Below are 67,207 nucleotides of genomic sequence, written 5' to 3'. Positions count from 1 at the left end.
ACCTGGCCCGGTACCCTTATGGGGGCTGCCGAGGCTGGGATGACAGGTGCGGTCAGGGTGGCGTCTGGGTAGCCGGGCTCACAGGGGAAGGTGGGGACAGGTGGAGGGGCTGGGCTCTGACAGCCCACCCCTGTCGCCCTGCAGCGTGCACTCAGAGCCGCGGTGCCGGAGCTGTGACCGCTTCCTGACCTGCCACGAGTGTCTGCAGAGCCATGAGTGTGGCTGGTGCGGCAATGAGGACAACCCCACGCTGGGACGGTGAGGCTGGACGGCAGGGCGGGCGGGGTAGCTCCCCGTGGCCCTAACTCTAACGGCTCTCCCGTGTCTCTGCCGCTCCCCCTTTTCCTTGCCGTCGTCTCTGTGTTGTCCCCTTCCCCCTTTCCCTTAGTTTCTCTCTTGTCTCCTATCTCCTCTTTCCCTGTTCCTGTGACTTGTTTTCTTTCATCCTTCCTTCTGTTTCTTTATTCTTGACTTTCTGTTTCTGTGTCTCCTTCTCTCTCCCTTTCACTGTGTCCCTGTTTCTGTCTCTCTTCTGTCTTTCAAAATCGTTTTTGTCTAACTTCTCTTGGTTTCTCTCAATCCCTTCCATTTCTCCTCCTGTTTCTCTCTCCATATTCATATTTCTGTCTCTCTCTCTGATTGGCCTTCTCTCTCCCTGTCACTGTTTCTGTCTCTTGTTTCTTTATCATCTCGCCCCCGTCCACTACCTTCTTCAATCTCCCCCCTGCCAGGTGCCTCCAGGGGGACTTCTCAGGGCCCCTGGGTGGGGGCAACTGCTCTCTGTGGGTAGGGGAGGGCCTGGGGCTGTCCGTGGCCCTCCCTGCCCGCTGGGCGTATGCCCGCTGTCCAGATGTGGATGAGTGTCGCCTGGGCCTGGCACGGTGCCACCTGCGGGCCACCTGCTTGAACACACCCCTCAGCTACGAATGTCACTGCCAGCGGGGCTACCAGGGAGATGGCATCACATACTGCAACCGCACGTGAGTGGGACGTGGGTTTCCATGGAGATGTTGCCCCAGGGCTGGGAGGTGTGGAGATGGAGGGAGGAAGTGATCATGCTGCTGGAATCCCTCCTGGGGTGGAACCAGCATCCCCCGTGAGCCTCAGGATTTTACCTTGCAGATTAGGTCCTCCTTACACTGACAGGGTCCCCAGCGCAACACTAGTTACTGTGGAGACGGGTCAGCCGTGGACTGTGGCCATAGTCTTCAGAGTTGCCATGGAGATGGAGGAGGACCAAGTTGAAAGGAGTTTTCATAGAGAACAGATCACTAGTGGTGATGTGTGGTTACTATAGAGACAGGAGTTACCACGTGTGACGGGGTTACCTTGGAGACAGGGCCACCCATGTAGTCTAGGACTGGTAGGCAGTAGCTTGTGATGGTGTTGTCATGGAAATGATGGAGTAGAGTGGGGTGACAGGGATGCCTTGGGGAGTCCGGGCCTGCCCAGCCCTTCCCCCACCCCTGCCGCGGCCCCTCAGGTGCCTGGAGGACTGCGGCCACGGTGTGTGCAGCGGCCCCCCAGACTTCACCTGCGTCTGTGACCTGGGCTGGACGTCCGACCTACCCCCGCCCACACCTGCTCCAGGACCCCCTGCTCCCCGCTGCTCCCGAGACTGTGGCTGCAACTTCCACAGCCACTGCCGCAAACGGGGACCTGGCTTCTGCGATGAGTGCCAGGGTGAGCAGTCCTCTTCCCAGACGCCCCTGGGCTGGTCTCAAGGGCGCCGCCTCAGGGTTTCAGTTTCCTTTTCTCTGCATGGGCTTCAGTGCCCCCTCGCCCAGCTCTGGGTCCCCCTGCCCTATTGCCTGTTTCTGACCCCACACAGGCTTCAGTGGCACCTATCTCATTGGTGGGGCCTCAGTCCCCCATCTTGGGCCTTGCTAGTCTCCCAAGTCGGCCCTGGTTACCCTCCTTTGAAGCAGCCAGGTGAGGTTGGGGATCAGCTGAGCCAGGGGACAGGTCCCTTCCCGCGCCCGTCCCTGACTCTGCATCCTCCCGCCTGCTGGGCCTTCCACAGACTGGACCTGGGGGGAGCACTGTGAACGGTGCCGGCCCGGCAGCTTTGGCAACGCCACGGGCTCGGGCGGCTGCCGACCCTGCCAGTGCAATGAGCATGGGGACCCACGCCGCGGCCACTGTGACAACCTCAGCGGGCTCTGCTTCTGCCAGGACCACACTGAGGGTGCCCACTGCCAGCTCTGCTCCCCTGGCTACTATGGGGACCCCCGGTGAGCCAGGGGCCAGACAGGTGGGATAGGGGGTTGGGGACCATATGGGATGGAGTAGGACTGGTCTAACCCTGACTTTTCTCTGTCTCCCAGGGCTGGTGGCTCCTGCTTCCGGGAGTGTGGGGGTCGCGCCCTCCTCACCAATGTGTCCTCAGTGGCACTGGGCTCACGCCGGGTTGGGGGACTGCTGCCTCCCGGTGGTGGGGCAGCGAGAGCCGGGCCAGGCCTGTCATATTGTGTGTGGGTTGTTTCGGCCACCGAGGTGCTGCAGCCCTGTGCTCCTGGGACGCAGTGTCCCCCACTCACCCTTACCTTCTCCCCCGACAGCAGCACACCCTGCACGGTGAGCTCCGAGGGCACTAGGGTCCAGACCCAGGTCTCCTCACCCAATTTTAGTCCTTAGACCATGACCCCAACGTTCCCATTTATTTTTTTTTAATCCTCCAAACCCCGAACTCTATTCCTTCGCCCCCCCAGCCCTTCATTTCTAAGACTACAGACCTTCCCACTTCCCAGGTCACCTGGCCTACTATTTCCTGGACTCCAAGTCTCTAGTCCCCAGATCCTCAAACTCCCTTTCCTCAGTCCAGGCATGGTAGATATTTATACCGTGTGCGCCAACTCTGACCAACTGGTAGTGGCTTCCAGGAGCTGTGTATTGAGAAAGAGGCTCCTGGTGAGAGTACCTGATTGATTAGCCATGTCTGCTATCAACACAGGAGGGGGAATGGTGGCCTCTAGGCCACCGTTTAACAGTCTGCCCAGGATGTTCCGTCAGCCCATTTCCCTCTGGAGCTCCTCCTCTCAGCCCCCAGGCGCCCCTTTTTGTTGTCCTCATCATCCCCTGATCCTCAGCTCTTCACTCCTCCAGCTGAGCTATGTGCTGGCCTTCGATGGCTTCCCTCGCTTCCTGGACACCGGTGTTGTGCAGTCGGACCGCAGCCTCATTGCCGCCTTCTGCGGCCAGCGGCGGGACAGGCCCCTCACGGTGCAGGCCTTGTCTGGTATGGGAACTGGGGGTGTGGGACCTCTGTCCTGGGCTTTGTGTCCCTTGCTCCCCTGTGTCTTGCTGAACCACCATGGGCTTAAGACCCAGCCCAACTCTGCCACCGACTTGCTGGGTGAGGCGACCCCTTGCCACCTCTGGGTCTCGGTTTCTTCAGCTGGGTATTATAGAGTATTACTGGGCTGCCTCCGAAGAGAAGGGCTAAGTGGGGCATGTCTTTGGGGTCCACAGAAGTGCTGGTGTGAGGGCCCCTGAGGGTCTCCTCAGCCCAGGATTCTCTGCCATGCCTGATTCTGTCCTCAGGGTGTCTGGCCGACTCTCATGATCGGGGATGCTGCTGGCATCTTGGGGGTGCAGGCCGGAGGTGCCGCTCTACATCCTGCAGTGCAAGGCACAGCCCCATGACCAGGACTCACAGCAGGGCTGAGGGGAAACTCAGCTTGTGTTGACGGAGTTGCACTAGAAATACTTTGTTCCCCAGGCAGTTAAAGGGCCCAACTTTGGAAATTCTTCTTTTTGTACTGTAAATCAGTGGCTCCACGGCTGGGGGAGAAAGGCGGAGTTGTAGTTTGTAACCTCAGACCCCTTGCAGTGAGCATAGAACTGAAGGGCCTTCATTCCCTTTCACTCGCCAAGGGCTTACTGAGCACCTGCAGGGAGCCAGGCCTGCGCTAGATGCCAGGGGTTCAGCACAGGCACCGCCTTCGTGGCCTCAGCGTGTGTGTGTGTGTGTGTGTGTGTCTCGTAGAACAAAGTGTACTCAGAATAGTGAGGGATAAAAGGAAATGGAAGAGAGTGCTTGGCCTGTCTGCGTAGTCCCCAAGGGCTTCTGTGGAGGTGAAGTTTCACTGGAAGCCTGAAGGGGGCAGTGCAGGCAAGGGGGGACCTCCTCCAGGCGGAGGGTACGCAGGTGTCCATGCCCTGTGAAGCATGAAGCGGGCCTGGCACTGGAGCCAGAGAGCCTGAGAGGGGGAGGTGATGAGGTCAGAAAGCTTGCAAGGCCTTTTCTTTGTTTTTCACGTAATTCTACTGAGACATTTTTTTACATATCATTAATTCCTGTCTTCCTCTACCCTCCTGTCCCGGAACTCTTTCTGAGGAGACTTGATTTAACAGGAGAACAGCAACAAGTTGTGGAAGGTTTGGAGCTTGTGAATGACAGGATCAGATTCATGTTTTTGAAGGATCACATGGGATGCTGTGAAGGGCAGAGTGTATGGGAGGCAGGAAGACCAGCGGGGGAGGGCCAGGCTAGACTACTGAGGAGGTAGCAAGCCGTGGGTGAACAGGAGAGAAATTGAGGCTTTGATTTCTGTACTGAAATTGAGTGCTCAATTTAATTGAGCACTGAGGAAAAAGAAAGACCTATCGGGACCTGATGGGCTGGACGCGGGAGAGGGCGTGCAGTGATTATAGATGATTGGGCGCCTTGCTTCCCTGCCCAGCTATGCTGGTTTTTCTCAGAACCTGGGGATGGAGCAGTGCCTGGACCTTGACTTTGCTACATGCTTCTGTTCTGTCTGCCAACAGGGCTGCTCGTGCTGCACTGGGAGGCCAACGGCTCCTCGTCCTGGGGCTTCAATGCTTCAGTGGGCTCTGCCCGCTGTGGGTCAGGGGGCCCTGGGAGCTGCCCTGTTCCCCAGGAGTGTGTGCCCCAGGACGGGGCCGCAGGTGGTGGACTCTGCCGCTGTCCCCAGGGCTGGGCTGGCCCACACTGCCGCATGGCTCTGTGTCCTGAAAACTGCAATGCCCACAGCGGGGCAGGGACCTGTAACCAGGTACAGGTGGGACGGGGTGAGCTAGGGGGGATGGGGGCGGGTGCTCAGGGCTCCTACTGAGCACCCTTCTGCTGTCCCCCAGAGCCTGGGTGTGTGCATCTGTGCTGAGGGCTTTGGGGGCTCCAACTGTGCGACGAAGCTGGACGGTGGGCAGCTGGTCTGGGAGACCCTCATGGACAGCCGCCTTTCAGCTGTGAGTTGTGGTGGCCTAGTGTCTGAGGAGGTGCCCCACAATCTGGATCATTTTCCCTCCTCCACTCCTGGGACCATCCCCCAGACCCCATACTCAGCCTGACACTTTGTCATGACCCTAGCCTGACCCCTCATGTCCCCACCCCCACTGCCACCCTTAGGGCACAGCTAGCCGCTTCCTGCACCGCCTGGGGCATACCATGGTGGAGGGACCTGATGCCACCTTGTGGATGTTTGGGGGCCTGGGCCTTCCCCAGGGGCTTCTGGGAAACCTGTACAGGTGAGGACTACCCTGGGGGAGGTGGGATACTCGAATGAGAGAAGTTCACCTTGGGATGCTGAGACGTTTGTCACACAAGAGTTCCCTCAGAGGTGCAAGAAAAGGACACTTCCAAAGGACTCTGTGACACTTGTCACAGGAGGCTCACCTCAGGGGTGGACACTTACTTCAATGGGTGGTGCCACCCTGGGGGATGGTAAGGTGACTGTGTTAGGAGGGATGCCCTAGAGGATGCTGGGACCCCTGCTGGCGGGATCCGGGTCACTCAGGGGATGCTGGGGCACCGGGATGACTGGACAGTGAGGCTGCTTTTTTGCATCTTGGTCCCAGGTACTCAGTGAGTGAGTGGCGGTGGACCCAGATGCTGGCAGGAGCTGAGGACGGGGGCCCAGGCCCCTCACCCCGCTCCTTCCATGCAGCCGCCTACGTGCCTGCTGGCCGTGGTGCCATGTACCTTCTGGGGGGGCTCACGGCTGGGGGCGTTGCCCGAGACTTCTGGGTCCTCAACCTCACCACCCTGCAGTGGCGGCAGGAGAAGGTGAGCATCTCTCCCTACCCCCAGTCCCTCAGGGTTCTGGCAAAGATGACCGGGGGCCCCGGCGCTTTGTCCCCAGAGGACATGGCTTACTCCCTGGACTCCAGCACACGTCGCAGAATTGAATCTCATTGGCCACCCTGGGTCACATTGTATTCTAGCCGAGGAGATAGGGTGCCCTGGTTGGCCAGGCTGGGATACAGCCGGGGGAGTAGGTAGCCAGCGCTCTGCAGCCAGAGCAAGAGCAGAGAGCCAAGGGCTTCCCAAAGGAACACAGGCTGCTCCTAGCTGAAGAAGTGACAGTGAGAGGCAGAAGTGGCAAGAGGTCTACTTCACGCCTGCTGGTACCAGGGCCGATCAGAGGGCCTGGGGTCTGACTAGCCCCAGGCAGCGCACTGCCCCCTTAGCGGTTCAAGCAGAGTGTGGGAAGTTCTGAGTCTTGCTTCTACCCTCAAGATGACCCCTGACTTCTGGCCTCCTATGATCTATGCCCTCTGTCCCCAGAGCCCTCAGACTGTGGAACTGCCAGCTGTTGCTGGCCACACCCTCACTGCCCGCCGAGGCCTGTCTCTGCTCCTGGTGGGCGGCTACTCCCCTGAGAATGGCTTCAACCAGCAGCTTTTCGAGTACCAGCTGGTGACTGGCACCTGGGTATCCGGCGCTCAGAGCGGGACACCACCCACAGGTGGGGCTAGGGACAGGAGAGCACGGCACCTTTGACCTCCTGGCCATCCAGGGCTTTGTGTAGGCTGTCTATCCATTGTCGTAGTCTGTGGTCACTGCCCCCCCTCAGCTGCGTACCTTGTTATCTCCCTGACTTTCTCTTGACTCCTACCAAGATTCTCAGGGTACCGTGTCGAGAACGAGAAGTTCAGCTTCTCTATGTAACACCCCTCCCCTTGGCTCCACGATAAGCCGCCCTCTTCCTGCCCAGGGCCTCCCTCCCCCAGGACATAGATCGCTGTCCCTCAGATATTCTCCTGCCTTGTTTCTCCTGCATTTTTGGGTCACTGTCCCCAGGACATTCTGGCCACCCCAGTCCACCTCTCCTCCTTCCCAGACTCTCTGATGGTTATCCTTTAACTCAAGGGAGGGGACGGGCAGAGAGGGTCTCCTAAGTCTGTGGCCTCAGGGCCTGGGAAGGTGTTGCGGTCATGAGAAGGGGAACTCAGGAAGCAGGGGGTTGTCTTCCTGATCACCAGGCCTCTCCCAGCCTCTGTCCTCTTCCCTCTACCCCTGTCAGGTCTCTATGGTCATTCTGCTGTGTACCACGAGGCCACCGACTCCCTCTACGTATTTGGGGGATTCCGCTTCCACGTGGAGCTGGCGGCTCCGTCCTCTGAGCTCTACTCCCTGCATTGTCCTGACCGCACCTGGAGCCTCCTGGCCCCTTCTCAGGGGGCGAAGGTCAGGAAAGGAGGTCTAGAGAGATGCATGTAAAGGGTGGGAGGAAGGAGCTTCCCTATTCCAGTGACCCAGGGACTGGCTCAACCCTGGAATCTTGGATGGCTACTCCCCCTCCTTCCCAGTCCCCTGAACTGAGCTGTGTCCCCTCCTGCCATCCCTGGCTCGGAGGAAAGACTCCTAGGCCAGGAGTTGAGAGGCCAGGATGCTGCCGCAGTTCTGTCCCACTCTTGGTGCAGCCCTGGCAGGCCCCTCCCCTTCCTGGCCTCCCCATCTGGAACCAGGGACGGAGGCTCCTTACACCCCCTGCCTTCAGGGCCAGAGGAGACCAGTGGGTGTGTGGGGGAACGTGTAACCCTGGATGTGCTGTGTAGGGACAATTGCGTTTTCTGCCCAACAACGTATTTCTAAGTCCTTCTTGGGACTGGACTGTGAGGGAGGAGGAAGTAAGAGACCCAAGCCTCACCCCAGACATCCCCAGCCCAGCTGCCAAGGTCGCACAAAATTGTGGGGTTCATCTCAAGCAGCCTGGACTCGGGTTCTGGGTTGCTAGTACAGGGTGTGGGAGTTTGGGAAAAGAAGACGGCCCTGGGGGCTGCGGGGGAAGGAGGGAGTTCTCCTGGAGGGAGGGAGGGAGATCTGAGGAAGGCTCGGATGGGACAGGGCTGTGGGGGCTCGGGTGATTCAGGGTGAATAGGGAGATTCAGGGTGGCCGTGGCTGAGAGAGTGAGCAGAGGACCGTGGCCTCTGACGGGCCATCCTGCCACCTGTCTCCCCAACAGCCCCGCCCCCGACTTTTCCATGCCTCAGCTCTGCTAGGGGACACCATGGTGGTCCTGGGGGGGCGCTCGGACCCTGATGAGTTCAGCAGCGATGTGCTGCTCTACCAGGTCAACTGCAACACTTGGCTTCTGCCCGACCTCACCCGTAAGTCCTTTGCTGTCCCCGGGAGCCCGTCTTGGCACTCCCAAGTAGGAGTTACTTGGGTCCCTTCAGACTCTCCAGCAAAGCTCCTGTCCCCTACACACCCAGAGGGATGCCCTCCTTCCTTTTTTTTTTCTTTTTTTTTTTTCCTCCTTCAAAAGTTTTTATTTTGCTGCTTTTATTGGGATCCATGGCGGGGCGGTAGGGTTTCTGTTGGCTCACTCATTACTGATGAATTTAAAACACAGGAGCAGGAATTTAAAGGATAGGAAGAGAAAACAAGCAAGTAACCCAAACGGTCAGATACTGGAATCAACCAAGTTCTCTAAGACAAAGGAGCCCCAGCAGGGGAGGCAACCCGGCTCTTCCTCTGGGCTCCTCCTCATTGCAGGTGCTCCCCCTCCTTGGAGCAGCTTCCTCTTTGAAAAGGATGCCTGGCAATTGATGCTTCAGTCGGGCACTTGCATTACAAGGAGAATAAAAACAACTGTTAGGGCTGTACTGCGATATTTATTTCCAGTCTTCATTTCACTCTCCTTTCCTTTTTCCCTCTCTGTGTCTCTCGCCCTCTCTTTTGTTCTGCTCTTTGTCTGACTGCCCTGCCTGGTTTTATCTGTCCCTGTCCTCCTGTGCCTGTCTCTCTTCTCCTTAGACTATCTACTACTAGCTCGGTGTCCCCGTCTGACTGGTATCTTTGTGTGGGGCTCTTCCCTGAGTCTCCTGCCAGTTTTCTTTCTGATCGCTGCTCTTTCCCTAGGCCAGGCCTCTGTGGGGCCCCCAATGGAGGAGTCTGTGGCCCATGCTGTGGCGGCAGTGGGAGGCCGCCTGTATATTTCAGGGGGCTTCGGGGGAGTGGCCCTAGGCCGCCTGCTGTCCTTGACCCTGCCCCCTGACCCCTGTCGCCTGCTGCCCTCGCCTGAAGCTTGTAACCAGTCTGGGGCCTGCACCTGGTGCCATGGGGCCTGCTTGTCTGGGGACCAGGCCCACAGGTAACCGTGGTGACCGTGGTGACCGACGGCTCAGGGGAGGGTGGTACTGGTGCTCTCTGAAGGGGCTTCTGTGCAAGGCCAGGGTGGGACACCAGCTCGTATGGGAGAATGGGCAGCTCATCACAGGCAGGGGTGGGCTGGGGGGCCCGAGGGTGAAGCCCTGCGTGTGGGCTGCAGAGCCCTCCAGGAACGCCTCCTGGAGGAGCCGGGCCTGCACTGGGCTCTAAGTGACCAGGAGACCTGACACCAGCAAAGGTTCAGAAGTGGGGCTGTGCCTGGTGTGTTTGAAAGACTGCCTGAGTTTGGGGAAAAGGAGGCTGGAAGGTTGGGTCGGGTGAGCTCAGAAAGGACTTCCAGTGTTTGGCCAAGGCGCTGGGCTCCGTCCAGGTCCACAGACCCCTCACCTGTAGTTCAGGAAGCTGAACATCTCGGGAAGCTGACAGTGTTCTCTTAGTTTTAGCACGGACTCATTTGGCTTTATTTGTCCCATTAAGTGTGCCACCGTCTTTACTACAGAACTATTAAAAGATTGGATATACAGGGTGCTCCCCCAGACTCCACTAGAGGTGTTATGTAACAGTAGGAATACCCACTGCTTTTCAAAAATCTAGAAAGTTCTGAAGCACACATGCACTTTCAAGGACTTTGGGTAAAGGATTGTGGGCATCTACTGTGACTGATGGAGCCACAAGGGTTTGTGCAGGAGGTGGCAGGGGCAGCCCTGGCAGAAAGAGCCCCTGAGGCTGTTTTGAGGGAGGGGGTGGCAAGGGAAGGCTGCAGGTGGAGACTAGACAGGAGGCCAGGACGAGGGGACAAGGCCGGAACTGAACAAAAGGCTGCAGAGGTGGGCAGGGTGGGACGGTCAGAGATTCAGGAGGCAGAAAGCCTTGGTGGCTGGCAGGGCAGGAGGACACGAGGCATGGTCCAGTGTCTGGCCTGGGCGACAGGTGGACATGGGACCATAGCAAGTGGGATGGAGAAGGAGCAGATTTGTGAGTCCTACGCTGAGCGCAGTGTGGGGCACACACAGGGTAACTGCAGGGTGATGTTCGGGAGGCACCAGGAAGAGGCGAGGATGGGAAGAGGAAGGATGGGGCCTGGCTGGGTGTGCTGAGCCAAGGCCTCGTGCTTCCCCAGGCTGGGCTGTGGGGCACCACCCTGCTCCCCAATGCCTCGCTCTCCTGAGGAATGTCGACGTCTCCGGACCTGCAGTGAGTGCCTGGCTCGCCATCCCCGGACCCTGCAGCCAGGAGATGGAGAGGCGAGTGGTGTGAGGGCGGGAGGGGGCTTGGGGACCACCCTGCTCTTCAGCTGTGATTGGGTGAGAGGAGCTGAGTCAGGGGGGATGCTGGGGACCCTCAGAAACCCATACAGCCTGTCTTCCCCCACCAGGCATCTGCCCCCCGCTGTAAGTGGTGTACCAACTGCCCCGAGGGTGCCTGCATTGGGCGCAATGGGTCCTGCACCTCAGAGAATGACTGTCGGATCAATCAGCGAGAGGTCTTCTGGGCAGGAAACTGCTCAGAGGCTGCATGTGGGGCTGCCGACTGTGAGCAGTGCACCAGGGAGGGCAAGTGCATGTGGACACGTCAGTTCAAGAGGACAGGTAAGCGCCGAGGCTTGGTCCCTGCAAGGGGAGTTTGGGGGCCTGGACTCCTGGGCCTGAGGGAGGTGGGGGCTGGGGGCCCAGACCTGGTTTTAATTGCTCTGCCCCCAACCCTAGGGGAGACCCGCCGCATCCTCTCAGTGCAGCCCACCTATGACTGGACATGTTTCAGCCACTCTCTGCTGAACGTGTCCCCGATGCCGGTGGAATCATCGCCTCCACTGCCCTGCCCCACGCCCTGTCACCTCCTGCCCAACTGCACCTCCTGTCTGGACTCCAAGGGTGCCGACGGGGGCTGGCAGCACTGCGTCTGGAGCAGCAGTCTCCAGCAGGTACTGCAGTCTGCCAGGGGTCCGGGGCTCTCTCCTCTCCACCCAACACCGACTCTCCGCTGCTGCTGCTGCTGCCGCCGCCGCCGCCTCTGTCCTACTTCCTCCCCCCCCCCCCCCCCCACCCCGTCCCGTCTCCCTTGCTCTGATCTCACCGCCACACTTTCCCTTTATTCCACTCTCTTTTCTCTCCTCCCAGCATCTCTTTCTTACCTCCTTGCCTCCTCAGTCTCCCTGGTGTGTCTTCTTGCCACTCTCTCCAGTTCTCGCTCACACTCTCCCTGCCCCATCCTTCCATGACTCTTACGCCGTCCCCTCTCCCTCCCAAGCCCTTCCACCTGCCTCCTCCACCTCTCTCTCTGCATTTGGGACTTTTACTTTTAAGAAACAGAAACCCACTTGAGCTGGTTTTATTAGAAGGAACTGGGGGTAATTGATGGACTTTAAGGACATGAACTACTGCTGCTCTGTGGTTCCTGGGCCACATGGCCTCTGATCTCAGCTGTTCCCTGCACATCTCCATCCTCCGGTTTCCCTCAGTTTGATCATCAGCGCACGTGGCCTCAAATGGCAGCCCTGACCCTCAGTCTAGGTGACTTTCTAAGTCCAGAGACCTCAGTCATCTCTATTCATTGATTTGCTGACATTCTCAAAGGGACTTCAGCCCAACTCGGGAGTTCAGTGTCCAGCCTTGGTCCAGGGAAACAGCCAGGGGCACGTGGTTCTAACGTGGCAGTTCAGACCCACCTCTCCTCTGTGGCTGTGGGCTGGAGATGATTCTGGAAGGTCTGGGGAAGCACTGTATATGCCTTTGACAGTCTGCCCCTCGGCTGCCCGGCACATGCTCTCTCGGAAAGCCCGTTCCTAAGGTGCCTCTGCTCAGCACGATTTAGCCGTCCCAGTGACAGGAGACAAGGCAATTATCCCTCAGCCCCACCCCAGGGGGAGGCAGGAAGGATTCACCTTGTCATACCTGGAAGCAGCGTCACTGGGCCAGCATTCTGCGTCCCTGATTCCTACTGATGTCCACTCCCCATTCGTATCTTTATTGTGCAAGACCCAGCTGAGGTGTGACTACTCACCATGTCAACCCATGAGCCTACATGAGCCTTTGTTAAAATAGAAGCGATATCAACAGACCCCATGCCTGAGGTGTTTCCAACTCCAGTAACCAAGTCACTGAGTCTCCAGACACAACCTGGGTGTCCAGCAATTCACTTAACTTCTGGCACGCTCTCCCTGGCGTTAGCGTCCGACCCCACCAGTTAAAGGGCTCCACTGGAAAGACTGCCCTGCTCCAGTCACAAATCCGGCTCCTCCCCTGCTTCTGAGGGGCCAGCGATAAATCCAGTTCCCACCACCCCTTCTGCAGGGTTGAGAATATGCTAGAATGGGTCACAGACCTCAGAGAAACATTTATTTACTAATACCAGTTTATTATAAAGAACACAACTTCGGAAGAGCCCAGTGGAAGAGAGGAATGGGGCCAGATAAGGGGGCATGTGGAGTTTCTACTCCCTCTCTGGGCACCGGCCTCTTAAAAGTTTTTATAGAGCTCAATTGTCAACCTGCCTCCAGGTTAGTGGGTGGGGCTAAAAGTTAACCCCTCTAATCACTTGGCCTTTCACTTTGGTGCCCCCTGCCTAAGTCACCTCAGTAGCATAAACTCAGGGGAGAAAGGGGCTCCTTGTGAATAACGAAAGATATCCCTGTCACTCAGGAAATTTAAAGCATTTTAGTAGCTTTGTGGCAGGGATCAGGGACAAAAAAACAAATATTTTTTTTGTGTTGCACCACACCGTCCAGTAGGCAGGTTGTACAGATTAGGTGGGAGGATGTACTGAGAACCTGGAGCAGAGCCTGCCATTAAGTAAAAACTCGGCAACGCCCCAGGTCCCACCCACTCCCTGGGACACACCTAGAGGATGGCTGCACAGGGCCGGAGCGTCTCCGCGTGGCCCTCCCTGCCGTGTCGGGCTTTAACAAGCAGCGGCCTCCTCCCCAAGCCTGGGGGTCTACCTGGGGATAGCAGGCACCCCCAAATACTATTGAAATTCCCATTCTTTGTCTTTGTGGGTGCTCTAGGGACCAGAAAGCAACACTGGGACACCAGAAAGCACCTGCCGCTCCCCGAGCCGCTCTGTGCCTGCCAGGCTCTCCGGGCGGCTCCGGGTGGGAGGCAGGAGGATGTGGTGGAGGGCACAAAGTCGAGTCTGTGTGTGAATGTGAGAGGACTTTTCCTCCAGGTCTTCTGGTTTCTGTGAAATCTCCTAGTTAAAGTGTTGGCACAGGTTTTTAAAAGCCACCACTGCACAGATCAAACATAACAGGTGTACAGGCCAGACCTTTTATGATTTGGCTCGAGGGCAGCTGTATTCCAACCATCTGGCCTTGTTCATTGGAATGGCTTTGGCCTCAGGGCCTGGCGCAGGCAAGAGGGTGCTCCCCCTTTCCTGGCTGGCTGGCTCCTTTCCTCCTCTTTCTCCCTTCACCACATTCTATATTGAGCGCCTTCCTGGTGGCCAGGCACTTCACTAGGCTGTGGGCACATGCCAACAGATGGGGAGCGGATCCTGCTTTCAGAACTTATGTGCATATGTCTCTGCCAGGAACACGGGAAATGCAGCTACGGTGTTGGACAGCATCGCATTTGGCCATTAGGGAGGTCGCAGCAGACAGCGCCGTGCAGACTGGGGCCTCAGGCTGCTCTTCGCCTCTTCTCAGATTGTTCTGCTATCTGCCCATGGGTGCACTAAACTTAGAGCTAGAGGCCTAGCCTGGCAGGGAATTTGGCAGTTGAGCAAGGTCCAGCGCTTTGCCAGCCATAACCCTCAACAGGCTCAAAGCTCCAGCCATAGCAGTCAGGCTTTCTATTTCAGGACTGCATGGTGGCTTTGTTTCTTCCTAAGTGCCGCTGGCCAGCCCAGGCCAATCTCTTCCCCCTTACACTTTACTTAAGGCCGGGGCCATAAGTAAAATGCTCTTATGCACCAAGGTAAGTTCCCAAGTGCCTGATCCTTACTGCACCCCCTGACTGGGTCCCAGGACATGACAAGTGGTGGCACGTAAGCTGCTGCTTAGCCCCTGACCATGGACTCCTCAACTCCTCAGACTGGGGTGGGAGCAGCTGTTGCCCAAGCAGCCAGGCCCCCATTTTTCCTCAGTGACTGTGGCTTGCAATCCCTCTCCTGATACTAGTTTTTATCTCCATCTGGGATCATTGCCTGCCTTTGATTATACGAAGCAGCTGTGCCCCGAGCCAGGTGGGTAAAGGGGGCTCATCACACCAATTCAGTGGCACTTCTTGGAAGCCAGGGTGGAGAGCGCAGCCAGGTGCCCCCAGGGACTGCAGGTGGAGCTGGAAAGTCGCCTCTCATCTCCTTTTCCTACTGTCTCCACCTTCTTCCTGCTTCCTCTCTTCTTCATTCATGTCATTTGCTCACCAAACGGCCCTGCCAGCCCTGGTCTTCTGGTTTCAAGGATGTCCCTAGTCTCACTTAGTTATAGATGCTTGAGAGGGAGAATGTGATGACCCCAGCTGGTGTCCACTTTGGTCCACCCAGCTGTGACCAGGGTGGGTAAGGTCTCTGAGGAGAGGGTGTGGTTGGGAGGATACCCAGGATGTGTTTGTCTGGCCCACTGAATCTGCATTTCCCGTCCCCTGGACAGTGTCTGAGCCCTTCGTACCTGCCCCTGCGATGTATGGCTGGAGGCTGCGGGCGGCTGCTCCGGGGGCCCGAGAGCTGCTCCCTGGGCTGTGCTCAGGCAAACCAGTGTGCCCTGTGCCTGCGGCGCCCCCACTGTGGCTGGTGTGCCTGGGGGGGCCAGGATGGAGGCGGCCGCTGCCTGGAGGGTGGACTCAGTGGCCCCCGCGATGGTGAGAAGGGCTTGGAGGTGGGGTGAGAGGGGCTGGCACAGAGAATGGAGGGGTGCTGGGGGCTATCTCAGAGGTGGGGCTTGGGAAGTGGGAGCAGGGGCCTGGGTGGCTGGGGTGCAGAGATCCCCAGTGAAGCCCTGTATCTCGTGCCAGGGCTGATGTGTGGGCGTCCCGGCGCCTCCTGGGCCTTCCTGTCCTGCCCTCCTGAGGATGAGTGTGCAAACGGGCACCATGACTGCAACGAGACACAGAACTGCCACGACCAGCCCCATGGTTATGAGTGCAGCTGCAAGACAGGCTACACCATGGACAAGTGAGGCTGCAGCCAGACCGGGGCCTGGGGTGGGTCAAGGGGAGAGGGGCCGACAGACATGGGGTGGGAGCGTCTGTGGGGAGCAGTAAAGGGGTGAGGCATGGGCCAAAGTGGGAAGAAGAAAACAGCCCAAGGCATGATGGTGGGACTGATCCAGGGGGCGTGTGGGTGGGATTGATCTGGGGGCTAGGTCCTGGAGGGGCAGGGTTGTGAGTTTGATGGGGCACTCTAGGAAGAGGGCGCCATGGGCTGGCTCCTAGAGTGGAGAGAGGGATGGAGCAGAGCAAGAACGAGGATGGAGTGTGGTGGGCTTGTCCACTGCCCTGCCCTGACCCCCTTCCCACCTCTGCAGCGTGACGGGGCTCTGCCGCCCGGTGTGCGCCCAGGGCTGCGTGAACGGCTCGTGCGTGGAGCCCGACCACTGCCGCTGCCACTTTGGCTTTGTCGGACGTAACTGCTCCACGGAATGTCGCTGCAACCGCCACAGCGAGTGTGCTGGTGTGGGGGCCCGTGACCACTGCCTGCTCTGCCGCAACCACACCAAGGTGGCCACCCAGGCCCCAGACCCTGACCCTGGGACCCGGCCCTTCCTTGCCTTTAGCCCATGTTCAGGCATCTTGAGCCATGTTCAAGTTCCAATGGCCCACGCACAGGGCGGGTGGAGACGGCATGACCCTGTTCGAGAGAGGTGTGAGAGGCCTTGGGGACACTGTCTGGGTTTGATTCACAGAGGGGCTGCCTCGGGTTAGTGGACAGAGTCGGTGCTGGGCCAGGGAGGGTGGTCACGTAGAGGAGGACTTGGGATAGTTTAGGGAAGGGCTTTCTGAGCTAATAACTTGGGCTGTAACGGAGTGATGCCCCGTCACTGAAGGTGTGCAAGTGAAGGCAGAGGGGTAAATCACAGATAGGCTGGGATTGCCCAAGCCAAGTGCTGAGCCTATACCCTTTTGTGGGGCTCTCAGAACCTGTGACCTCCCCACTCTTGTGCCCCCACCATGATTCTCCAACCCCTCTGACCGCCTTGTCCTCGGTTTCCAGGGCAGCCACTGTGAGCAGTGCCTTCCACTGTTCGTGGGTTCCGCCGTGGGTGGCGGGACCTGCCGGCCCTGCCACGCCTTCTGTCGAGGCAACAGCCATGTCTGTGTCTCCCGGAAGGAGCTTGAAATGGCCAGGAGGGAGCCAGAGAAGCACTCGCTGGATCCAGAGGAGGTAAAAGGGGCTGGGGCCTTGAGCTCCTGGATCTGAGGGAGCAGGGGGCTGGTCTGTGCCTTTTTGTGATCACCCTGTTCTTCCCTGGCCAGATTGAAAACTGGGTGACAGAGGGTCCTAGTGAAGATGAGGCTGTGTGTGTAAACTGCCAGAATAACAGCTATGGGGACAAATGTGAGAGCTGCCTCCATGGCTACTTCCTCCTGGATGGGAAGTGCACCAAGTAAGTGGAAGGAGCCCAGGCCCTTTGCCTTGTTCACCGGTCATAGCTCTTGAGAGCCAGACCCCCCGCCTCCCTGGCCCTCTGCTCTGGGCCAGAAGAAGATTCAATCCCCATGGAGCCCCTAGGCCAGGGCCGATGCAGGGGAAAGGCTGGATTCAGAGGGGAGACCTCAACCTCAGGGGCGGTGCTGAAATGCAGGCCACAGAGCCTCCCTGATGGAGACCAGAGGTCAAAGAGGGCCGCTGAGGGAAAGGCCTTGAGAAACCCTCTCCGTTCTACCCTTTCCTTCTGAATGGTCAGCCCAAGCTAGGTTCTGGTCCTGGCTCTGCCACTTGCTGGCTCTGTGGCCTTGGGTAAAGGGCTGGACCTCTGTGGGCCTGTTTTCTCTTCTGGCCTGGATTGGAGCTCACCTGTGCAGCATCCAGCCAGGGCTCCTAAAGGTCACGAGAGCACTATAATCCCTGTCTTCCTCCCCTCCTCAGATGTCAGTGTAATGGCCATGCAGATACGTGTAATGAGCAGGATGGGACAGGCTGCCCATGTCAGAACAACACAGAGACAGGCACCTGCCAGGGGAGCACCCCCAGTGACCGCCGAGACTGCTACAAGTACCAGGTATGGCTGGAGAAGCAAGTTATGGGCCAAGGGCCCCATAGCCCCCAAGGGGTCAGAGCTGGGATGAGGCAGCCCGGCCCAGGCAGGACTAACATTGTGGTTCTGAACTCCGTAGTCATGGAATCAAGATCAGCTTGATAGACTGTTTTGAGCCCTGTCAGTTTCAGGCCCTGGGCAGTGATGCCGAGGACCCAGAAATGAGCCTCTTGGGGGGCTCTCTCAGGCTGGGGAGGAGACAGACTTCATTATAGATAGTCACAACTTAAAGGCTGCAAGTGTCAGAAAACCCATCTTGTAGTAGCTTCAGCCAAAAAGAAAATGTATTGGCTCTCAAAACTGAGGTCTGGACTCTACCTTCAGGAATGGCTAGATCCAGGCGCTCACACAAAGCCACCAGGAGTATCTCATTCCCTGCATCCTGCCTCTGCTTTCTTCTGTGTCGGCTTCATCCTCATGCCTGTTTTCCCCCAAGTGGCACTTCCCGCCTGATGACCTTGGGCTAATAGGGGATCTCATATCATTTCTAATACCTGTATTCAAATTCTCATGAATCCAATTCTCTCTTCTTTGACGGGGGGCGGGGGGACGCTCCTGGTCGGCTGCCATGTTGTAAGCTCGCCCCGCACAGAAGGGCTATCCCATGCTCCTTCCTTGAAGTATAGCTCCCATCACTCCACCCACTGACCTTTTCTCTCCAGTTCAGAGGGGAGAGAGAAATCCCTTGCTTGCCTTAGTCTCCCCTACCCGTTTACAGAAACATCATAACTGCAAAGATGCAACTCCAACCAAAATGGCAACAGAGCTTCACAAGCCTTACTGATTACTGACATTTCCATCCTTGATCAAAATTTTGTCTTTCTTGATACATAATCAAAGGTCTGTTGGCCTTTACAAAAAAAAAAGAAAAGAAAAGAAAAGTCCCACAGAGTAATTCAGCCCTTCTCATCCAGCAGTTCTGTGGCAGCTCTGAAGCAGCGGTTTCTTTAGGGTCTAATAGCAGTAGCAGGAGAAGCTAGTATATGGGGAGTGCTGCCATGGAGCTGTTGCTGTGCTGTGGAAACAGCACAGACGTGGGAGGCTCATCAGGGCTGTGCTGGGGCCTTTGTGAGGCGTAGATGTAAGAGGAAAATGAGGCTCAGACATTCCATGTCCTGTCCCACGTCAGACAGCCAGTTGGGGTTGGAGCCTGGGCTGACTCTGGTCTGATCCTAGAACCTGAGTGCCTTCCACTGTACTGCAGGAGCCAAAAGGGCTGTGATCCATCCACTCGTTTAGCACCCATTTACTGAGCTACTATACGGCAATCACTGTGCAAGGCATGGGAACACAGTTGGGAACAAAACAGGCAAAATATATGTTCTCAAGGAATTTACAATCTTGTGGAGGAGTCCAGCAGCAAACAAGTGTATAAGCCCAGATACACAGTGTGGTAGTGGTGAGCAATAAGGAGGAAAATTAAGCAGAAAGGAGGGCTAAGAAGTGCTGGGGAGTGAAAATGGTAGATACTGTGGCCAAGGAAGGTCTCAGTGAGAAGGCACTTGTGGAAGAGGCTAATGGAACTGAGGATGCCAGGCAAGGAGAAGGATGGGAGGGGGGGGAGGGGGGAGGGAGACAAGGGCATGTGGAGAATGATCCAGGCAAAGGATCAGCCAGTGCAAAGGCCCTGAGGTCGGATGTATCAACACAGTCCAGAAACAGCGAGGCCGGCCCACCCAGTGCCATGCCTGTGACGTCAGCAGTCCTGTGGGCCAGCCATGTTCATTACCAGTGTATGGAGGAAGAATCTCAAGTTCAGTGAGGTTCAGTCACTAGTTCAAGGCCACACAGGCAGTAAGGAGGCAGAGGCAGGATTCAACAGAGCTCTTCAACACTGTGCCTCACAGTTCCAGAGGCCTCAGCATCAGGGTGCTGTGGTCGCTGGGGCAACACCAGGAATAGCAGTGTTGGAGTGTAGGGTCCCGACAGCATCACGCTGTGTCAAGGAGGTTCGGGGGGGGGGGGTGTCACAGGAAGTTGCTGGGGCACTGGGGGGACCGGGGTCTTGCTGTTTACCAATGGATACAGAATGTCAGTCCTGATTGGAGGAGTGCTGGGCACTGAGCTCGGCCCTGACGGCTGCCTCCACCCTCCCCTGCCCGCAGTGCGCCAAGTGCCGGGAGTCTTTCCACGGGAGCCCGCTGGGCGGGCAGCAGTGCTACCGCCTCATCTCTGTGGAGCAGGAATGCTGCCTGGACCCGACCTCCCAGACTAACTGCTTCCACGAGCCCAAGCGCCGGGCCCTGGGCCCTGGCCGCACCGTCCTCTTTGGCGTGCAGCCCAAATTCACCAACGTGGACATCCGCCTGACACTAGATGTGACCTTTGGTGCCGTGGACCTCTATGTCTCCACCTCCTATGACACCTTTGTGGTCCGCGTGGCCCCTGACACAGGCATCCACACAGTGCATATCCAGCCGCCCCCACCCCCACCGCCGCCCCCACCCCCTGCCGATGGCGGGACCCGGGGGGCTGGGGACCTGGGGGGACTGGGGACTGGGAGTGGACCAGCCACCACAATAGAGCCACGGGTACGAGAGGTGTGGCCACGGGGCCTGATCACCTACGTGACAGTGACGGAGCCCTCGGCAGTGCTGGTGGTTCGCAGTGTGCGGGACCGTCTGGTCATCACCTACCCACACGAGCACCACGCCCTCAAGTCCAGTCGCTTCTACCTGCTGCTGCTGGGCGTAGGAGACCCAAGTGGGCCCGGCGCCAATGGCTCGGCTGACTCGCAGGGACTGCTCTTCTTCCGGCAGGACCAGGCCCACATCGACCTGTTTGTCTTCTTCTCTGTCTTCTTCTCCTGCTTCTTCCTCTTCCTCTCACTCTGCGTGCTCCTCTGGAAGGCCAAGCAGGCCCTGGACCAGCGGCAGGAGCAGCGCCGGCACCTGCAAGAGATGACCAAGATGGCCAGCCGCCCCTTTGCCAAGGTCACCGTCTGCTTCCCACCCGACCCTGCTGCTCCAGTCCCTGCCTGGAAGCCGGCTGGACTCCCGCCACCCACCTTCCGTCGCTCTGAGCCTTTCTTGGCACCCCTGCTGCTGACAGGGGCTGGCGGGCCCTGGGGACCGGTGGGAGGGGGCTGCTGCCCACCAGCTGTCCCCACCGCCACTGCTGGCCTGCGAGCCGGGCCCATCACCCTTGAGCCCACGGAGGACGGCATGGCTGGTGTGGCCACCCTGCTGCTCCAGCTGCCCGGCGGACCCCACGCGCCCAATGGTGCCTGCCTGGGCTCAGCTCTCGTCACGCTGCGGCACAGGCTTCATGAGTACTGTGGGGGCGGCGGGGGTGCTGGGGGCAGTGGGCATGGGGCTGGTATAGGCCGGAAGGGACTGCTGAGCCAGGACAACCTCACCAGCATGTCCCTCTGACCCGAGGCCGGGTTCTCAGCCACAGCAACAAAGTGCCCTGCTGGGGCCCTGGGTTTGGGGCGCATCCACATGGGGGGTCCTGGATGCCGTGTCTTCAAGACCTCTGGTTCCCTTCCCCCTGGGGTGCCCAGACAGGCCCTTCATTGTTGTGCATTCAACAATTATTTATTGAGTACCTACTGTGCACCAGGCACTGGTGAAGGTAGCGGGTAAACGAGCCGAGGCAGACACGGTTCCCCAGTCTTGTGGGACTGATGTGTCTGTAGAGACTGAGAGTAAAGTCAACTGGGCATCCAAGAAGCTGTACAAAGACTGAGGAGGAACTGGCCATGGGAAGAGCTGCGGAAAGTGGGCTCCAGGCAGAGGGAACAAGGTCCCTGAGGTGGGAACAGCTTGTTTTAATGGAAAAATCAGAAAGCTGGTCATTGTGACCACAACTGAGTATGAAGAGGAGATAGGGCTGGGGTCAGGCAGGAGCTAGATCACCTAGGGCCCGTGGGCCCCAGATAGGGTTTGGTTTTGTTCTCAGGGCAATGGGAAGCCGTAGGACAGTTTTATGAGGGGGGATGACAGGATCCGCTGTACCTATTGTAAGTGTCGCTTGGCTGTGGTGTGAATGGATTGAAAGGGGCGAGCGAGACAGCAAGGACAAGACACGATGATGGGCCAGATCCGGGTGGTGGCCATGGGAGGGGGAGTCATGGCCGGAGGCAAGGAAGAAAGGGTATTGGGGGGTCGGTGCAGGAGGGAGGAATCCAGAGGGACACTTAACTTTGTGGCCCAAACCGTGGGTGGATGATGGGCTCGTTTATTAAGATGGGCAGATTGGGGCTTACAGAGAAGATCAGGAGCCTAGTTTTGGACCCAAGATGCCCTTTAGACATCTGTTAAGTGAGGTCCAACCAGGGAAACAAGACGCTCTTGAGCATTTCCGCAGGAGGAATTGAGTGCAGGGGGCTGGTTCGACGCTTGAGGATGAGGCTGAAGAGGGAGAACCATAAGGTAGCCCAGGGGCTCAGGCAAGAGCAGGAAGCTGATGCTGTCACCCTTGGTTGGAGGGACGAAGTTCTGGGGGTGGTACCTGACCCCACGACTGGGATCACAGGCTCAGAGGTGGGGGGAGGAGTAAATAACAAGGTTGGAGATTAAAATGGTGAAGAACTCAATGTATAGCTTTCTTCCCAGTGTACGCTGCCTTGAAGACTTCTGGGCTCTCCCTAGGGGCTGCCCCCCACCCTGCCCCAGCCATCTTGGACTTCTGAGTTCCTCTCCACCCCTATCCCGGCCACCTTGAAGCTGAGCCTTTTCTTTCCCAAGAGTTCATCCTCCAGCTGCTTTTTTGGACCTTGCAGAGCTGGGCCCTGCACCTTCCCCTCTCCTAGGGCCATAGTCTAAGAGGCCCATCCATGTGTGCTGCTGGCTGAGAGGGTGGGGAGTATTTGAATCAATAAAGAGTGTGGGGAAGACCAGCATCCCAGTGCTGTCTACATGCAGGTCGGGGTGCCTTGGCTCTCTGACCCAATACCCAATGCACTGGGTAAATCAGATAAATACCTTCATCTTGGTGCCTCCTCTAAGTCGCGTGGCCTGGGCTCCTCGCAGCCCTTCCTAGGCAGGAGTGAGGGTGATGCCACCATAGAAGCGCTTGTTCCCAGAAGGGACAAACCCAAGGGGACACGAGGAAAGTGAGACCTTTTACTCTGACCCCAGATCTCTGCCAGGGAGACCTCAGTTTGTTTTAGGAGGGAAAACAGACCTGCCTTGGTCCTAGGACCAGGTGTAATTCTGACCTCTGCCATAAAAGGAGAGTTCGGGCATGGAGACTGTAATGAGGCCCTAGCATGGCCAGCATTCTCTAAATCAGGCAGGTTCTCATGGCCCAAACCAAGAGCATCCTGGGAGCCTTTGTCTGCCAGTCCCCTAGCAAGCAAGAGCGCTGAGGCCAGGGGAAGTGGCAGCCAGAGATCTCTGCCCACTCGGGGGCCTTGGTCACAGGAGTCTTGCTGGGACTGTTCAGTCACGTACCTTCCTGTGCAACCCAGCCTAGAGGCCCCAAGCCAGCTGCTTCATCTGGTGTTCAGCCAGGGACATGGCATTGTTTTGAACTTGGGAGCCATGTGGGTCTCCAGTGTGGGCTGTGAATGTCACAGTATTAATATTTTCAGACTTTTTCAGGGCAGCTGGGGATTTTCAGGGATTTATCTTCCCACATGTAAGTTTTGCCTTTATGAGCTGATGGTAGTACCTAACCTCCAAGATGTGACTGAACTTGTGTTTACTGAGTACCAATGCAGGGCCGTTTGCTTGGCTTGTTAACTGCTGTGGTTTCATTTGATCTTTCCAACAGCCGTATGAGGTAGGCACTAAGCATCCCCATGTTGTAGATGAGAAAACAAGTTTTATTTAGCTGTTGAGCGATAGCTGTCATTTGAACCCAGACCTTCTGACTCTGATATCCAGGTACCTGACCACCAGGTCCTCCTGCCTCCAGAGAAAGGAAGTCACAGGTCGAGCTAGGTGGGAGCTGGCCCAGCACAGAGCGGTCCCTAGGGGTGGGATGGTCAAAATGGCCAATTTCTGCCAGGGAGAAGGTAGGCTTCTCACCTGCGAAGCTAACCAGCAGCGGGACATGCTGCCTTGGGGCCCGGAGGCCAGGGGAGAGGTCATCCTGTATGACCAGGATGGAGCCGAGGCAGTTCTTCAAGACTCCACCTTGTTGCGTTTGAACCCTCTGTTAAGGCTGCGTCCTGTCTGGCGCCCGGTGACTTTTTCTTCCTAAGGAGAGAATTTGCACTGTGACTGGACCCTTTTCCTGGGACACAGAGCCACCCTTTCTCCAGCTCTTGTCACTGTCATGCACATGTTTGTGTACAAATGCCCAAGAGCATGAGTTCCTCCATCTGTGTCAGCCCCTCAGCTGTTACCTCTCACTGGTATCCACACACCTGAGCCCAGGAGGCTCATGGAACGTGAGAGAAGACCTGGGTTCTAGCCCATGCGTGGCCACCAATGCCCTACGGAGTGGCAGCACTCAGAAAGGGGGCGGTGTGTCCAAGCACACTCCGGGCACTGTGCTGCGCACTTGGCATGAGTCTTAGTCTTCCTAGCATCCCTGCTGGGAAGTAAGGCTCGTCCCCTCATTTTGTGGGTGCAGAAGCTAAGCCCCTTGCCTGAGACCTCAGGGCTGATTAATAGGCAAGTCCGGACTCTGACATCAGCCTGTCTGACTTCCCACCGCCCCTCCCCATGACCTCTAAAATCACTTCCCTTTGCTAAGCCAATGTCTCCCACCTGTGATTCTTTATTTCCACCTACAACTGTCCTAGGTGTTGGGGACACAACAATGAACAAAGTCCCTGCCTCATGGAGCTGACAAGTCAGTAGGGAGCCCCATAATAAATCAGCAAATGATGAGGTATGTTGGAAGATGACCAGGGAAACAAGGCAGTGAAGGGGGGAAAGGGGTCTTGTCCTTGCTATTTAATATAAGGTGGAGAGGGAAGACCTCTCTCACAAGATGACATGTAAGTAGAAGTGAAGGCGTGAGCCAGAGGGACATCTGAGGGAAGGGAATTCCAAGTTGAGGGAATAGCCAGTGCAAAGGCCCTGGGGTGGGAGCATGCCTAGCACTTTAGAGAAACAGCAAAGAGATTTGTGTGGCTGGAGTGGAGAGAATAAGGAGGAGACAAAGTTATAAAGGCAAAAAGAGACAGATCATGCAGGTCCTTGGGCCAGGTGAGGACTCTGGTTTTCACTCTGTAGGAGGAACCTCGGGGTTCTAAGCACAGCAGGAACGTGATCTGACTCATTTGCAGGGCTCCTCTCTGGGCAAGAGGCTAAAGGGTTGGAGTGGGTCAAGGAGCCCAGGGAGGAGCCACTACATTGACTCAGGCTGAAGAGGAAGGTGGCTGGGACAAGTAGGGGCAGCAGAGTAGGGAGAAGTGAGATCCTGGATATGTTCTGAAAGTAGAACTGACTGAATTTGTTGAGAGATTGATGCATCAGGGCGAGAGAGAAAGCGACCGGGTACCTGGAAGGCCGGGGATTGTTGGTTCCCGGACTATGGGAGAACAGGTTTCAGAGGGGAATCGGGAGCTAGGTTTTGGACATGTTAAATTTGTGATGCCTATTGGATATTACAAGTAAAGATGTCATTCAATGGTTGGATCCACAGACAGAGAATAACAACAGCAAATAGATCCACAGAGAATAACAACAACAAATATAACATTAATATTAGAATAGTTACGATGTTATACTATATATAAAATAATAATATTAGTAACAGTTTATGAAATTCAGTCTTTGGCCTTTCCATCTGTTCCCTCATTTGCTCTCCAGTAGCCATATGACAAGTTAGGGATTATCCTCAGAGGAGGAAACAGGCTCAGAAAGGTTTATTAACTCACTAAGATAACAGAGCAGTGGCAAGAGTCGAGATTGCATCCCAGGTCTGTCCAATTTCAAGCGCAGAACATTTTCTTCTTAAAAATTGTTTTTAAAATCCTCACCCAAGGATATGTTCCTATTGATTTTAGAGAGAGTGGGAGGGAGGGATAGAAAAACAGATGTGAGAAATGTCAATTGGTTGCCTCCCATACTAGCCCTGATGGGGGATTGAACCTGCAACCTTTTGGTGGATGGAGTGATGTTTTAACCAATTGAGCCACCTGGCCAGAGCATAACCAAAACATTTTCTAATCTGTAGGTGCTTTTGCAATAGATAGTGGGTTCCTCCCTACTCTAGAAAGCCTTAAAACTGGCAGTTGTCTGCATTGGAAACAAAGGTCTTCTAATCTGTTAGAATTGTGTGTAGGCTAAGAATCTGTAGGTATTAAATGAGCAGGGACTCTCCTAATTTTTTCTTTGAACTTGAATGCCTGGAGTTTACCAAGAGGGCCTTTCTGGTTTTGCTTATTTTCAGAATCCAGGCAGAGCTTCAGATAGGCAACTAAGGGGTGAAGGGCTTTACTTTGTTAGTGAGGACACCTTGGCCTAGAGAGGGAAGAGACTTACCAATGTCATCCACATCAGGTGGGGGTCAAAGATCCGACTCCAGGCTCCTCCTTCCACACCTGGGCATCTTCCCTGTGTCCCCACCTAGGCATCTTCCCTGTGTCCCCACCTTGGCATCTTCCCTGTGTCCCCACATTGCACACCAAACCTCTTTCTCCACCCAGATTCCTTCTCTGAGACAAACGATGTAGGCGGAGTTGGTTTTCAGGTTTTTATTGTGGGTGTATTTCTGGTGGCGGGATAGGGCGGAGGGGCAGGCCCTCCCAGGACGGGGAGGCGAGGTCTGACAGAAGGGTAAGGAGGGGGGTGGGTCACTTTACTCTCGGATCTTCAGTTCCCGCGCCATCTGGCAGAGGGCGCAGGGCAAACAAAAGGTGAGGGCTGCCCAGTCGTGCCCAACAGAGCCCTAGATGGTGAGAAAGAGGGGTTAGGAGCCCTGCCTAGGGTCTCAGGAGACCAGTCCCCAGCCCCCTATCCTAGGTCCCGACCCGCACGCACCTGGATGCGATAGCGCTCGCGCATGCCGGTGCGCAGGGAGTGCAGGCCTCCGGGCAGGTAGGGCGCGCAGCAGCACTCGCCGAAGTCGTCGGAGATGCGGCAGGCGAGGCACAGGGGGGCGAAAGTGCCACACAAACCTGGGGTGCGTGGGGAGGTCAGGGCGGGGCCCACAGGGCTTACCTTCTGGGAAGGCGAGGTTGAGGGGGTCCCCAGAACCAAGTTGAGGGTCCCAGAGGGAATTGAGTGTCGTGGGGAAGTAAAGTAAAGGTCCCAGAGGAAATTGGAGGGGGGTGTTAGTCGTTGAGAAATAGGGTGTGAGGGTGGGGGAGAGGTTGAAATTCCAAAGGGAAGCTGGAAGGTACGAGGTCAGGATCCTAGGGAGTGTTTGGGGTCCGAGGAAGGCGTGAGGGTCGGAGGGTGGGGATTCAGGGTCCAAGGTGAGGACAAGAGTGTCGGATTAGTGGGGCATCGGAGGGGGTTGGAGGTGCCCTTCCCTCCCTCTGGCTCTCCCCGCGGCCTGGAGAAGGGTGGTGGGCACTCACAGACGGGCATGTCGTTGCAGCAGTCCGTGAGACCGGTGTGCCAGTCACTGAGCTGGGTCTGGTAGCAGCTGCTGGCGCACTGGGGCTGACTGGTCACTGGGTAGGACATGGCTGCGGAGGTTGGGGACTGGGTTCAGTGGGCAGCCTCGCAGCGCCTCCTGGGACCCTGCACCCTTGCCGCCCCTCCCTCTGCCGGGCAGTCTGGGCAGTGCCACCAGGCCGCCCACTGAGAGGACACCGCTGCTCCCCTTTCCCTTCTGCCCCATCTGGGCATCAACACCCTAGTCTGTCCCATTGCTGCTGCCTCCTGTACATCTGGTTGAGCTGGGGGTGGGGCTGCTGCAAGTCTGGGAAAGGGGGGCTCCTGCACGTCTGGGAAGGGGTGTGGGCCGCATGTGGGTAGCTGGGCTGACAGTGCCTCCTCCACGTCTGGGCCTGGGGTGCTGGGTTCCTGCATTTCAGGGGCCTCTTGGGTACAAGCAGGCGCCGGTTGTCTTCGAAGCCAGGGTGCCCAGGGGAGGGAAGTGGCCAGGTTCCGGGGACTGGAAGGGTTGCCGGTCCATTCAGTGATCCCACCTTTGCCTTTCACGTTGTCATGCATCTCAAACTGCATCTTGCTGGCCCTTGAGGAGGTCGTGTTGGGGATGGCAGAGGTAGCGGCGGTGACAGCAGCGGAGTCTGTCCAGGGGACGCTGGATACTGAGGGATGGGAGGCCAAGGGACAGGGGCACTAGGGGCTGGGTTCTCAGGGGAAGGTTGCTGGGGAGAAAGAGGCCACTTCAGCCTGCTGGCCGGAAGAGACATGGAATAGGGATGTATGGGGTGGGGGCGAGAAACTCGCCCATCTCTGTACAGCTGCCCGACAGACCCCAGAGGACCCTCTTCATTCCAGAGGTAGAGCTGGAGAGAGGAACCAAGAGACAGAGACAGGCCAAGCCACAGACAAGGGGAGGAAGAGATCAGAGCCAGGTGCCCAGAGAGAGGTCACCAGTGATGCTCACGCCTGCCCAGCACTTCGACTTCTCTGCAAGCCCATTTCACAGATGGAACACTGAGGCGCAGAGAGGTGAAGAGAAATGCCCCACATCCAATGGCCTAGGCCAAGGCGGTTAGTAGAGGCAGTCCTTGCCCTCAGGACTTCCAGATTCAACCCAGCAATCCTCAGGTTGAGAAGGGGGCACGGGGAGCATTGAGAAAGAGAGGGAGGTCCAGAGAGAGTCAGAGATCCGCAAGGAGACAGAGAGAAGTGGGCTGGGAGAACAGAGCAGAGGGCTGTGGGGGTGCTCCTACCTGCAGGATGGAGGTGGTGATGATGGAGACAGAGGTGTGCGCGACAGCGGCACTGAGTCCTCAGTCTTGGGCCAGGAGCTGCTTATATTGGGCAGGCCACATGGCCCTGGGCGGGGCTCTGACAGGTGCCCAGGGAGCCAAGCCGGTCAGGCTGAACCTCTTCCCCCCACTGGAACTTCCCCTCCCTCCCTTTCCATCCCCCATCCCCCCACTTCCCCCTCCTCCTCTATCTGATGACCAGACAGTTGTGGGGGAGGGGGTCCAGGGATGAGGAGCTAGGAGTGGGGATGGAACGGGAGTGGGCAGAGTGCTGGGAAGGGAAGGTGGCAGAGCAGAGGTGCAAGGGGCACAGCTGGTTTCAAGTACAGAGACCAAAAGAGAGGTAGAGACAGAGAGATCGGGGAGGAATGGGGGACATAGAGATGGAAGGGGAAGTCAAGATCAGAGAAGGAGAGAGGAGATTCAGAAAGATGAAGGGAGATGAGAAGATGTAGAGGGATGGAGAAATAGATGTCTAGACAGAGGCACAAAGATCCAGAGAAAAATAACAGGAAAGGGGAGGCAGATTCAGAGAAGAGACATGGGAAGGCGGAGGGGCAGGTAGGTGGAGGGAAGGGCCGGCCACTGGCCACCAGCCATGGCCACGCTGGGTTTAGAGGGCAGGGAGAGGGGGAGAGAAGGAAGACCTGCGGTGAGAGCGCGAGCCGTGTGGGCTCCCTTTGAGGGTCTCTCCCATCATCCTTAGTGGGGTCCTCACTTCCCTGGGAGAGGGGGCATTTCCCTCCCATTCAGAGCCCTGAGGCACATGGGGGGGCAGTGTGTTTTGGCCCTGATTCATGCTGGAACCAAAGTAAATAAACACACCTCACCGCACCTCTAAATTGGGAGGGGAGGAGGCTGGGAACTGAGAAGCCTGGTTCCTGAAGGAGGTGGCTGTGGCACAGGCCTCGTGGGTCTGAGGGAGGAGGGGGCTGGGGGCCTGATCTCTGATCCCTAGTAGAGGAGGGGGAGAGGCTCAGATTCCTGGGTCTGGGGGAGGAGGGGCTGGGGTCCAGATTCTTGGGTTAGGCCGGGCTGCCCCCCTGAGTTGGGTAGGGGTCCTGGGATTCCAGACCTTCTGGGTTCCTGAGGGATGAACGAGCTGGGGGCCTGGATTCCTGAGTCACCACCGTTTCCCCCCAACAGGCCTGGCGGGGTTGGAGGTGACTCAGTGAGGGAAGCAGCATTAGAGCCGGGTGGGGTTCCCTGTACGTGTCACCCCAAAAATGTAGGAGGCACTGGAAAATTGGGGTGTCACCTGTAGAGAAGGTGGTGTCATCACCCCGCTGAGTATGGGGTGATGGCAGGTGGGTCACCCTGTTCTCCTGGGCTCTCAGCTTTCCCTCAACCCCCTGGTCCAACACATTGGGTCCCAAGCCTTGGTATCCTGTCACCACCTAGATGGCTTGCTGTCATTGTCCCAGACTTGTGGGCGCACTTGGCATCCTGCCTGTGTGTGTCCATCACTCAGTCTGGGAAGCTGAACGTCTGTGGGACATCTCTCCATTTCCGTTCTAGTGTCCCTGTCCCCCCATCTCTGCCTCTTTGTCTCCAGCTCTCACTCTCCTCTTTCTTTTCCCATCTCTGCCAATCTGTTTTCAGATTTCTTTTGTTCTCTTTCTCCCCATCTCTGAGTCCCTCTCTTCCCCAGCAATGTGTCTCTTGCCCTTCTCCTGTGGTCTCTGCCTCCTTTCTTGGCATCTCCCCCATCTTCAGGCCTGCTCCCTGAAGGCAGCCACAGGGCCCCATCCCTGAGCTCTCCAGAACATGGGCTGCAGGTGACTCAGGGTCGGTCATCTCTGAGGACCCTAGGGCTCCCGGTATGACAGCGTGAGGTGTCCTTCAGTTTCCTCTCCCCACTCTTACACAGCCTGGGGACTGCAATTAGATACAGCAACTCATGTAGATGAGGAAATCGGGACTGGGAAAGCTGTGAGGTGGCCTGTTTAGGGGTGAGGAGGAGGGTGGAGGGCAGGAAGAGGAGAGGCCTGGGGGCTGAGGAGTGACCCTAGCAGAGTCTCCAGGCATCTGGCCTCCTCCCCCTCAAACAGGGCTGCCAGATAAAATACAGGACGCCCAGTTAAATTTAAATTTCAGATAAACAACAAATGCTCTTTTTTTAATAAGTATGTCCCATGCAATATTTGTGATACACTAAAAAAGTATTTGTTGTTAATCTGAAATTCAAGTTTAACTGGGTGTCCTGTATATTTATTTTCTAAACCTGGAGACCTACCTTTAAAGATGGAAGAATCCAAGTACCTGGCCCTCTCTTTTCCCAGAACCCAGGGTTCTTGAGCCCCCAGCCCTCCCCCCTCAGGACCTGAGAGCCCAGGTGCCAATTCCCCTTCCCCCTCCCCTAGAATCCATGAATGGGACATGCAGCCCCTACTCTCTCAGAACCCAGGAATCCAGGTTCCCTTTCTCCTCAGAATCTAGGAGTCCAGGCCAGGTCTGGGTCCAGTTGCTCAACATGAGTTTCATAAGATGGGTGGTGCCATCATGACCCTAGTGGAACCGGTAGGGCTGAGCAGACAAGTAAGGTGGCCCCCCTTTCTATCCTAAAAGTGCTGCTTCCTTGAGGACCGGCCCAGTAGGGCTGGGAGCATAACAGAGAGCTTGGCCGAGTCTCTGTGTCTAGGTTTTGGTGTGTTGTATCTCTGGGTGTGCTTCTTTGGGTCCTGTGTGTCTGTGGGTATTGTCTTGATGTGTGTCACTTTGCATGTTCCTGTGTTCTGGGGTGTGACACATGAAGGGGTCTTTCCTATTTATGTGTTTCTTTCGAATTCCTGGGATTCTACCCACTATGCACATGAGTTTGGGTGTGGTCTCAGCTGTCAAAGTTCTGTAATTCTGACTGGACTAAAGCAGGAATTATTTATTGAGAGTTATTTATTTATTCTGTGGTAGATTCAAAAGCCTGAGTTTAAATCCTGATGGGCTCTCACTGGCTGTGAAACCTTGAGCAAATAACTTCCCTGGACCTCAATTTTTCCATCTGCAAAATGGATTGTTGTGAATAGAGTTTTTAGAGGATTAAGTGAGTTAATTGATGTAAAGTGCCTACACTTGTGCCTGGCACATAGGAACTATATTGTGTTTATGGTGATGATGCTGCTCCTGATGACGATGATGATGACGACGATGATGATGACAACGATGATGATCTGTTCTAGTTGCTGCAATAGTAAATTAAACCAAGTCTTTGCTCATGGTCCTAGTAGGGATTGGCTGAATGCCTATCAGTGGCTGGGCATATAACTGCATAACGGGGGTATCTGTTTTGCATGTGGAATAGGATATTCCTGGTTGTGTTGTCAGTGCAGTGATTCTGATTGTGTGCCTACGTGTTTATAGGTGATTACATGCGCTGTGCGCGTGATTCTCTGATTGTGTGGGTGTAAATGCAAGATCGCCTCGAGCACATGTTATAAGGGCACATGTTTGATGTGTTCTTTCATTTCTGACTCTGAGGTGCTGGGAATGTGTCTGTATCTAGGGCCTTGAGAATCCCTTTCTCAGCTACTCCTTTAAATGTCCTACAGGTGGCACTGGGAGGTTGACTTCTTCCAAACTGAGCCTCAGTTTCTCCCTAATGGGGATGGTGGGCCCAATAGCTTTGGGAGAAACACCACAGTGAAAGAGAAGGTGGGAAGAGATAGGTGAAACCAGGGAGAGGCTGAGAAATGAAACATGATGGGGACAGAGGAAGAGCTGTACAGGACAATGTGGACGTTTGTCCATCCACTACATTAGCTTTGGCTGAGGCCCCATAGTGAGTGAGCCAGGACCTGTGGCAGGCATTGGTTTACGGTCTGGGGGAAAGTAGAGAGAACTCGAGTGAAGATCCTTCAGCAAAGTTGTTGCTGCCCCAGGGTGGCTCATCTGTCTCCAGGAGGGACCCAGCAACAGTTCCGAGTGATGGAGACTCAGCGATGGAGAGGGACAGAGAGGGCCCTGCCCCTCCCCTGTCCTCCCCGAGATGATCTGTCCAGATCAAAGAGGCTGTGGGGGAAGCCTCCTCCCAGGCCCAGGGCACCCCATGAATCATTTTCTTATCATCTCCTAATAGGATAATGACACATCTGCTCTCTCTAATCATTATTTTTGACCCCAACCAGGCCAAACACCCACAGAATGGTATGTGGGAGTCAGGAAATACCCAGGAATCCCCATCCTTGGTTTTTCCTCCCCCAGGACCCCGCTTCCCTACATAGTGTTCTGGCTCTCGGCCCCTCTTCTTTTGTGCTTTTTTTTTTTTTTTTTTTGCCTCTCTCTTGCCTCTTTTCTTCTCTCTCCGGGCCTTTCTTTATCGCTTTGTTCATCATTATCTGTGTTTTGTGTCTCTCCTGTCTCTTTACATCTTGATTCTCTGTCCCTGGGTGTCAATTTTCTCACTTGTAAAATAGGGATTATAATAATAATCATCATCATCCAATCTCTTAGAGATGTTATGAGGAAGACATGAGATACTTACACAAAATGCTTAGCACAGACCTGGGCCACAGTAAACTCCATAGGAGAGCTCTATTATTATTTTCAATATTTTAATCTCTCCATTGGTATCTATGCTTTTCTCTTTGTCTCCACGTGAGTTTCAAGTCTCCTCCCACTCTGTTTCTTTTGCAGACAGCACCTTGCCCTGGTTTCCCTTTTAGGGATGAGGAAAGGGTATTTTGAGGCCAGAGCTTCTCCTAAGCTGCTTCCTCGTCATCTTTAGTCAACCTCCACCTCAGAAGCCAGAGCTCTCGCCTAGGGGCAAGCCCTTGGCTCCAATCCCATAAATAGCCACATAAAATACTGGACCTCAAATCTGTCATCCCTGGGCAGGGCCGTGACTCTTGGGACCCATATAAGTCCCCATCCGTAGACCTCAACCTCTCAGGTTCCCAATTCCCTCCTCCTTCAAGATCCAGGAAGGCACGCGCTCAGCCTCCTCTTCCCTCTGTCAGATTCAGAAGTCTAGGCCCCCAGCTGCTACTCCTAAGGGTCCTCAGTCTCCTCCTCCCTCGGTCCCCTAGCCTCCTCCTTCAGGACCAAGGCACCAGGAGTCTCAAGTCCCATCCTTCCTTAGGACCCAAGGTCAGGCCACCAACAGCCCAAGTACGTGCAGCCAGAAGCCCCAGGGACTGCTCTTCCTCAGTCGGACGCGCTCTCAACTACCAGTGATGTTTTCTCCAGAGGCGGGTCTTCCCTCCACCCCCCGGAGTCTAGCTGTGATAAGCTGCCCTTGACGTCAGTCAGTATCATTCAGCCAATAGACACTTCGCTCCCTACTAGCCTGGGCCACTCAGGGCGCAATTCCTAGTAGGCACCGCCCATGGCCTAAGTCGGAGGAGATAGGCTCTCGAAGACGCCAGTCTCCGTCCGTCCCGCCAGTCTGCTAATAGGCGGGCACCTGGGAGGTGGGAAGCCCGTAGGGCTCGGCGGAAGCTGGAATTGGCGGGTGACCGAAAATGCTCTCCTGGGCCGGTTGGGTAAGGCCTTTACAGCACGCTCAGCGTTGGTATTTTGGACAAAGGTCGGACGGGAGACGGTGGGCTTGGTGAGGCTTGAGGCGGGGCGAGGAGCTTAGCCGGGCGACCTCGCATTTTGCTTTGTGGGAGAAACTGAATCCGGAATGCACCCTCTCAGATATTCATTCGTTCATTTCATTCCTCCCACCCCAAACCTGATTGTTTGCACCTACCTGCCCTGCCCTCATTAATTCCTCACTTACTGATTTCCTCATATAACCCCTCACACTCACTTATTCACACCTTCATCCACCCATTACTTAAACATTTCCTTGAGGCTTCCGGTGTGTCGGGATGAGTCAGGCCTGGATCAGTTGGGAAGACAGCCCCACACATTGATAAGCAGGGATGTGCAGAGGCAGGGGAGTCCAGAAGAGTCTTTTTTTTGGGTTTGGCGAGTCAGGAAAGGGTTTCCAGAGGAGGAGCCATTGGAGCTGGATCTTGGAGGAGCAGAAAGTGCCAAGCAAGGGTGGAGGAGGGCCTGTGGGGGGGGGGCATTTCAGCGAAAGCAAAGACAGGGAGACGTGCAGGATTGTTACTGTCTGTAGGTGTCCAGGCAGAGGGTCAGTCAGGCTGGAAAAGAATGAAGAGACGGGCAGAGGCCAGGCTGAGGGGCTTGGACTTTGTTTTGGGGGCCAAGGGCAGGTATTGGGAGGCCATGGAAGGGTTTAGAGTACAGGGGGGCTGGGTCAGAGCTGGAGCCAGAACTAGTTAAGATTGGAAGCCAGTAGCCCAGAAGGTGGGAGAGGATGGAGTGTGGATTAGGCCAGAGGCCAAAAGGATAAGGCAGGAGGCAGAAAGAACAGGCTTGATGGACTATGGGGACAGGGGGTGTCCAGGACAAGATGCAGCCCTCTGGCCCTTGGGACTGGGGGATGATGAAGCTATCCCTGAGATGGGGACAGGAGCAGGTTGGTGATGATGGCTGTTTGGGCAGAGATGGATAAGGGGTCCTATGAGCTGGACAAAGGGAATTGTGATTCAGGCCAGTGGGTCTGGACCTTCAGGGAGAGTTCTGGGCTATGGCTCCTTCCCCATCACAGGACCTGACTCAGAAATCACTTGCTGGGTCCTTTTCTCCCTATCCCTTCAGGAAACTGCTTTCTTGTGCTTCTCATCTTCCGTCTTTCTCTCCCTTCCGTCCCTGGCAGTACAAAACATGTCCTGTCTTCTCTAAACACACACAGAAACATTGCATCAATCTCCCTTGAAGAGCTTTCATCCCTTTTACAGCTAAAGACTTGTACCCACTGGCTCAATCCCTTACCCTCCGCTCCCTCCTTAGTCTTCCACATCTGGCTGCCCACCTCCTGTGGCCCTGCAGGGGCTCTGTCCAAGGTCACTGAGGACCCATCTACTCATTGCTGAGGCCTGAGGATAACATTTGGGTTCTCATCTGACAGGCCACTCCCTCCTGCCTAATGTTCATTCCCTTTACCCCACGTTCCCTTCTTTCTTGATCATTTCCTTTGCTCTGTAGCTACTCCTTAGGACCCGCCAGGGCTCAGCTTTCACTGCCTGCCCCTCGCTGGGGGCACCGGTCCTGAGAGCTCTCTGTGTCTCTCCTAGCCCTTTGCTCATCTCACCAGCCCCCTCTTCCTGGAAAGGTTCTAGCCCCTTAGCTCCAGTCAGAAGTGAACACCCAGCCCACTCCTGCCTCCTGGATGCCCCCCTGGGTTGTCTCATTAAGACCTTTTGCTCTTTCCATGTGTGCCCCTCCAACCCCCTCACACACACACCTGAGCTTCCTCCTAGTAGAGAGATAGCCTCACTGTCCACCTATTCCCTTGGCCAGATTTGAATGGCACTGTAGTCCCCTTACTCTCCTGTCACCTCTGCTCTACCCTTCAGTCTTATCCATTCAACCTAAGTTACAGGTCTAGGATCTGTTCCACCCCTCCCCCCACTCCCCACCCTCTGCCCTTGCTCAGGCCTTGTCTTCCCTGGCTCCATCCTCTTCCTTTGCCTCCAGTGGTCCACCCTTGCCCTTTTCATCCTGTCCTGCAATGTCCCAGCAGGCTTTTCCGTGCCGCAAGTTCCACCTCTGCTCAAAGCCCTTCTGTGACTCTCATTGCCTTTCAGTTATAGTCCAATTATATGCCAGGTCCTTCAGGATTTGCTCCTGTTGATCACTCTTGGTCCCTCAGGCCACTCCCCACTTTGCACCTGAGCTCCTGGCCATGCAGAGGCCTTGATCACTGTCCACTGGCTCTAACAACTTTGCATGTTTTTTCTACTTAGCAAACGTGTTCATCCTTTAAGGTCAAGCTTGGATCACCTCTGTGAAGCCCTCCCTGACTACTATAGGCGGAGCCTTTGTGGGGGCTGTGACTGCATCAATCTTGCATCCTCCCTGAGTCCCTTGAGGGCAGACCCTGGATCAAAACCATTTCTGCTTCAAACCCAGGGCCTATAAAAGGGTGAGGCAATAGAGTCTTTTCTGAGGGACTGAGTGACTTGCAGCTGGGCAGAGCTGGGGCCTCCAGAATTTTGGGGGAATAGTCTGTTTCTGGTATCCTGTTAGCTTGCTCCAGTTACTTAGGGGATTTGGGTTTCCTTTTGGTGGGTGCTGGGGTTGGGTTGATACAGGGGAGTAGCTAAGAACCGAGTACTCTGCCAGCATTCAGTCTGTGGGGAAGGTGGGTCTGTGTTTTAGGAAGTACAGTCCCTTCGTACCCAGGAATCCAGGCCTACAGGCCCCTTCTATGGGACCCGAAGTTGGGGCCCCAGCCTTTGACTCTCCAGTGCCAGGTTTCTCATTCCCAGCAGCTGAGTCTGATGCTGCCCCCTGACGGACGAACCGCCCCTCCCCCACTTGCGAGAGGCCAAACCAGTTAAATACGTTTATTTACACACAAAGACAAACCGACCTGCCAGTAGGGTCAGGGCGCGCCCCCGCGGGCCCTTGCGGTAGCAGTGGAGGGCAATGGTGGAGTGCAGGTCCAGCGGTCTCAGACTGGTATCACCCCCGACTCCCCAGTCCAGGGTCCCACCTCCTGGTCTCTCCCTTATCCCCAACTTTAAGGCATAGCTGACGGCCTCCCACGGCCAAGGTAGGGAGGGGCCACGGGCCCTTTGCAGCGGTTCCCACCCTCCTCCCCACCTCCCTTCCTCCCAAAGCGTATTGACAATTCACTATGAGGCCGTTGCAGATGGAAACAGGAGGCCTTTAGTGTCGCCCCTCACCCCCAACCCCCACGTACTGCGTGGCCTGGCTCTGACCTGGGGCTCAGACCTCCGCAGCGGTGCCAGGCGGAGTGAGGACCTGGCGGATGCGCTCCACACACAGCGCGGTTGCCTGGCGCGTCTCCCGGCACAGGGACGCTAGGCTCAGGAAGCCGTGTGGCAGGTCTTCCACCACGCGCAGCGTCACGGGCTTGCCCAGGCTGCGCAACCGCCGCGCGAACATGACCGAGTCGTCCAGTATGGGGTCCAGTGCGCACGCCTGCAGCACAGTGGGGGTGAAGCACAGGGACGAGGTGCATGAAACAAGGGTTGGGGAAAGCACGTGGACAAAGGTGCAGACAGAGGAGGGAGACGGGGCGGATTAGGGAGTTGTAGAAAGTTTAACTGGGCTCCCTGGTTTCTGCCTGACTTCTTCCTTCCCTCCGCACCCACTGTGGCTTCCTTTTCCCTGAGTCTCCAAGCACTGTGGCTGTCCTATGGTCGCATGGTGCTCAACAAGATTGCAAAAGAAAACGACAGCCCTCAGTCCCTTCTATTCTCCCATTGCCAGGCATTCCTCCCTGGTGGCACCCCTCTCCCCTGGGGCAAGGCTATTTCTCCTTTCCCTTTCCAGGGGATCTCTTCCCCAGGTGCACCTGCATCCCACCCACCCCTCCTCGCTGGCCCCAGTCTGGCACTCACCACAATGTGCACAGGTGGCAGGTTCTGCAGCATGCTGTCAGGCGCCAGCAGCGGCGACATGAAGGGGTTTTTGGCAATGGGGGACGAGTGGAGGGGCATCCGTGTGGGGCCTTGGCTGGAGCGCCTCGGGTGGAAGCCCTCAGGGAAGCTGGCACCAATGCCCTGGCCTCTGTCCTCGGTGCTCAGCTCATCTTGGACCTCAACCCCTTCTGGTGTATCCTCAGGTCGGAATAAGAAGTTGACATCTGAGGGCGTGGAGGGACCCAGCGTCTCTGCTGACAGTGACAGCTCAGGGGTGCCTGATGTCTCGGAGCTGCCCCTGAGGCTCAGATCATGCAGTTTCAGATCCTTGAGGGGGTCCGTGCCCCGTGGGTCCTCAGGCTGGGCCAGTGCTGCCTCAGACACGCTGCGCCGAATCGGCTCTGTGAGAGGAGCAGGGTCAGGGGCTAGCTGAGGCTGCAGATCAGCTTGGCTGTGCTGTGGGTATGTAGGGGCTGGCAGGGAAGGTCATAGGCCTCTGGAGGAGGAGCTACATCCTAGGGCTGTGGAGACCTGGAGTGTTCCCCGCCCAGATACCTCCTTGGGGACGAGTGGGAACTGCAGGTGCCCAGGCTGCAACTCCAAGGGGCAAGCGGAAGAAGTCACGTTGTCCTGGAGGTGGAGCTGTGTTCTAGTGGAAGGGTGTGTGTCTATGTGCGTGTGGTGACTGGGAAGATTAAAAGCAGGTCACTTTACCTCTGAAAGCCTCAGTTTCCTCCTCTGCACAAAGGGGATGAAAATAGTCCTTACCTTATGGAATGTGCCGAGGATTCAGAGGCATAAGATAATTGGATTAGGTCCTGCTCTTTAATTGCCAGGCCTGGCACCCTGTTCCAGTAGCCTCCTGGCCGAGCTTGAGACCCTGCCATCTTTTTACGGCTGTCACAGAGGGTATTAATGGATCAAAGTGGAGTAGGGAGCAAGCCCACATGGCTTGAAAGGAGAGTAAGAAGGGAGCCAAAAAGTGTCTTGGGGGCATATCAGATTCCCAGGGATTCCACACCTGTAGCCATAGAGATCTACTCCAAAATGGGCCTTGTGTTCTTCAGTTTTATCCCTTCCCATTGAGTGACCAGGCAAGCAAGTACCCAACTGATGCTACAGATGTGCTCGGGCCCACATCATGTGCCCACCTTGGCCTCAGCTCCATTAATTTTATTAGGTCCATGTTATTTACTACTAGGGCCAAGATCCTCTATTTTTCAGCTTTTTAAAAATTTGTATTTATAAATCCATAAATGCAAAATATGAGTATAACTGCTTAAATGCTCTGTGAGTTGGGGGTCACTGGAACAGAACTGTTGACTAGAGTCACAGGGTACAGCTAGTCAGGGGTGCTGGCATCCTTTAAGAGAGCCTACTGTGTGTGCCAGGTATGGTGCTGGGTGCTTGGCATGAATGGATGCATGCAGTCCTTGTGACAACCTCATGAGGCGGGGTACTCTCATTATACCGATTTCACAGAGGAGCAAAGCAAGGCTCACGGATAACATTACTTGCCCATGCCACCCGGCAAGCACCTGGTACAATAGTGAACTAGACCACTGTGTGTGCAGGGGGCTCTAGGGACTACACCTATCACTTTATAAGGAAAATCCCAGTGTTCAATGGTCCATGTGTTTAAAATTCAAATCCGTTTTTATGTATATTTATTTGCATCCATTTGAATATCCTAAAATTAAAAACTTAATTTAAAATAAAGTAACTAATTGGAATAATTTTCAGAATGTTCATATACTTTTGAACATGCAGTTCCTGTTACTCAAAAAATACTGTTGATTTGCGATAGAAAATAATGAATTGGCTATGGTTTAAGATCCTTAAAATGTTAGAAGTGAGGAAAAAAATGAATCCCTGGATAGAAGTGGTTTTTTGCTGCCTGAGGGTCCTGCTCCCCACCCATGGCTTAGAATCTCCTCCATTTCCCAAGGCCCATCTAGTTTGCTGATCTGCTTCCCCAGCCTCACAGGTTAGCTCCTGCAGCAGGGCTATTACCCCCCACAAGTGCCTCTCCAAAGTCTGGAACCCTGGCAGGGTAGCTTAGTTGGTCAGAGCGTTGTCCCAATACACCAAGGTTGCAGGTTCGATCCCTCGCCATGGCACACACGAGAATCAACCAATGAATGCATAAATAAGTGAATAACAAATTGATGTTTCTCTCTCTAAAATCAATATTTTAAAAAAAGTCTGGGAAGAATCTAAGAGGGCTGGACTCCCGCCTGAAGGCTTACCTGGGGCAGACCACAGTCATTTACCAGGGTGCCTTTCTGGAAAAGGCTGTTTGAAAAGTTAAATCCTATAGTTCCCAGGACTGAGATGACCTGGGGCACCAGAAATCCTTGAATTTCCAGGATGTGGACTGTCGTGGAAAATCAAGGTTTTGTGGTAGAGACCAAGATTAGATATGGGGCAGAACCAGGAATCTGGTGATGTCTGCTTCCCTGAGTGCCCCAGGGCACAACCCCTTTCTTCCCTCGGGACTTGCGGTGTGCCAGGCCGTCCCTCCTGGACAGGTGTGTGGGGAGGGCTTGACTCACCTGCCTTGGGCACTGAGTTAGGGTGGGACTTGTTTCTGCTCAGCTCCAGGAAGGAGTTGAGCCACGAGGAGGCTCCTAGGCGGAGATCCCGGAGGAGCAGGGCTGTGTCCCGCCGAACCAGCCCCATCACGCCCAGTGCCTTCTGGTCCGAGTCAGAGTGGTCCTCTGTCTCCCCACCTGCGGAGTGTGTGTGTGGTGCTGGGTTGGTCTCTTTCTAGGCCCAGTCTCAACACCCAGAGCTTCAGGCAACTGTGCCCCCAAGGACCCAAGGATAGCTGATCGCTTCAGTAGGAGTCTTAGATTTCTCTCCTCAGCCCCTCTGCCTGAGACCCAAGACACTGGGCTCTAGCCCCTGTCCCAGTAGGCCCCAGGCATCCTGGCTCCCCGGCTCCCCGTCTCCCCGCTCTGCAGGTGTGGGCCTTACCAGCATAGGCACTGACACACTTGGAAAGCACGCTGAGAGGCAGCAGGGGGTCCATGAGGCTCAGAAGGCGAGAGGGAGAGGCGGTGGACTGCAGCATTGTAGCCGGGTAGGCTGCCATAATGCCATCTGGCACCCGCACCCCATAGGCTGCTGCCCGAAGGGAGACGGTGAAGCAGAGGTTCCCGCCTGCGCTGTCCCCTGCGAGGCATATCCGCTCACCAGTTGAGCCTGTTTTGGAGGGGGGATTGGTCACGTCTGGCAGGGAGAAACTCAAACTCTGGGCCAGGAGCCCTGGGCTCTCAGAGGTGGGGCATGCAGGCCCCAACCCCAAGGTCTAGCCAACTGCAAGTTTAGAGACTGGTAAACTGAGGCACAGACTTGGACCTATTTGAAGGATAGTGACCAGAGAATCAGGCTGACTCAAGACATGGAGGGGCCCGGAGATCAGGAAGCCCTGGGGAAGCTTAGGAGGCTGCAAGCAAGGATGGGCGGGGGCGAGGGGTGAGGGAGGGATGGGTATCCAAGGCCAGGAGATGGAAGCAGGGGTTCAGGCTAATAAGGTGCCATGGGCTCTGTGGCATGGGGCACAGTCCCACCCTGTTCTGTACCTCCCAAGATGTTGGAAGGGGAAGGTCATGGGAGCTAGAACAATGGGCTGGAGACATCAGGGGGCAAAGGAGGAGGAAAGAAAGGTCAGAGAAGACTACCGGGGGGATGGAATGACCCGTGGGAGCAGGGGCCAGGGGAGGAAGTGGTTGATGGAAGGTTGGGTGGGGCAACGGGGACAGGGTAGGGAAGCCAGGTAGCAGAGGGCTGCGTGGTAAGAAATGGAAGGGGAGGCAGAGGATGAAGACCGAGGCTTGAGAAACCAGATGACTGACTCCCTTGCAGTGTGGTCTGGGGGCTGAAGCAAACTGGGGCAGGAACAGAGTGGGTAGCGGTGAGGACTGGGCTCACCGAGGAGGGCGCAGTGCTTGATGGCCCAGCAGTAGGCGTAGAAGCACTCCTCCAGCGCTCGGGGGAAGGGGGCCTCTGGGGCCAGGGAGTAGTCGATGGAGAGAATGGGGATGCCCAGCTCCTGGGCCCAGGTCTTGAGGTAGGGCTCGTGGGACTTGGAGGTCTGGGCCACAAAGCCACCACCGTGGATGTGCACGACCAGGGACGGAGAGCGGGGGGCCTGCTGGGGGCGTGGCCGAAGTTCCAGGCTCCGAGGACCCTCAGACTTCACCAGGCTGCTGAGCTCCTCACTGTCCTGGGGGTGAGGGAGGAGGAGGTGGGTGAAGCTGGGGCAGCCTGCCTGAGCCTCCCCCCACCAAGGGTATGTGCTCAGAGACACTGGAGAGGGGGCTGGTGTGAGCAGTGAGGGAGGCATGGAGGGAAGAAGGGAAGGCAACTGGGTGAAGGTGGGTGCTGGGGAGGCAGCTGCCCATGCCCCGTGCTCTGTACCCAGTCAGCGCAGGAGCCCCTACCTGTCCGTCACGCAGGTCATAGGAGATGAGCCTGACGAGGACTGGCCCAGGGCCCGTGTGGGCCGAGGGGGGTGAGATGGTGACCGTGAGTTTGGGGTCAGCAGTCAGTGGCATTTCAAAGGCCTCTGGTGGCAGGCTGAGCAGGCGGCTTACCCTCACAGTGGCTGATGCCATGTTTGCTAGAGACTGGTGGGAGGGAACAGAAGGGGTGCTGGGGAGGGGCAGCTTAAGCCCTCAGTTTTTCTCTTATGTGCCATCCCTGGGCCTGGAGCCCTGTGGAGACCTGATGTGGCCTGGGGTGGGTCTCAGGGTTAGGCCCCAGTGTCCCCAGGTTAGGCCCTCATCACACCCCCTGCTCACCGATAGCACCTCGATCTCAGTGATATTCCAAAAGGCTTTCCAGAAGTGTATGTCCAGGTTCTGAATGATCCGCTCAAACTCGGCCCCACGCAGTTCTGGGTCGATGGCAAAGCGACCGCTGGTGAAGAGGGAGCTGGCGGTCACACCTGAGGGTCAGGAGGGTGTCAGGGAGCCCAGACTGGTCAGGGTGTGGGGGCAGGGGCGGTGCAGGTAGGGCCCAGCTGGCTGTGGCTCACCGAGGCCGGTTTCGTTGCGTTTGTAGTGCTCCCCAAAGGATACCAGCCCGATGGAGATGGTCTGCAGGAATGGCCTGATGGCCGGCGTGAACTGTGGAGAGATGCCTCTGTATCACCCACCGCGCAGGAGAAGGACAAGGGGCAACCAGGAGCGAGGGGCAGATATTGTCATTCAGCAAACATTCACTGAGCTACCACTGTGTGCCAAGCACTGCTCTAGGCACATGCTACATAATGTCAAGTAATGACTAATGCTTTGAAAAGACGGTTGGTAGAGGGGGCACAGAATGACTAGGGGGTCAGGCTACTTAAGAGGGTCTCCAGGAGGGGGCCTGAGGGACCCAGATGAAGTGAGGGAAGGCTGTTCTTTGCAGAGGGCACAGCAAGTACAAAGCTTTGAGCTGGGCCTTGCTGTGGGTAAGGAAACCAGAGACCAATGTGGCTGGAGTAGAGGGAAGGGGAGCAGGAGCAGGAGCAGGGGTGAGGTCAGAGAAGCAAAGTAGGCTCACAAAGGGCCTGAGGAATTTAGATTTATTCCAGATGTGGGGTGGAGCCACTGGAGAATTTTAAGCTGGGTGTAAGATGATGCAGAGATTTCCTGAAAGTCAGCAAGGAACAGAGACGAGGCGAGGACCAATGGGGAGCAATGGGGACCAGTTACAAGTCAACAGGAAGACAGACAGGGGGCGGGGCGGTTACAAATAGGGCCAGAGATCTTGAGGCAAAAAGATAGCCAAAGAAGGAGACAAAATCTAAGAGGAACCATGCAGCTCAGGAAAGACAATGGGGAGATAAGATCAAAGAAAAAAAAAAAAGCCACAGGAAGTGAGCATGGGGCCAGCAGGGGTGTTCTGCTCATTTGGCAAACACTAGCCCAGGTCCTCCTGTGTGCTAGACAGTGGGCTGGAGCAGGGGCTAAGCCAGACCCAGACAAGAGAGACCTCTGCTCTCCTGGGGCTGACATTTTATAGGGGGCAGGAGCGGAGGTGAGGAGGCTATCCTGCAACACAGCACAGCTGGGCCCCCAGAGTAGCTATCAGGCACGGCCCTCCCCCTGGCGGGCGTCCCAGTGGGTCAGAGAGCACAGGGGTGCCTGGCCATTGTGGCTGGATGCTGGCTCAGGTGGCCCCAGGATCTCTCTACCATGATTTGAAGGTCCACAGCCAGGACACAGGAGTTGGCTGGCCCAGCTGGGCTGACCAATATTTGTGATTTCATCTTAGGTGAGGGGAAATTGCCAGGAACACCCACGCTGGGTCACTGAAGAGGGGCTGCCCCATAGGGAAATGGGGAAGGGTGAGGTGGGACGGAGGCTGAGACTGCCAAGCTCCACTATCACAGGTGCGGGGGAGGCCCTGAGAGGTTCTGAAGAGGGCTGTGGGGTCAGACAGCTCCAGCTACTCCTGGTGGGGTTCCCTGATGTGGCTAGGCACTAGGGGATCTGGCACTAACCCCAGTCAGGGGCAATTGGGCCTGTGCTCGGAGCCTGGTGGCCCAAGGGCCACCCAATCCTGAGTCTCCTGAGTCCGAAGGCTTCTGGCTGCCTCCCTCTAGGCTGAGATGAGCTGTCTCTCTTTGAGGGTGGTTTGGGGTAAGAAGAGGGTAGAAGGCCTGCAGCAGGCAGAAGTCAGGGCCCTACTTCAGCTTCAGGGAGGAGAGGGGTCAAGACCCGGTTTTCCTCAAGGTCACGAACTCGGACCTGCTCCGTGGCCCTCCCCTCAGCATGAACAGCCTGACTTTATAGTTCCTTAGGTAAGTCACAAAGCCCAGGCAGACCTGGAACCAGCTGAGCAGCTCCCAGGACTCTCTCCCCTTGAACCTTTATAAAATGGGGTTTGAGTCCCCCTCCTCCTTCCCAGGCCTCTCGTGAGTATGACTAAATGGGCCTCTGAGAATACTACTGACTGTCCCCAAGGGGGTCTCACATGATTTCAGGGGCCAAACAGGTAACATAAGAGTGAATGGGCTCCTGAGTGTAGGACTATAGAGAACAGTGGGGAGCCTGGTATAAAAAGCTATGCAAATTTTAGATTTCTTCCTCTACGGTGGCTCCAGCCTGGCGGTCACATGTTGGAGGCTCCTATGTAGCTCTGAGCCCCAGACAGCTTTCCCTGTCTGCATCTGCAGTTTTCTGAATCCATGACCTTGTGGTTATTCTACTATGCTACTGGGCCAGGTTAGGGGCTACCAGGTGCCTTCGCTGTTGGCCCAGGGCAGGGCAGGGGCTCACCTGAAAGCCCAGGCAGCGGCCATAGAAACAGCCCTTGTGTAGAGTGACGTACTCGCGCAGGAAGTCAGTGGTGAGGTCCTCGTCACCCTCGAAGAAGAGCCCCCCTGGCCTGCTGGTGGCCAGCAGGCGCTGGGCATAGTAGGCCAGAGCACGGAGCTGGGTGAGGGCGGCTAGGTAGGCCTCGAGTTCAGCCAGGTTGTGGCTAGTGCGGAAGAAGATGCTGCGACGGTTGGAGGCCACATAGCGTGATTTGTGCAGCAGGTGTGCCAGGCAGCAGCGAGCTGTGTGCACCAGGCTGCGGTACCCGTTGGCTGGCGTCTCTGCATCCAGGTCAAAGAGGTGTGCCACACCGAGCAGGCTGCTGAGGGCTGGCTCCAGCCCCAGCGCCTGCTCCCGAACACCTGCAAAGACGGCTGACAGCCTCCGTGCTGTCTCCCCAGGGCCCTGGCTTGAGAAGAAGGCCATGTTGTCCTCTGCCAGAGTCACCAGCGACTGTGTCATCGTGCGTAAGTCCATGTTGTGTATGAGCCGCGAGGCTGCAAGGAGGTGGAGAGGCTCATCAAGCAGGGCTGGGTCATCCCATGCTGTACTGGAGCCCTAGTCTCCATCCCCTTCCTCCCTCAGACTCAGGCTTCAGAACCTAGCCTCCTCCTTTAGACCCAATGGTGGAGTCTAGGGCCTCATACCCTTCCTTTCTTAGGACCCAGGAGTTCAGGTACCCGGATCCTTTTTTCCTCCTCAGGAGCCCGGAGTTCAGACCTTCAGCCCGTTCCCTCAGGTGTCCCTGCTCTCCCCTATTGGTTCCCTCACTCTAGCATCTCCTGTACCCAGGAGTCTTCCTACCCCTTTTTCTATCTTTTGGGGACCCAAGAGTCCATTTACAGGACTCCTTCTAGGTTCTGAGAAGTCTGGATTCCAGCTGGTCCCCTCTGTCAGGACCCAGGAGTTCAGGTCACCATCCCACCTCCTTCTCAGGCCCCAGGCATCACCCACGGGCCCTTCCCCTCCACCAATATTTGGGAGAGTTCATCTCAGCCCACCATTCCTGGTAGAGTCCCAGGACCCTGGTCCCAAGCCCAATTCTCTTCCTGAACCCAGGAGTTCATCTCTAGCGTTATTTAAAACTGAAGAGTCACTCTTGCCCATCTTGGCCCCTCAAGTCTGGCTGTGGAACCCCCTGCAAATTTCAGCTCCCACCCTGTTCCTCTGTGGTCCCAAAACTCTGTCTCATTCCTCTCCCAGATGGGGCTCCCGGCCTTCGGGCCTGTCCACTTGGCTTAGATTGCATGGGCCAGCTCTGCTCTCCTGCCTGGAACAGCAGTACTCATTCATAATAATTGCTGCCACTGACCTTGAGCTTACTCTGTGCCAGACCATGTTAAGAGCTTTCTGTGCGTTTGTTCATTTGTCCTTGATAATTCTTTGAGACCTACACTGCCTTGGTTCATGCTTCAGCTATAAATGGTAGCATCCCGTTATATAGGAGAAGAAACAGGCATGGAGGTGTTAAGTAAGGAGCTGAAGGCTGCATTAAAAGCAGCAGAGCAGAATTCAAACCTAGGTCCAGAGCCGTGTCTCCCTCCCAGGGCTCTGGAGACTGGGCCTCTATCTCTGATCCTCAGAAACTGGAGTCCCCACACTTGAGGATCCCCCTTGGTGGGGATGCCTTCCACTCAAGACACTCTTCCCTCCTGCAGCCCACACAGCACCTTGTCTGGCTCCTGGGCTGATGGTCCCCTGCTCCCCCAGAAGGTGCATCCTCTCCCTTTCAGGCCCAGGGGTTTGGCAGTGGCCATTCCTGTCTCTCAGGGCCATTCCTATTTCTTAGCTGGCTGTGCACTCACCCCTCCAGGCCTCTTCGGAGCTTTCCTCAGGCTAGGACTGCTAGACTGCAGGAGGCTTGCTACACCAGTAGCAGCCTCAGGCGATAAACCCGATAAACCCAAATCCGGGGAGGGGCCTAGCCTGCTCAGGGTGTGGCCACTGATCCACCTCCTTCATACCGACGTGGGACAGTGAGAACCATGTGCTGTAAACAGAGCAGGAGTCCAATTCCCTGCCCCCCTGCCTGCTTCCAGTGCCACTTCAATTCTGCTTTTAGAACCCCAGGCCCCAGCTCCCTCCTCCCTTGGACCCAGGCGTCCAAGCCCCCAGCCCCCTTCAGATGCAGGAGCCTTAGCCCCAGTTCTGAACAAACTGTCCCCTCTCACCCAGCCAGGCCGCCCTCCCTCTTCAGGGTGGATTCAGGGAGCAAAGGCCCCGTGATCTCAGCTCCTGCCACCTCCCCCCTGCCCCAGGCTGGCCCTGGCACAGTCGGCCCCAGCTGTTAGGGAAAGAGAGTAGCCAGTGCTGCCTGTCCCTCCTGGGAGGACAAAAGCAGATTAAGGGCAGTGCCAGGCTCAGCTAGGGGCCTGAGCCCCAGGCCCTCCTGTGTGGTGTTCCCACACTGGGCACCCTGTACCTGCCACTTACCCTTTACATCCCATCCTGCTGTGACTGTCCTCTCCTCCTCCCATATGAGGAAAGCAAGGCCGAGAGACACTTCACCTATGTTAATCCACATGCTTCTCACCTGGCCAGCTCTTTCTTGCCCTTCAGTCCTCAGCTTGCCACCTCCTTGAAGAAGCAGTACTTAATTGCTCATCCCTATAGGAGGTATGCCCCAGCACTATTTTCTACCATCATGCTTAAGTTGTTCTTCCTAGAATTTTACACATTTGTAATTATACATTTGTTTGTTTACATGTTTATTATTTGCCCCCGGGGGCAGAGCCAGGCTTCACAAAGCCATGAAGCTTACAAGAACTGTAAAGGCTTGTATGTGCGGAGGTGGGGCTATTTAGGAAAAAATATAAAATCACAAATACAAAATTGGGTGCAGGGCCTTGGAAGGGGCCAGTGCAAATCAGAGGTCCTAAGGCCTCAGTGTCATTTGTTTGGCCAGGGGTGAATCCTCCTGTTTCTCCCCCTTAAATGCCATCCTTGTGAGGGCAGACCTATTGGTGGGCCTAGCACATAGTAGGTGCTTGGCAAATAGTTGAAGGAAAGCTTGAAGAGTCAGAGTGAGGGGGAGAAGGGGATGCATAGGCGCTTGGGAGAGGACCACCCCTCCCAGGGCAGACAAGAAGATGGACAGAGGCCCCTGGAGGTAGCTCTAAGCTTGGTGGCTATGACAGTGGAACGCTGGCCCAAGGCACTCATCAGCTGATCCTGGATCAGCCTGGTTTCCTCATCTGGAAACTGCCTTTACTGTCCTTGGCCATCCTGCCTGCCCCCTGGGCAGCCTTTTCTACAGCTGTCTGCTTTTCTACAGCTGGCTTGGTGGTTCTCACGTGGCCTCACCAAGGTGTGTACTGGGTCATTTTCCTCTGTGGCATGCATTGCTGTCTAACATACTATACAACTGACTACGTCTTTGCTCTTTGTCTTCCCTCATTAATTTATAGGCTCCCTGATGGCAGGGACTTTTGTCTCTTTTATTGCTGCACCCGAACCCCTTGCACAGTGCCTGGCACACAGCCAGTGTGTCGTATTTATTACTTAACAGACTGTGGTTTCCTACTTTATAAAGCCATTGTTATTTACTTCCCATCTATGCAGTAGGGCTCCTTTTTGACGACAAGGACAGAGGAGACCTGGGCAGAACAAGTGACTTGCACAAAGCAGTGGGGAAGAGGCTGGATCACAGGCCCTTATGACTCCAAGGGCCCTGCCCTTCGCCCTGGTCTAGGTGGCTCCCTGGGGGCTAGGCCGGGTGGAGCTGGGAGGGAGGGATGTTGAGATTGCCAGAACTTGTCAAGAATCCCGGGCAGAGGGCACGGGGGCATGGGCAGCCCACCAGGGCCTTGTGTGAGGACTGGGGCAGAGGTAGGGCTGAGGGGTCCAGCTGTCTGGGCACCAGCCCTTTGCCCTATAGAGCACTGGGCATCTGATTCAGGCCCGGACTTTGGCCCCTGGGGACTGAGCAGGGCAATGGGGAAGGAAGTGGGGGGAGGATGGAGGAAGGGCAAAGTCTGGGGCCTGGGAAGGGTAAGGGCTTTGGAAGGGGAGATGCCTGGGTACAGGTACAGGAGGGGGCCAGTGAGTGTAGCCAGTTCCCTGAGTGTTCCCAAGGAAGAGCAAACAAGAGCTCTAAGGACTATAGTGTGCTAGGTACTGATCTCTTTATGTGCTCTATCTGAAGTAACTCATTTCATCCTCCCTGGGATGGAAGAGGTAAGGACTATTATCGCACCTTTTGGAAGATGAGAAAACAGACCCAGAGAGGTGACATGCTGCCCAGGGTCACAGAACCAGCAAGGATGGCATCTCTCTGTCATGTCTCAGTTATGTGCTTTCTGGGTTGTCAGGTGTGAGTGTGTCTGAGGTTCACATGCATGTATGTACATACACATAGGTTTGGGTCATGGCCAGTATTTGTCCCAGTCTGTGTTTGTGGGTGAGTGTGTTGACATTTTTCCTTAACTTGTGCATTTTTCTGTTTCTTGGTATGTCTGAAGGCATGATTTTGTGCATGTATCATGGCCTGTGTGCTTCTCAGCCTGTGAATGTATCTGCCTCTGTTTGTCTCGGCCTGTGAGGTTGTGAGGGCATATGTTCATATGAGGATGAATGTATATATTGATATTTGTGCATATCTTGGGGGCACTGTGTGTGTGTGTGTGTGTGTCCTAAGCACGTCTCCTCATTCGCTCAAGTCAGAAACCAGGGTATCATCCTGGCCACCTCCTATCCCCATCCAGTGCATCAAGAAGCCCTGTCCACCCTGCCCCCTAGAAACCTCTGGAACCTGGTCCTTCTCTCCAGCCCCACTGCTCCCTTATCTGGATGACTGTTAACAACTCCATGTGTGTCTCTGACTTTGTCCTTTTCAGTCTCTGTTCCACATAGCAGCCAGAGGATCTTTCTAAAACATAAATCTGGTCACACACTCCCAACCTTCAACAGCACCATCCTTGCTCTCAGCATAAAGCCCCACATCCTAGACATGGACTCCTAAAGCAGGGACCATCTGGGCCCCCTACCCACCCAGCCGTTTCTCTTCTTCCCCTTTCTCACTGAACTCCCTTCTGTGCTGTAATGTGCTACTTCCTTGAGCCTCAAGGTCTCTGCCCATTCTGTCCCCTCAGCCCTCCCTGCTCCCCTTGCTTAGCAGTCAACACTTGCTCATCCTTGGGTCCAATGTCACCTCCTAGGAAAGCCTCCCACTTACATTTCCTCAGGGATTTCCCTCTTGTATTTATCACTGTTTACAATTATATTCGGTTGTGGGATTATTTGATTCACGTCTGTGTCTATAGGTCCAGTGTGAGTCTGTCCTCATCACCAAGAGCCCAGGCCTGGCACAAATAAATGTTCAGTGAATGTCTGTTAAACAAATTTGTGCAGAGAGCAGTCCTGAGCTCACACATTCCCTGCCCTTAGGAGGCTGGAGGCAGCCGTCTCTCTGTCCTTATTGGCCAAAAAGGAAGCCCCAGTGACCTTGTTCCCTTAGGGCCTCAGTGTCATCATCTAGGAAATAAGGTGATTGTGATGACACTAGCATCATTGGGTTACTGGCAAGATCAAACTGATGACAAGGACTGCACCAGCAAGCCTGGGTGCCCTTGGGACAGGGGTGGGGTCTGATTCACCCAGCTGAGACCTGGCACCAGGGCAAATGAGGCAAATCTTGGAGCTTGGGGGAATGAGCCTTTGTGAGTAGGCAGGCCCATGGATTTGTGAGGACTGGCTCAGCCCTGTGCAGGAAGCCCTGCCCAAGAGGATTCTGACTCCTCATGACAATCCTAAGAGCAGCATGTTTATTATTGTCCCAGTGTTATCATGCATTCCTTTACTTATTAATTCAATAAATATTTGAATGCCTATGTGCTTGGCATAGCAGGCTCTGGAAGTGTGGGGTAAATGAGGCAGCTACAGCCCCACTCTTAGGGAGCTGGCTGTCTCATGAGGGGTGACCTCCTCTCCTGAGGGCTTGCTGTATGCCAGTGCCAAACACATTGCATTCGTTCAAACCTCACAGCAGCCCTACGAGTCAGGTGTTCTAATCATGTCCATTTTAGAGCTCACAAAGTTGAGGCAGGGGAGGAAGCCTGTTGCCCATAGCCCGGGAACCAGATCTCCAATGCCCAGGTACTTAACCACCATCTGTACTGCCTCTGGGCACTCTGTCCGGCTTGTGATGCCTTCTTGCCGTGTGACAGTGAATGCACTTGGGCACCAGTCTGAGCCTGTCTGAGCCTGCATGTCCATTGGAGCCAATTCCAGTTCTGTCCTTGACAGAAATGTACAGTGCAGCCTGTGGCAGGGAGAACAATGCGTTTGGGGTTGCTGGCGCTTAGGGTCTATGTCAGCTTATTTTCTGCATAGGAACTTCCCACAGGTCCTCACCTGGACTGAGAAAAGTTCAAAACTGAGCAAGGGCTTAACGCCAGCCCCTGCCTGAGGCTCTCTGTTGGACTGCCAGTCTTTCAGTAAATAACGTGACAGCCCTCCCTTCTCCTGAGGGAGGGTGTGGCGGAAGGAAGCCAACACAGGAACCCCTAATCCTAGGAGGAGTGGGGCTCGGGAAGTTAGGGCCAGTGGAGTGGGGCTGAAACAGGTGGACTGACAGGGAATGGATGGATGGGCTGAAGGAAGGACGGGAGCACAGGTTTGTTTTGAGCTGTAATGGCCCCCTGGCATTACCCACTCTGGGGCACCCCTTCATCCTACCTTTCTCTGACTCACCCCTAAACTTCCTCTTTGGGCAACAGTCTATAAACCTCTTCCTCATCATTCCCTCAAGAATGCCTGAGGCCGGAGGATCAGCGCTTGAACCATTTCCCAGGTGGGAAACAGCAAAGGCAGGAGTTGCCTAAGGTCACACAGCAAGTACGGAGCCAGAGCGGTAATGCTGGTCCAGAAGACTCGCATTCTGCACTCTCCCCGCAAGTCAGTAGTGGGGCTTCCGGTAGTCTCTACGGTGGGGGGATATTCCGCTCTCACAGCATCCCCACATCCTCCCTCAGGGCGGCAACGGGCCAATCCACGGACTTCCCTACTTCTCGAGGCGGTGGGTCGGTCCACTTGCTCCCCTGTTCCCTGCTGGGTGTCCGAGGTTCCTTCCGGGCTTTTGCCGACCCCCACGCGCTCACCTTTGGCCTTGACTTTTCGCCACCGCCGGCGGCTGCGGCACTTGGATCCCTCTTTGTCCTCCTTCGAGGCCGGGCCCCCAGGGGCCCCGGCGGGCCCGGCTCCCGCGGCTGACTCCATCAATTCTCAGTGCCCCGCGAGGGGACGAATTGCAGCCTCCATGCCTCACCCCGAGGGCTAATCTTGCTTACACAACGCCGGGCCCCAATAACATCCAATCATGGGCTTGCTCCACTATGGGTCCCACCCCCTAGAGCAATCCAAGCCTCACTCCACCGCCGGGCCCCGCCCTCAACCGCCAGGGCCTAAGGGCGGGCCCCGCCCCCTCTACGCACCGGAGGATCCCCGACAGACAAAAATGCAACCCCGTAGGCGGTGAAGACCGTCCTTCAGGCAGGACTAGTGGGGAGTCCCACGGTGGTCATCCTGGCACTGAAGCCTCGATTTTACCACATGTTGGTTCTCAGCCATGTTTTCCCACTCACCTTCCCACGAAGCAATCCCCTACAACGCCAACCGGCTCCGCCGCTGGAGGGGAGAGCGGGGCGCCGCTGAGCCTCCGCCGGCGCGGGGTTGGGGGGGGGGCAGCGGGGCGGGCCAAGTTCTCGGGCAATTCAAAGCCGGGGCGGGGCGCCAGCACTGGAGGCGTGGCTCTGCCTACTTGCCGCTGGGGGAGGGTGCCCCGCTTTCTCCATCCCCTGCCCCTCTACCCCCACCTCCTAGATCTCTTTATTGCTCTCTGTTTCTCGCCGTTCTTTTTTCTGCGTTCTCTTCCCGGGAGAATGGGGGGAGGGGCAAGGAGAACACTCGGCACCTGCGTACTAGGCCCGAGTCGTGGGCTCGCTGGTAGGGAGGAGCGGCAGGGGAGGAAGTGTTGTGAGCTTGGGAAAAGGCGGGAAAACAGAGGAGGCTCGAGGCTCGTGCATGCATACACAATCATTGGCTTCCTGGGCGCCCTCTTATTTTGGGGACGGCGTCCCTTCAAACACTTTCTGGTGGCCTAGTGAAACAACTCATCCTCGGCACTGTAAAAAGACCTGGAACCCTCTCTTTACATCCCACCCCTCCTTCCCACCCTCCCAAGGCCTACGACCAGCCTTGGCATGAAGAGACACCAATTGCGGTCTCCTTAGCCCTGAGAGACGGGTTAGCCCTTCCGGGAGGGCGGGGCCTCTGGGCTGGGACCCCCATTGCTGGTGCTCGGGCTCGGCTATTTTACAGTGTCCTCAGCTTACGGAGTGGGGCTGCATGTTTTCTATCCTCCGGCTACTTCAACAAGGAACCCCTCATTCTAGGGAGAACATTTGACGCCCGCTTCTCTGCCCGGTAGGGTTTTGAAGCCTAGAGAAGAGGTATGGGAGCTGGAGCCCGCACCCCCGGGCACCGCTGCCTGCTTCAGAGGAGGGGAGGAAGGGACAGCGGGCGGCCCTCACCCTCGCTTCCTGCCACCCCCAGCCCTCCCTCTAACCCCGACCTTGCCGGGGACTTTAGTGGACCCCACGACCCCTTTTGTAGCACACAACCCATAAAGGCCTTTAGGGGCCTGGCTGGACTGGGACTCCTTGAGGGATAGAGCCTGGGGAGGGGAGCAAGTGTCCTGCCATGGAGGGCCGACCTTGAGCGCTCAAGGACTGCTAAGGCACCGATTTTGGCCTAGCTGGGATGAAACCTCCCTGAGGATAAGGGGCCTCTTTCAGCCTTGTGTCTCCAGTGTGCACCGAAGTGTCTGTCCCAGAGCTGTGCTCAGTGGGTTTGGGGAGGGAAAGATGAATAGTGGCAGGGAGGTGGATTCCGCGGTGTTCTGGCCCCTAGCTCAGAGTCCTTTCGCTCTTTGATTTACCCCAAATCCTTCGAAGGGAGACACCGTGGCTCCTGTGAAGAAGTCAGACCTTGGCTGTGGATCCTGGACTGGCCACTCCCTACTGCCCTCCTGTCAGATCCTTTATATCTCAAGATCTCAGCTTCCTCATCTATCAAATAGGGCTGTTGATCCTCGTTTAGCAGGACTGTTGAGAGATCACCTGAGCTAACCTGACATGCTGGTATCTCTCAGTACTTAATAAATAACCGTCCCTGGGAGACTTTTCCTTCAGGCTCAACTTACCTGTGCCCCAGTAGTTGCTGGTTTTCTTTCCTTGGGCTGATGTCCCGCCCCGTCCTGACATCACTTCATAACCAGGTTTCCCGTTGAAGTCCAGCTTCATCTCATGGGTCACTGTTCCACCCCTCATGGCTGCTAAATCGGTCTCATATGGATACCCCGAATCTGATTCTGAGTCAACATCTGTGGCCCACTTAAGAAATGTCTTCTTCCACTCTGAGGCCGGTTGTTGTATGGATAGTTTGTGAAGTTTTGATGGAAACCCCCACTCAATCAAAGATCCCTGTTGGGATTTGGCTGTAGCTGTTGGCTGGGCTATAGTGTCTGACTGTCCTGGTTTCTCTTGGGATATAGGTTCAGTTTGGGCCAGAGGTGTTGATTCAGCCTCTTGTTGAGCTAGAGGTCCTGGCTGGGCTATATGTCCGCCTCCCAATTCTGACTCCTGTTGAGTTCTAGATTCTTTTTCTGGCCCAGCTGCCTGCTGTGAGGCAGCTTCTTGTTGAGTGAAGAGCACCCTTTGGATGAGAGGTGATTGCTGTGGTACAGGCTCCTGGGGGGCAAGAAGTTCCTGCTGTAAAGCAGATTTTTGTTGGGCTCTCGTTTCCTGCTGGGATTCAGCTTCATGTTGGGCAAGGGACTCCTGCTGAGTGAGGGGTCTTTGCTGGGAAGCAGGCTCCTGTTGGGTACTGGGTTCCTGCTGGGTCTTAGATGCTGGCTGTGCTGTGAGTGTCTTTTCTGGACCAGGCTCTGGGTGGGTGACAGGTGTCTGGGGTGGCTCAGGTTCCCAGCCAGGCCTAGATACTGACTGAGAGCCTGCCCCCACTGTTATTTCCCTCATGGGAGATGTTGATCTCCCAGGCTTCATTCTTTTGGCCTCCCACCCAGGCCTCTTTTGTCACGGATGCCTCATTCATTCTTCATGATGGCACCTTCTCTTGGGTTCCACTCCTTTACCTTGGCATTCCTGGTCTTTTTAAAGAAGTTGACAAGTGGGCTGACCACCGGTGGCCCCCACGCCTGTGCCAAGTGAGGCTCTACTATGCCTCCAACTGTGGGAGGATGGATTAGAAACAGGAGGAGGCTGTGACAACCACTCTTCTACCAGAGGGGAGGGGCTTGCCTTCTTGTGTCATAAATAGGGCCCCACCCGACTCACCACTCAATTAAAATATTTTTTTTTTTAAACAAGGCAGCACCCCAACTTAGTCCTCTGGGATGAGAGAAGCCAGATTCTGGATGAGTGTTCCATTTTTTTTCCCTTCCTTTCCTCCTCTTCTGAGGTTTGAAGGAAGGATCTGAGGGGAAGGCAGTCTCTATACTGTTGTAATAATCTTTTCTTTATTAATTTTTTCAAATTGTTGCCAGTTTAATTACCTTATATTATTGCTTTATAATTTAACTTCCATTTTTAAAAAGATTTTATTTATTTACTTTTAGAGAGAGGGGAAGGGGTGGAGAAAGGGAGGGAAAGAAACATCACTGTGTGAGATATACAGTGATCAGTTGCCTCTCACATGTTCCCAACTGGGAACCTGGCCGCAACTCAGGCATGTGCTCTGACTGGGAATTGAACCAGCAACCTTTTGGTTCGCAAGCTGGTGCTTAATCCACTTTGCCACACCAGCCAGGGCTCACTTCCATTTTTTTGTTTTTTAACAGCTCGAAGCCCTCTTCAATGGCATTTGAGATCTTCCATATCATTTCTTTAGCCCTGGACCTATGGTTCTGCATATACTATGTCTTCTGTACTAGTTTGTAAACTCGCAGAATACAATGACCCTTGATAATGATAATAACAATCATAAATCCTAAAGGTATTCTACATGCTAGGAAATGACCAGTTTTTTTAAACATATATTATCTTTAAGAAGACCATGTCTAATTCATTGCTATACCTGCTTTATTTGCCCCATTTGGCTCTTACCTCAGAAAGGTTTGTTGAAAGAGTAAAAGAATACAAAGTTGGGCAGGAGAGAATAAGAGAGAGAGATAGAGAGAGAGATATGTATGTGTAAATGTGGAATCTGGGTTGAGTTTGGAATGAACAGGGTAAAGTGGGTCATCTGGGTTGAATGTGAGTTGCCAGACCCCATTTGAAAGAAATTATTTTGATTATATTTAATAATAGTTACTGACTTCTTTTTCCTACTTGTCTGGTTGTATTTAAGGTCAGGTGGAACCACTAGGAAGTGAGGGTTTCCCGGTGTCTTTCAGGTAATTAGACTTAAATTAAGCCTGGGGAACGAGAGGGCATGGGACAAGGCTGACCAAGGGAAAGCACTAGAGGGAGCAATAATCAAAATAATCTTGGGAAACTAGCTTTTTGAGAATGATTTAGGAATGATTTAGGAAGTAGGGACAAGGAGAAGGAGCTTGAGGTGGGAGAAGAACATTCTCTAGGTATGCTGCTTGCCTTCTTGACTCAGGATGTTTCATTGGGAGAGTGGGCTCTTGCAGTTCCTATAGAGGCAGAGCAAAGCTTGCTAGCTGACAACGTTTGATAAATTCCTGGCAGGCTCTGAAGTGCTTGTTTGACTTCCGGTGGTGCCTTCGGTGCCCTATGGTGAAAATAAAGGGGAAAGACTGATGTTAAAATTTTTTAAATTTAATTTTTATGAGAACTTTTAAAATTATAATAGTAAGATTTGCCCAGTGGAAAAAATTAAAATAAAATATATCCAGTAAAAAAATATAAAAGTACAGGCCCCTCAAACTCCACTCCCCATTCCCCAGAACAAACTACTGGTAATAGTTTACTATATAGTCGTCCATATCTTTTTGTATGTAAATTATTAAGTTTACTTTAAAAAATAAAAATGATACTATACATATTGTTTTGCTCTGCACCTTTAACAAATCTTTTATTATTGAAAAATATTATATACATCTATAGAGGGCCATCAAAACTCATATGTGCAGTTCAATAAATAGTCATAGAGCAGATGTTCATGAACCTGCTCCCCAGGCCTAAGAATAGAATATTGTCAGCAACTCCCTCCTTTTCTGATCACTATCCTCCCTCTCTCCCTGACTTTTATAGGAAATATTTACTTTTTCCTTTATTGTTTTACCACTTGCTTATCTATTCCTAAGTAATTCAGTTTAATTTTACCTATTTTTTTTATCCTTACCCAAGGACATTTTTTTTCATTGCTTTTTAGAGAGGAAGGGAGAGAGAAAGGGAGGGAGAGAAACAGCGATGTGAGAGAGAAACATCAATTGGCTGCCTCCTGAATGTGCCTAAACTAGGGATCTTAACGTCCCTGGACCTGGACCGGGAATCAAACCCGAACCCAGGTATGTGTCCTGGCTGGGAAACACCTTGGTGTATCAAGATGATGCTCTAACCAACTGAGCTACCTGGCCAGGGGCCCAATTTATCTCATTCTTGATAATATGATAATATCAATCAGCTTAACATTTACCAATTTACTTTTTAAAAAAAATTTTATTTATTTTTAGAGAGATGGGAAAGGGTAGGGGAGAAAGAGAGGGAGAGGAACATTGATGTGTGAGAGAAACATCAATCTATTGCCTCTCATGCAGCCTGCAACCCAGGCATGTGACCTGACCCTGAATCAAACTGGCAGCCTTTTGCTTTGTGAGATGATGCCCAACCCACTGAGCCACAGCAGTCAAGGCTTACAAGAGTAATTTTATATGACATTTAAAAACTGCTAGACTAGGCCCTAGCCAGGTAGCTCAGTCACTTAGAGCATTGTCTCATGTGCCAAGGTTGCAGTTCCATCCTTGGTCAGGGCACATATAAGAATCAACCAATGAATACATAAATGAAAGGAACAACAAATTGATGTTTCTTTCTCTCTTCCTCTTCTCTCCCCCTTCCTCTCTCTCTTAAAACCAATCAATCAATCAATTAAAAAAACCTGCTGGTCTAAGGAGGAATCAAATTCTGTTTGTAAGGGGGACAAATGGTAATGGAAAAAAATACAATAAATTCCATCTGCCCCTCAAAAAAAAAGTTCTGTTTGACATTGATGTGTCATTTTCAGAGGTCAATGACCAGGTCCCCAACAGCCGCATCTCCCTCCACAGTGGAGCTCCGAAGTCTACAAGTTTGGTTAAACCATTCTAGTTTTAGGAGAATTATATCCTGCTTTTCTTCCTCTTCCTCTTTCCCCACATGGGTAGAGAGGACTCAGATGTTTATCCTGGTCTTCATTTCATCTCTATTGTCTCTTCTCAACCCCTACTTCATCCCTAGTTGATCCCACTGAGTGACTCTGGTTTAAGGAAGGTCATTCTTTTGAAACTTACTGGTTTTCTTCACATTGCCCTTGAAATGATCACAGGGACACTGCTTCTTTGGCAGCCTGGGCGCTGCCATGAGTCTTCTTTTAGGAGCTCTCAGTAACCAATCTGAAATAACAGGGTTGCTGCTTAGGTGGGAGGGTTAATGTGTTTGAGAGTTGGAAGTAGGGTGGGGTTTTGCTTGCTCTCTTCTTTGCTTTTTCATACTGCAATGGGATGGGGAAATGATATCTGTATATTTCTGAGCAGTTTTTCCTGACCTGTGTTGGCAAGAATTTGGTGGCAGGCGTGGAGAGGGCAGCAATATATCATTAGGGAGACCAGAAAATGAGAAGCAAGACCTAGATGCCATCCTTCCAGTAGTTGCTTTATGTGGGGCAAGCCATTTTGCCTGTCTGATTTTAGTTTTATTTGTGAACAAAGTAAGGTTGAGAGTGAGATCCAGCAAGCTTTTGGAAGGCAGCCGTGGATTCTTAGAGAAAAAGTGAGAGGGAAGAGGCAGCAGAGATTTAGCTAGCTCTTCCCTGGAGGGGTCCAGCCCTTGCAGGAGACTCAGGAAGAAAACTAGTGTTGGTGGTGCATGTGGTGGACTGGTGGAGAGGGGATTGGGTGAGTCAGCTCAGATAACTTCTCCTCCACTGATCTCAGGGACTCAAGGGAGAGAGCTGGGGTATCGATGGCGCTGTTGTTGGTACTGAGTTACTGACCTTTGCATTCACATTCTTGGCCGCCTTCCTGGAGCCACCTCCCAGAAGCCTGGCGTTGGTCCCTCTGGCCTCTGGCTACCCCTGTTGGGAGGAAACAGTTCACTTCCAGGCACTGGAAGGGGAAGGGGCGAACAGAAATGGTCTCCAGCATTGTGATATCTAGGTTAGCACAGTTCCATTTCTCTTCCTTTTTTCCTCAGGGATCTAGGAGTATTTTAACGCAAGTACTCGAGAGGAGTATTTTAAATGGATAAGGAATTAAGGTTGAAAATCCAGCCTAGAGAAAAGCTTACCTGGAGGTTGGTGGAGAAAGATGGCTTCTGGATGGAAGAGAGGACAGAAGGTGGGGTTTAATAAAGACCTTACCCCCCAACGCACACATAATTAAAATCCTCATAACTTAAGGAATGAGAACAAGGAGCATAATCTTCATAAACCCGTCACAGTCTTCACTGACCTCCAAGTCTGCTGTATTTTAATCCCTAATCCCGGTTCAACTGTAAAAGGATGGTATTTACCTTTGCTCCTCTGGAACAGAAGCCATTCCTGTTTTGGCCTGTATTTAGGTATGCCTTATCACCTGATGCTGTCTTATTTCCATTTTGTGACACCTAAAATATTTTTGTGACAATCAAGGATGTTGGTTTATATATAGACTTGAGGTTCTGGACCTAGAAGTAGTTTCTGATTTTCCTGTCAGAATTAATTGTGCCTTCACATGAATCCCCATCATATTTGAATGCAGCCCCACTATTACACAATTATAATTTGTTGTTTGAAATCTGTTATGGACTGAATTGTGTCCCTTCCAAAATTCACGTTGAAATCCTAACCCTCAGTACCTTAGAATGGCTGTATTTGGAGTTAGGGCCATTAAAGGGGTGACTGAATTAAAATGAGGCTGCCATGGTTGGCCCTAACCCAATCTGATTGGAGTCATTATATGAAGAAGAGATTCGAATACACAAAGAAACACTAGGGGTGTATGAAACAGAGGAATGACCAAGAAGGGGTTCATCTGCAAGCCTAGAAGAGAGGCCTCAAAAGAAACCAAACTTGTCAACACATTGATCTTGGACTTCTAACTTCTAGAACTGTGAGAAAGTAAATTTCTGTTGTTTAAGTCACCAAGTCTGTAATATTTTGTTATGGCAGCCCTAGCAAACCAAAAATCTTTTTCCCTTCTAGACTCTGAGCCAGTAGTCATTCAGCTGTGTGGTTCTTGACACACGTTAGGCACTTGGTAAATATTTGTTCAATAAGTGGACAGATGAGTTGTATAGAGGGGGCCCCTTAGAGATCTTGTGGTTCAGTGCAGGTCTCCTGTTTCCCAGACTTGTGCCCTTTCTCCCACACAGATGGAGGGCGTTGCTTCATTTCCTCAAGTTCTAGTTTCTAAATGTTTTCATGTGCTGTTTTGAGAGCTGTTAAAGTAACTTAAACAGGCATAGCCCCTGGCATCTAAACTTTTCTAATATTTTATTCTCACCTGACTTCTCCTTGTTCCAGGGAAAAGCCCCAGAATATTAGAGCCAGAGGAACTGGAAAGTAACAGTGAAGAAATCTTCATTCTTACCAACTGTTGGTATTTTGGCATGTTTCTGCATATACTTTTCTTTATATAGTGATAACCACAGTATGTGAACAAATTTCTCTTTGTTTACTTTATAAGCAGGTTGCAATGTCATCTTCATTTTTGATGATGGCACAACACTCCCAACAAGTATATGCTCCAACTTATTTAACTGTTCTCCCAGAGCTGACTATTTAGATTGCTTTATTTTTGGACAGTGATAAATTTCTGTGTGCTTGTAACTGTTTTCCAAATTTTGTATTATTGTCTGGGGCAAAATTTCCTAAAATGGAACTTCTGGGTCAAAAGTTAAGGACAGTTCTATGTTTCTTGATGTTATTATTAAATTGCTTTTAAAATGGTTGTACTAATTAACTAAATCACCATCTCTTATTTTTCAGATGAGGAAACTGAGGCCCAGAGAGAGCAAATGAAAAAGCCAAGTCCATAAAGGTAATAGGGACACACCTAGAGCTAAAACTCAGGTCCAAGAGTTGTACTTCCTGCAGCTCTACATGACCCTAATGTTACGGCGTGACTGAAGATGCCGCTGTGATTTTTGCTATTGCTTGTACCACCTCTACTATTGTTTACTTCATACTTTTCCTTTACATTTAATTTCCTTAAAACAGCCTTATCATGTATAATATTATTTGTGAGATTATGGGTTTGATTACATGCTTAGATTTTTTCCTAACATGCATAAAAACAAACATATAACTATTAAAGTAAACACTACTTTCTGTTCCACCTAAACTCAGTTTTGGGAAATACTGACACAGTGGAGTAAGCATGGACTTTATATCCAGACAGACCTGGGATTAACTGCTTGCTCTGCCACTTAACTATGTAGTCTTAGATAAGTCACTTAGCTTCTTTGATTGTTGGTTCTCTTATCTGTAAAACGAATATAGGAGTATCCACCTTGTAGAGTTGTTAGCAATAAATGAGATATTGTGGGTGCCCAGTGTCCAAGCAGGTGTTCAATACATGATGGTTTTTATTGTAGTTGTAATGGCTGACTTCTAGTTATTTCCCAAAGAGAATGTCTATGCTGGAATTTTAGGCTTGTTGGATTTTGCTAACTTGTATGTGTAAAGAAGTTACTTCCACTTGTTAGGACTCATGGTAGTTCTATCATTACTTCAATTTCCCAATTCCACCACATATTGACTGCAATTTTGGACAAGTTGCTCAACTTTTCTGTGCCTCACTTACCTAATATGTAGAATGGGACTAGTAGTGCGTACGTGTGTGCATCATGCATATATTTCTGATCTCTGTCCACTAGAGGGCCTAGGACAACTAGCACATAGAAGCAATGGGCAATAAGTACCTAAGACCATTCTCCCATAAAAGAAACAAAGGCTCCAACCTGGGGCAGGAAAAGTACAAAATAAGCCTCAACATCTTGTGGTGTCAGAATTGCTAAAAAATGTTAAAAAGGCACAGAAACTAACTTATAGGAGCTCTCAATGGCCAATTTTGGGACAATATGAACAACATAATAAAAAATGATAGTAATGGGTTATAATCCATTCATATTCAGGAGTCTTTACTTATATTAATAAATATTGAATAAGTAAATGGGTGAGAAGGAACAATTATTTCTTAAAGTAGAATTTCAGTTAATAAACATAGAAGGAATGATGGAAATAGAAAATCACCATTTGACTAATGCCACAGAAATATTTGTAGGCAGGAATTATTAATGGATTTTATTTTTTAAATTTATTTTTAGAGAGAGGGAAAGGGAGGGAGAAAGAGAGGCAGAGAATCATCAATGTGTGGTTGCCTCTCACATGCCCCTTACTGGGGGCCTGGCCTGCAGCCCAGGAAAGTGCCCTGACTGGGAATTGAACTTGCAACCCTTTGGTTTTCAGGCCAGCACTCCATCCACTGAGCTATACCAGCCAGTGTGGAATTATCAATGGATTTTAAAAATTAATGGGCAAAAGTATGATGAAAAGAAACAGGCTATTTGCATAGTCTCACAGTATCCTTTCACAAGATACTTATGAAACCGCATCACATTGCACTGGGAAAATAGCAAATTTGTAGTAGATAAACCTGGCAGACACCACCTTAACCGAGTATTCAAAGTTAACATCAGCAGTAATGAGGGATATTAATATCACGGGCCTTCTGATGTGAGGTACTGAGAAGGCATACATTGCTTTTGTGGTGTTCTTGCCAAAAATGCAAAATCTGAACTTAATTATGAGTAAACATCAGACAAATCCAAATTGAGGGAAGTTCTACAAAGTATCTGATTAGTACTCTTCAGAATATCTGACTAGTAGCCTTCAAAAGTGTCAAGGTCATGAAAGACAAGGAAAACTGAAAAAATACTCTAGGTTGGAGGAGACCAAGGAGACACGATAACTTTAGGATCCTGGAGTGGATTCTGGACCAGGAAAAGGACATTAATGGGATGATTAGAAAAATTTGAATATTTGTACATTAGTTAATAGTATTGTGTCATCATAGTAGGGTTATGTCAGATGTTATTTGTGGAAAAAACAGAATGAGGGATATACTGGAACTCTATTATTTTTAAAAACTTAAAAAAAAATCCTCACCTGAGGATATGTTTTAATTTTTGAGAGAGAGAGAGAGAGAGAGAGAGAGAGAGAAACATCAGTTGTTTGCCTCCCATATGCACCCTGACAGGGGATTAAACCTGTAACCTAGGTATTTGCCCTGACTAGGAATCAAACCTGCAACCCTTTGATGTACGGGATGACGCTCCAGCCAACTGAGCCACCTGGCCAGGGCGGAACTCTGATTATTTTTACATTTTTGAAAGTGTGAAAAGTGAAAAGTTAAAGATTAAAAAAGTACATTTGATTTTTGTGAGGACGCAGTGAGGTAATATGTGTGAAGTGCTCAGAACAGTGCCTGCCACATAGGAGTGCTTAACACATGTCAGCTACTATTATAAGTAGCTTTATAATTAATAAGTAGTATTATAAGTAATGAGCAGACTATTATTATAGGTAATTTGTTTCCTAACATTTTCTATATTCTCACTTCTCTTTTCCTTTTCTCTCCTGTGAAGAGCATATTGTGCATATATGTGGTTTTTTAAAGAGGTAAAGAGGTTTTACTCTGAGAATTTTTTGGGGTGATGGTGGGGCGTCATTTCCTCTAGCCAGACTTAACCTGGTGTTGCAATACTACGCTTAGCTGGGAAACAAGCCTTGAGCCTGGCCCCCTGCCATCTGATGTGGTTTGTAATGGCATTACCCGGCAGCACAGTGAGCTTTCCTGATTCATTGCCCTTGTGCCTTAGAAGCTACTTTAGAAATTTTACTCCGTCCATTTATTCACCTCTTACTAGATACACACTATAAATAAGTTAATCTTCACAAAAATTGTATTTACTAACTGGCATTTTATTCATTTAAATATGATAAAACTGAAGTTCAAGAAAGGGAAGCAACTGTCCAGGGTTGCAAAGTAAGTGGGAAAGCCAGGATTTGGATCTAGATTCCCCTGGCTTCAAGGCTGAAGGTCTAGGTAAGTCTAAATGTGGAGCAGGTTTGAGAACTGTTCCTATGGAGAAGTTGTTGGTTCCCGGCTGGGGAGTGGTTTCCCCCTTCAGGGGCCATTTGGCAATGTCTGGAGACATTTTTGGCTATCTTAAGGGGTGGGGAGGCTACTACTGGCATCTAGTGGGTAGAGGCTACAGGGATGCTGCTAAACAGCTTAAAATGCACAGAATAACCTCCTACAACAGAGAATTGTCAGTCCCAAATGTTAACAGAGCTGCTATCAGACCTCAATGTAGAGTCGTCAAGGGCACTTGAGGGTTTATTTTTTCACTTAGCAAATATTTACTGAGTACTGTGCTGGATAGTGTGAGGGATATGGAAACAATAAGCCAGATTGTGCCATCGAAGAGGTTACAGGCCTAGAAGCGTGGGAGGTAAAGGCAGGAGAGGCAGACCAACACCTTCAGTGTACGGCAGAATATGATAAGTGCAAAAGAGACAGTCAGTTTAGGTCTAAGCATGTTCCCAGGAGGTGGAGCTCACTTCTAGACAAGGGAGGAATCATGGGAGTCTGTGGAGAGGAGGTGGTTTTGGAGCTGGGTGTATGAGCAAAGCTGAGCTGCTGGAAAAGCACAAGACCTTTTCCCACTTAGTTTAGGTGGAGCCTGGAGCATTGGTTAGTGAGTGGAGGGAAGTGGACTGGAAAGGCAGGTTGTGGCTAGAGCTTTGACTCTAGATTAAGGACTCTAGCCTGGTGTCTGTTCTAGTGATGGAAAACCTTTCTCTTCCAGAATGGTGGGCTTGGCCATGGGGCCCAACAGTCTCCAGAAACATGCATGGCTTCTAAAGCTCTCTGTACAAGGAAGAGGTTTGAAATGGGGGCAGGGTAGAGTGCACTCCTGGTTTTAGGACTGAGTTCATTCTGACTATGTAACAAAGCTGTTTTACCTCAAAGTAGTCCTTGGGAAGATGGTTTTCTCAAGCAGAAACATTCATGGCGATGAACTCTCTTCTGCATGTTTGTTCTGCTAAGGGCTAGGCCACTGGAGCTGACTCAAAAACCCTAACCAAGGGTCTGCTTCCCAAAAGGTTAGCTGTTAAAACAGGAGTTGGTGTGGCTAATGCTTCAAATATGGATACTATCTGGTGGTATGATTTTTCTAGTTTATTGCTTTGCCATTAAATAGAATTAAAATTGTTGGTGGAATGTCTGTACACTATAAAGAATATAAGCAGCCCTGACTGGGTGGCTCAGGTGGCTTAGGTGGTTGGAGCATTGTTGCGTACACCAAAGGTTGCGAGTTCAGTCCCTGGCGGAGATGCGTATGGGAGGCAACCAGTCGATGTTTTTCTCTCACATTGATGTTTTTCTCTCTCTCCTGTGCCCTTCCTTTCTTTCTATCTAAAATCAATGAACATATCCTCGGGTGAGGGTTAAAAAAAAGAATATAAACAAGGACTTCCTTATTTTCTGCAAATATACAATTGCTCGCAACACTCTTATACCACTACCACCAAGATTGACCTTGGGGAAAATCATTACTCTTCTGGAAAAGGGGTTTGGGGAGAAGTAAGGGAGCAATTGAGCCCATTTTTTTCACTGTTTCCTTTCCAGCTACTGTTTCATAAAGTTTCCCCCTAAATTTTCATATATGCTATCTCATTTGACTCTCACAACAGACTTTATATGGAAGTACAGTTTCTCCCTTTTGTCAAAGAGGAAATGGGCATTGAGATAGGTTAGCTTACCCCAAATACCTGTAGCTAAAAGGAGCTACATTTTAATGTATTTTTTGAGGGGGGGCCACATTTTCTTTCCTGTTTTGCTACATTCTCCCCCCATCCCCAACTTCCTTTTCCCTTTTGTAGAAAACCAATCTGCCCTGGCAGGTATGGCTCACCAGCCTTGAGCACCAGCCTGCACGCCAAAAGCTATAGCTGGTTTGATTCCCAGTCAGGGCGCATGCCTGGGTTTTGGGCCAGGCCCCAGGTTAGAGATGCGAAAGAGGCAACCAATCAATGTATCTCTCACCCATTGATGTTTCTCTCCCTCTCTTTCTCCCTCCCTTTCCCTCTCTCTAAAAGTAAATAAATAAAATCTTTAAAAAAACCCAGAAATTAATCTTATTTACCTGGATTTGTGTTGCTAGAGACCACAGACGTCGGCATTAGTAGCAACAACAGAAGGAGAGAAGAGATTAGAACTTTCATTGTGAATGTTGATGCTGCTGTAAGTCGCTTGCAGAGGTTGTGGAAGGTCCCCAGGTGGAGGCTCTGGGCTTCTTGGGATGTCTCAGGCCACTGTATATGGGTTGGTGGTTTGCACTTTAATTCCAGGTCAGTGTTCCCCTTAGAGGGTGAGCAGCTAAGTGACGCTGGTCTCGTTAGGTAAGAGGTTGCACCATGTGCTTTACGGGAATCTGGAGGTAAAACTGGCCAAGCAATAGACGTGAAGCATTCTTAAGAACATAAGAAGTAACTGATAACTTGCCAGCAATATTCATGCCCTCCCCTTCTCCTTCCCACCTCCTTCCCCCACAGTGTATTATGATTTCTTCCTCAAACCTTTTAATTCCTTTGAATTTCCTTATACCTTTCAGTGACTCTTGTAGTATAATATCTGGCAGGAAAGTGAGTACAGTAGAACCTCAATTCTTGAACTTAATTTGTTCCACAAGGCTATTTGAGAACTGATTTGTTTGAAAACCGAATCATTTTTTTCCAATTAGAAATAATGTAAATTGAATTAATCCATTCCAGACTCCCCAAATGGGGGTCTTTCTTATACACAGCACTTGCCTAATGTACTGTTTATAGATAAACCCTTTAAAAATGGAAAGGACATGAAAAGTAAATGAAAATTTAACAAAAAGGAAATATACAGTAAAAAATGAAAGTTTACATACATACTAGAACTTACCTTTAACATTGAGAAT

At 53.2% G+C, this 67,207-nt stretch overlaps 4 protein-coding genes across 7 annotated transcripts in view; 1 reads left to right on the top strand and 3 right to left on the bottom strand.

The window, feature by feature from the left end:
• The window catches only part of MEGF8 (multiple EGF like domains 8), a 39,736-nt gene extending 17,202 nt beyond the window's left edge, over positions 1 to 22,534 (top strand). The window contains exons 17-41 of the mRNA XM_054567645.1: positions 1 to 46; positions 145 to 258; positions 732 to 980; positions 1,484 to 1,683; positions 2,024 to 2,234; positions 2,328 to 2,577; positions 3,106 to 3,238; positions 4,771 to 5,018; positions 5,101 to 5,211; positions 5,372 to 5,490; positions 5,821 to 6,028; positions 6,530 to 6,710; positions 7,269 to 7,432; positions 8,212 to 8,356; positions 9,111 to 9,342; positions 10,480 to 10,603; positions 10,735 to 10,948; positions 11,066 to 11,280; positions 14,947 to 15,154; positions 15,308 to 15,467; positions 15,820 to 16,012; positions 16,506 to 16,676; positions 16,769 to 16,899; positions 17,382 to 17,514; positions 19,656 to 22,534. The exon at positions 1 to 46 is cut by the window's left edge and continues 86 nt beyond it. Coding sequence (XP_054423620.1) covers positions 1 to 46; positions 145 to 258; positions 732 to 980; positions 1,484 to 1,683; positions 2,024 to 2,234; positions 2,328 to 2,577; positions 3,106 to 3,238; positions 4,771 to 5,018; positions 5,101 to 5,211; positions 5,372 to 5,490; positions 5,821 to 6,028; positions 6,530 to 6,710; positions 7,269 to 7,432; positions 8,212 to 8,356; positions 9,111 to 9,342; positions 10,480 to 10,603; positions 10,735 to 10,948; positions 11,066 to 11,280; positions 14,947 to 15,154; positions 15,308 to 15,467; positions 15,820 to 16,012; positions 16,506 to 16,676; positions 16,769 to 16,899; positions 17,382 to 17,514; positions 19,656 to 20,924 — 5,429 coding nt within the window. The 3' untranslated portion in view covers positions 20,925 to 22,534. The remainder of the gene's footprint in view (positions 47 to 144; positions 259 to 731; positions 981 to 1,483; positions 1,684 to 2,023; positions 2,235 to 2,327; positions 2,578 to 3,105; positions 3,239 to 4,770; positions 5,019 to 5,100; positions 5,212 to 5,371; positions 5,491 to 5,820; positions 6,029 to 6,529; positions 6,711 to 7,268; positions 7,433 to 8,211; positions 8,357 to 9,110; positions 9,343 to 10,479; positions 10,604 to 10,734; positions 10,949 to 11,065; positions 11,281 to 14,946; positions 15,155 to 15,307; positions 15,468 to 15,819; positions 16,013 to 16,505; positions 16,677 to 16,768; positions 16,900 to 17,381; positions 17,515 to 19,655) is intronic.
• A 3,722-nt stretch (positions 22,535 to 26,256) lies between these two features.
• On the bottom strand, positions 26,257 to 27,593 carry CNFN (cornifelin). Its single transcript, XM_054567622.1, has 4 exons — positions 27,557 to 27,593; positions 26,981 to 27,091; positions 26,439 to 26,575; positions 26,257 to 26,346 (listed from the first exon to the last, which is right to left on the bottom strand). Exons 1-4 carry the CDS (start codon positions 27,591 to 27,593, stop codon positions 26,257 to 26,259), a joined length of 375 nt encoding a protein of 124 aa, XP_054423597.1.
• A 9,067-nt stretch (positions 27,594 to 36,660) lies between these two features.
• LIPE (lipase E, hormone sensitive type) lies at positions 36,661 to 55,087 on the bottom strand. 4 transcript variants are annotated; one of them, XM_054567643.1, is made up of 10 exons: positions 54,226 to 55,087; positions 44,988 to 45,523; positions 42,758 to 42,848; positions 42,522 to 42,667; positions 42,162 to 42,347; positions 41,650 to 41,944; positions 40,693 to 40,920; positions 40,269 to 40,445; positions 37,693 to 38,114; positions 36,661 to 37,270 (listed from the first exon to the last, which is right to left on the bottom strand). In XM_054567643.1, exons 1-10 carry the CDS (start codon positions 55,085 to 55,087, stop codon positions 37,055 to 37,057), a joined length of 3,159 nt encoding a protein of 1,052 aa, XP_054423618.1. In that variant the 3' UTR covers positions 36,661 to 37,054. The 4 variants fall into 4 exon arrangements, with proteins under 4 accessions (XP_054423618.1, XP_054423617.1, XP_054423614.1 ...); XM_054567642.1 differs by lacking the exon at positions 54,226 to 55,087 and adding an exon at positions 52,607 to 52,690; XM_054567639.1 differs by lacking the exon at positions 54,226 to 55,087 and adding an exon at positions 52,124 to 52,274.
• A 501-nt stretch (positions 55,088 to 55,588) lies between these two features.
• CXCL17 (C-X-C motif chemokine ligand 17) lies at positions 55,589 to 66,687 on the bottom strand. Its single transcript, XM_054567644.1, has 4 exons — positions 66,404 to 66,687; positions 59,202 to 59,282; positions 58,501 to 58,602; positions 55,589 to 56,780 (listed from the first exon to the last, which is right to left on the bottom strand). Exons 1-4 carry the CDS (start codon positions 66,480 to 66,482, stop codon positions 56,683 to 56,685), a joined length of 360 nt encoding a protein of 119 aa, XP_054423619.1. The 5' UTR covers positions 66,483 to 66,687; the 3' UTR covers positions 55,589 to 56,682.
• Between the last annotated feature and the right edge of the window lie 520 nt (positions 66,688 to 67,207).

This window comes from Pteronotus mesoamericanus, unplaced genomic scaffold (genome assembly GCF_021234165.1).
Source record: "Pteronotus mesoamericanus isolate MK-2021 breed Mesoamerican mustached bat unplaced genomic scaffold, CSHL_Meso_final contig_186, whole genome shotgun sequence".
NCBI classification, from domain to species: Eukaryota; Metazoa; Chordata; class Mammalia; order Chiroptera; family Mormoopidae; genus Pteronotus; species Pteronotus mesoamericanus.
This window is presented reverse-complemented; position numbering and strand designations above follow the sequence as displayed.

Bases quoted from the DNA above. Each gene is read 5' to 3' on its own strand.
- CNFN (XM_054567622.1), bottom strand. From the start codon at position 27,593: ATGCAGTTTGAGATGCATGACAACGTGAAAGGCAAAG. The intron at 27,092-27,556 runs GTGGGATCACTG...CAACCTCCGCAG, and splicing joins TGACAACGTGAAAGGCAAAG to CCATGTCCTACCCAGTGACC. The intron at 26,347-26,438 runs GTGCGTGCGGGT...CTCACCATCTAG, and splicing joins GCGAGCGCTATCGCATCCAG to GGCTCTGTTGGGCACGACTG.
- LIPE (XM_054567643.1), bottom strand. From the start codon at position 55,087: ATGAAGCCTGGGAGATCAACATCTCCCATGAGGGAAATAACAGTGGGG. The intron at 45,524-54,225 runs GTAAGTTGAGCC...ACCTCCTTGCAG, and splicing joins CAGCAACTACTGGGGCACAG to CCTCGCGGCTCATACACAAC. The intron at 38,115-40,268 runs GTGAGTCAAGCC...CTCCTCTCACAG, and splicing joins TAACTCAGTGCCCAAGGCAG to AGCCGATTCGGCGCAGCGTG.
- CXCL17 (XM_054567644.1), bottom strand. From the start codon at position 66,482: ATGAAAGTTCTAATCTCTTCTCTCCTTCTGTTGTTGCTACTAATGCCG. The intron at 59,283-66,403 runs GTAAATAAGATT...TCCTCCCAACAG, and splicing joins CTCTAGCAACACAAATCCAG to GGGTAGCCAGAGGCCAGAGG. The intron at 56,781-58,500 runs GTAAGTTTCAAA...TTTTCACCATAG, and splicing joins GGGCAATGTGAAGAAAACCA to GGCACCGAAGGCACCACCGG.